At 34.8% G+C, this 72,089-nt stretch overlaps 2 protein-coding genes and 3 long non-coding RNA genes across 8 annotated transcripts in view; 2 read left to right on the plus strand and 3 right to left on the minus strand.

Annotated features, from left to right (window-relative positions):
• The window catches only part of LOC148782562 (protein SWEETIE-like), a 5,015-nt gene extending 2,298 nt beyond the window's left edge, over positions 1-2,717 (minus strand). The window contains exons 1-5 of the mRNA XM_088865540.1: positions 2,651-2,717; positions 1,898-2,134; positions 1,658-1,747; positions 1,487-1,574; positions 25-89 (exon numbers count right to left, since the gene is read on the minus strand). Of these exons, the coding sequence (XP_088721666.1) occupies positions 25-89; positions 1,487-1,574; positions 1,658-1,747; positions 1,898-2,107 (453 nt within the window). The 5' untranslated portion in view covers positions 2,108-2,134; positions 2,651-2,717. The remainder of the gene's footprint in view (positions 1-24; positions 90-1,486; positions 1,575-1,657; positions 1,748-1,897; positions 2,135-2,650) is intronic.
• A 23,047-nt stretch (positions 2,718-25,764) lies between these two features.
• On the minus strand, positions 25,765-30,100 carry LOC148782563 (uncharacterized). The gene is made up of 2 exons (XR_016054707.1): positions 29,049-30,100; positions 25,765-26,212 (listed from the first exon to the last, which is right to left on the minus strand). It is a non-coding gene; the product is annotated as an uncharacterized LOC148782563 (long non-coding RNA).
• Positions 30,101-33,891: 3,791 nt separating this feature from the next.
• LOC148782564 (uncharacterized) lies at positions 33,892-36,641 on the minus strand. 4 transcript variants are annotated; one of them, XR_016054711.1, is made up of 3 exons: positions 36,299-36,641; positions 36,055-36,198; positions 33,892-34,924 (listed from the first exon to the last, which is right to left on the minus strand). It is a non-coding gene; the product is annotated as an uncharacterized LOC148782564 (long non-coding RNA). The 4 variants fall into 4 exon arrangements; XR_016054709.1 differs by having other exon boundaries at positions 33,892-34,227; positions 36,299-36,543; XR_016054708.1 differs by lacking the exon at positions 36,299-36,641 and having other exon boundaries at positions 33,892-34,227; positions 36,055-36,292.
• A 4,942-nt stretch (positions 36,642-41,583) lies between these two features.
• Positions 41,584-53,124, plus strand: LOC110006624 (protein PLANT CADMIUM RESISTANCE 2-like). The gene is made up of 4 exons (XM_088865542.1): positions 41,584-42,933; positions 43,034-43,105; positions 48,086-48,298; positions 52,908-53,124. The coding sequence occupies exons 1-4, from the start codon at positions 42,774-42,776 to the stop codon at positions 52,985-52,987; spliced, it is 525 nt and encodes a 174-aa protein (XP_088721668.1). The 5' UTR covers positions 41,584-42,773; the 3' UTR covers positions 52,988-53,124.
• On the plus strand, positions 45,801-46,041 carry LOC148782565 (uncharacterized). The gene is made up of 2 exons (XR_016054712.1): positions 45,801-45,886; positions 45,998-46,041. It is a non-coding gene; the product is annotated as an uncharacterized LOC148782565 (long non-coding RNA).
• Positions 53,125-72,089: the final 18,965 nt, after the last annotated feature.

Raw genomic sequence — 72,089 nt, forward strand, 5'->3', positions numbered from 1 at the left:
ACAAGAAAAGCCATAAACATGTACCTGTAAAAAGAACACCCAGGATAATGTCAACCCAATGCGCAGGTCCTTCAGATGAGGTCCGCTAGCTGCATTGCTATTTCAGAATAAGAAGTAACCAAGAGAGAAACAAGATATGATTTTTTCACACAATCTTCTTTAAATTATCAAAACAAAAGTTCCCCCAAAAATCAAGGTCTTGTTATGAGCCTCAAATCTCAATTCAAATGCTTTGGTACGTACAGATCAAAGCAACCATTAGGCACATAAACCATGCGGAAACCAGATGCCAATGTGAACATTGGTAACTCCTTAATATAGGGCGGGAAGCGAGAAAACTAGAAAAACCAAGAAAAAAATAAGATGTTGAGAGAGTATTCCCTCTCAAGACTGGCAAGGACTTCTGCCCTAAAATCAAGTTCTTTGTGAAATTGGCAAGTCTTTGGAAGAGTGAGCATGCAGTGCGATAACACACCAATGCATGAGTTGGCAGTCCTCTCTAGCTAAAACCCTGAAATTACTCTCTACCGCACAAACTACCCCAACAGACCCAGGGTCTCATGATTGGCTTATCAAAGTAGGGCAAGGTGTTTTTGAAGTTTGAACTACAGATGTGCTTGTGGATTACAAGTGGTCCCGCAAGGATAATTCAATGAGTCTGTGTTCGTCCTTGCAAAATCCAGTGGGGTCCTTTCTTAGCACATGCACACATAGGAAAACATGTTCCTCCGCACCAAATCAATGGCATCACAGCTATCATGTGTGCATGCTATAATGATGGTACTTAAGGTTTTGGCCCTTGTCCTCGCAACCCTCCAACCCTCATAGCAAGAGTATCCTTTCCCTTTGGATAACGACCTCATGCAGGAATATCATTTCCCAATGTGCTACCAAACTACCACCGAGGTCTCCACCAACCTCAACAAGGGTTAACCTGAAACACTCCATGAGAGTGGTTCATTAGGACTAAGCCTCTGATGAGCCCAACTTCCAAGTTTACAATCCAATTGAGCCAGGGCCTAGACTACAAACCAAGGCGAGAATCTGTGGCACTCATGCCACATGCGCTAATGGTCGCTTTCATCCACAGAGACAACCGGTCCCACATAAACCAATCAGTGCTCCCACTCAAAAACAGGGTGTGCACCTCTATGACAGAAATAAAATGAGTGCCCCTCATGGAAAATTAAAAGAGCTAATGCCACAAATCCCAACACAAACCACTTTCCTCCTCTCTTCTTTGAAAGGCTATATGTCATAGATAGCAAATGTAAAAAAGGGGTCCCCATTAGCTCATCAAGCATGTGCAGATTAGCTGCTATTTCACACAATAAAAACGCCAAAATCCATTCAATGCTAGTATCCATATACATGAAGTAAGATAGAATGTTTTACTCAGTCTAATGACAAGGATAATACATAATACTAGAACATCAAGTCTAAAGAATGATCAGTGCAAGGATGATATTAAATATAATTAAATTACCTCTCATGAATGGCCCTATTAAATGCTTTTGTATACCACCTTCAACTTTCCTGGTTGTTGGGGGTTGACCTTTACCTCTTGGTTGCACCTAAAAAGTGAAAAGCAAGCTTAAAGCTAGCAAAAGGAAACAGTATCATGGAAACAGTAACTGCCCCTCAACATTTAATGAACCTGCGCCTGAGGATTCATGCCAAGAGCAAGCACAGCGCCCAAAGCTTCAGCAAAGGCATCTCTCACATGTGACACAGGATCCTCAAGAGCCTAAAGAACATAAAACAATCAATAAAACAAACAAAAGCATGCATAATATTGTGACTAAAACAAAGAGATATAGACAGGAGTATTTGAAGCTATGCCAACAAGAATCAGATTATTATAGAAATGAATTGCCCAAGAGAAAGAGTCCCATGCCTTAACACAATAAGAAGCAGAATTTTCAAGCTCTGTAACTCCCAATCCAGGTCCTCCTATGCTAGCAAAAGTCTTGAGACATCTAGCTGCAGCTATTCTAACATGAAAAGATTTATCCCCTATTCCTGCTCGCATAATTGTACGGAAAGCTTCAGAGTAAGCAGCAAAAGAACCTCCGCCACCTGAACCTTCTAAAGCATTCTGAAGCATATGCAAAGCTTCTTTTCTCACAAAATCCTGAAAATTAATCAAGTCACAAATTGGAAACCCATAAAGAAAATATAAATGTTTGCTGGTGAAGAGAGAGAGAAGGAAAGGAACCAGTATAGTATGTCCGCGAGGTAAATTCAAAATTATCAAGCTCATACCAGAATCTCATTAGATGAAGTACAATCAGAATAGTTCCAAATACCATATGCACGAAAGTTATTTTTGAATATTGAGCAAAAACTGAAATTGAAAGACTTAATTGAACTCACAAGATCAATATAGTAGCAATTTAAAAAAAAAAAGAAGGAAGCAAGTTATTCCAATCAGCCCCGCATGAGATAATGTTCACAAATCTAAAAGAATCACCATGAACATACAAGAATAGGAACCAATTCATTGCTTATGATGTTCTACTAGGGCTGAAGGAATATTAATTTCAAGATATCTTCATAAGAACATATTAGAGCTTTTCACAAGTAGCCTATTGTCAAACCTCCAGGTAGGTTTATGCAAGGTGTTCAAGGGCATGGTATCAGAACCGACCTTGATGCACCTAACAAATGAGAAAGGAACCCACAGGTCATGTATGGACTTGGACCACTTTGAAGGATTTAGCTATCTTTCTTGGCAAGCCAGTTACTTGTACCAACAAAGCTATATGACAGGGGACCTCTAGCCTTTTGGACTCACCTTTATGGGGAGGCGAGGCTGATGAAGTGGGCGGCATCGTGACACGCACATCTGGGCAAATGGCGCATGGTCACAGGAAGTGCCTTCCCAAGGGGATGCTCCCCTACCGGAAACACAGTTCCACGTGCTTCGAGTTGATCCTCCATGGAAGCATGCTTCCGAGTATAAGGGATCTTCATCCTATTTAGCATGGACTCTCGATCATAGCCATAATCGATGGATATACGATTAGATGATGTTCTTTAAGATAATTTATACAGGATTACACAAATTATCAATTATAAAGATGATTATTGTCACTCACTATACTAATGTGAGTGTGCATGTGTTTGTGTATCTATAAATGTTGATTATATGCCTTACATTGACAGAAGATTAGAATGGATCTCAAGGTTTCATCCATGAACACCATTGTGGTTCAAGGATAAATTCAGTTCCCTTTGGATAAATTGAGTTCCCTTTCTTATCATAGCCTTACAATCTTAAATAATTTTTGTGAGACGACTCACTATAGTAATGTTATGCATTAGTTTCTAAACTTTTTACAATTTCACCCAATTTTATAAATGTACACAGATAATATATAATATATAATATTATCAAGTGGAAGGCTCTAAAAAGACAAGGAAACAGCAAAAAAGGACATAGATGGAAGTAGGGAGAAAAGCTATAGTGACCTATAATCTGACTTAGGGTATGGCCCTTGATAGAGCGGAATAGCATAACAATATTTATGTAGCCAACCCCAAATAGTTGAGATAAGGCTCGAATGATGATGATGATGACATATCATCATTATATATAACAAAATAATATATGTATATATAAATATATATACATACATATATATAGGAAGCCACTACACAACACCTATGGGCGAAAATGAACAATGTTTTCGCCAATTGGCTTGGTGCCGTCCGAAAAATCAAACGGAGTGGATAAATCGACCGCACCGGTACTGCAACGAACATAGCATGTCCGGTGTGGTCGATTTTTCATGCAAAAAACACAAGAAACCGCAACGGCTCAACGAGAGCCATTGAGGGGCGAAACACTATCCATTTTCGCCCCATGGCGTTTTTAAGACTTTTCAATATATATATATGGTCTTTCAATTGTTCAGACCCCACCAGATCATATAGGTTACATTTAGAAAGGGGTGTGAATGATAAAAATTACTTAAAGTGTCTCTTCCTTTATTCCATGACTATACAATAAGGGCATTTTTTGGAAAAGGTATTGGTGATATTTTTACTAAAAGACAAAGGCCATGATGGTCATCTTAAAAAAGGGGTACTTTTGAAATATTTACTAAAAAACAATGGCATTTATAATAATAAAGTACCTAGAATTTCTCTCCATAACTACCCTTATATTTTTAGTGAAAATATCAACAATACCCTTCTTAATGACAAAAGTTCCCTTACTCATTTTACAGCCCTGGAATAAAGATATCGACAGCTAAGGTAATTCTAAAATTTTACACTCTTTTTCTAAATGTAACCTATAGAATTTCATGGGGTTTGAACCACAGAAAAGCCCGTATATATATATATATATATATATATATATATATATATATATATATATATTCTAGGGGCAACATAACAATCAGTCCTAGGTTCATATATTATATAAATAATAAATAAGACATATTCCAGGGACACTCCCAAACAAGCAAACTCATGTGCTCCTGAGGCAGTAAAATTTAGGCATGGGGCGATCCACCACTCCTACTTATGCACCCAACAACTATAAGTGGAATAGAATATGGGATTAAATGTGCTTGGGCTGGGCAGGTGGTTTGACGATAATAGTCAAGTTCAAATTCAAGCAAGGTGACCTCTAGACCACGAGTGGGCTAGAGAGAATGGATTATATAACGGCCATGAACATAAGTGTGTGTAATGATGCAGCAAGTAGGCCATGCAAGAGTAAAGGACAGCCACCAGGCATCCCACAAATTTGAATACAAAAATATGTATCTATATAAGCCCCACGCCTAGACCCTTGAGGGGCATCTAGTACAGTCTACCTACGAGGGTAAAGCGCAATACAAATGGGCCACATCCCTTTTCCCTTTTGGTTGTTTTCTTTTGGAGGTGTTTCTGCGTCGGATACGCTGAACTTGGCCTCTCCTAGGAAGCTAGATTGAGGAGCCATGGCCACATGGCTAGGCAAGAGTAAAAAAGCCTCATGACATTTGGTATTAGAGTTGTGTCACTCCAACATTCAAGTGATGGTCAGTCCTAACGTTGCTGAATATATAACTTAGGTGGAGCAGCAGGTAAAGTAACTTAACCATTTGGCTGCTTGCTTTGCCTCAAAGGAGGGGGTGCTGGAGCTCTTGCCAAACTGCTCAATGGATTGGTGGCGATCTGTGATGAGCAACTTAGTGCTTTCGAAACCCATGTGGGGGGCCTAAAGTCTTATGGGCTAGCGTCACCAATGTATTCGACAAGAATATCAAAACACTAGCCAAGGAGCTAAACATGTCAAAAAGTGCTTTAAGCAACTCAACTAATGTTCTTGAACCACCAAGAGTTCATGTATCAAACCCAAACCCTTTAAAAAGAACAAAGAGTGCCAAGGAGTTAGGAACTTCCTTTGGGACACAGAACCATACTTCAAAGTTGTCCATGCCCAAGAGGAAAATATAATTACCTCAACCAATATTTAATGTAGCTCTGGTGGAGGACATGTACAGATGATGAGGCAAAACCTTATTGAAGGTTGAGAGGCCCTCAAAAGGGAGCTAACTGAACAGTTCCTACTAGGGAATGCTGATTTGACTGCGAGGGGAGCCTTGTGAGAACTTAAGCACACAGCCATATTGTGTTGTATGTTAAGCAGGTCCCTAGCTTGATGTCGGACATAACTAACATGTTTGAGGAAAACATGCTCGTGAATTTCATGCCAAGCCTGCAGTCCTAGGCTCATGTTCAGCTAAGGCGGCAATATGTGAAGGATCAATTGATTTCTTGAAGAAGATAAAGTACCAAGGGAAATAGTGGGCCTGCATCACCAACTATTGGAAAGTCCTCTAAAGCATATGATGAATTCAACAAGCTCAGGTCCAACTTCTCCTAACCTTGGGAGACTGAGGGAATTAGGGTTGTTAATTGTCTATTATATTATTTTTAGGAAATTAAAACTTATGTTTAGAGTTATTTTCAGTTTCTAGTTTTCTTTAAGGGTATTTGTGTCTTTCTTGGTCTTAGATATTTGAGGGGCAAAGTAGGAATTTTTAAAGACGACGGGTCAAGATTTAGTTAGGGTTTCTTAATGAAAGTTAGGTTTTTGGGTTGTTTTCTTTAAAAAATATATAAATCTTTGATAAAAAAAAGATAGTGCAGAGAGTAACAATTTACTTCCCATAGCTTTGGCTGTTGCAGAGAGCTTTCTGCACTGCAAACTGAATACCTTGATGGGAAGGTTCTTGTTTAGGCAAAGGTAAGAATGGGGGGAAGAAAGATTGAGGGAACCGAAAGCAGAAGGCAGTGACTCAATCCAAGGGGGAGTCTTCTTGCAAGAAAATTCCAAGGACTTCTCAGGCGGCTGGACATGCAAAGGTCCCCGCCAAGCCCAGGATCTTCCTCAAAAGAAATCCCTTAATGCAATCCAAAAGGTGTGAGAAGTGGCAAAAGATTGTGATGGAAACCCCTTTTCAACCTTTCATTATGCAATACGTTGAAAGAAAGCTGCATACTTGCATGGTCTCATATATATATAAAGGTCCCCTAGATGGCAAAGAGGTAAGAGCCGTTGTGAACACGTGCCACAAACAGTTTTGTGTCGTATTAGAAGGCAGCCCATCTAGGCCTCCATTTGATGAAAATCCCAGCATAATGAAGGTAATGAACTCGTCCACCAGTGTGTTGGGATAGCGCAGTACGTTTTACTCATAGTGGATGAAGAGTAGGCGAGTCTTAATTATGGTTCCTCTGACAATTTAGAGGTCATCCTAGGACTTGAGTTCCTGATGATAGCTAAGGCCTAGTGGCTATTATAAATGAAATTTACCCATGCATGGTGCTTATTATTCAGAAGGAGAAGTATGTTATCTGCATTTTAACTAAAAATATTGTAGCATGAGGAGGTCATTTATGGCATTAGTTACTTAAGGAATCGGGGGACAAACTAGTCAGTTACACAAATTGTTCAAGAACTCTTTAAAGTACTATGAAGACATCAGGAATACAGAGCTTCCTAAGCCACTACCTCCCTAGCGTATGGTATACCAACACATCGAGCTGGAGCTTAATGTTCATTCACCAGTTAGAGCCCCTTACCTCATGCCACCTATAGAATCGACTAAGCTTTGTAAGCAATAGGATGAGCACCAAGACAATGGATGATCCAGCCATCCAAATTAAAATAAATGTGGCAGTCTTATCTCAGAAGAAGCAAGATAGGTCATTGTGAATATGAGTAGACTATCGAGCCTTAAACGAGCTGACAGTAAAGAAATATCATGCCCCAGATGGGTGATCTATTAGAACAGCAGGTTAAGGCTAGGATCTTCACTGAACTAGGCAGGAACTCAAGATATTAGCAAGTCAGCATGAAGGAAATAGCATGCGTAATTCGGTGTGGATCATTTGAATTTCTTTTATGTCGTTTGAGCTCACTAACACCCTGCCAACTTTTTGTAATCTTATGAATTATGTGTTGGTGAGTACATTGATATGTTCCTAGTGGTGTATCTAGATGATATTGCAGTACATACCAAAACCAAACCTTAGATGACCATGTTCAGCATCTAAGGCTTGTACCACAGATTAAGAGCAAACCACCTCTATTTGAAGTTGGAAACGTGTATCTTTGCCCAGAAGGAGATCAAGTTCCTCAGACACACGGTGGATAGAGGCACCATCAAGATGCACGACTAGGTGTTAGCCATCCTCAAATGGTTGCCGCCGAAAGGGTTCCATAAGATATGCTCCTTCCTTGGGCTAGCCAACTATTGCCAACGATTCATCAAATGGTACTAAGAAGGGTAAACCCTCTCAAGAAAGATGCAAAGAGGGCTTGGATGGAGGCCTGTCAATTGGTATTGAAGGATCCGAAGAGGGCAATTATTAGAAAGCAGATGTTGCGCCTCCCAAACTTTGATTGCCTTTTAGAGATACAATTATATGCCTCTGACCACGCTATTGGGGAAGTACATATTGCAATTGCAGACTGCAAAAAAATTGGGTCAGGGCCCTTGTTCCATTTGGTTGTTGTTTGCTTACGGGAGTTTGGTGCACAGGATAGGCTGAACTTGGCCACCCAAGAAGCTAGACTCAAAAGCCAAAGCCACACAACTAGGGTGGACACCTATCATCCTTAGTGCAAGGTTGCACGCCCATTCCAATGCTTGAAAATTGAAAGACCAAAAAAATAAAATAAGAACATATGACCCCATATTCGAGATTTTTAGAAAAGAGAATACATCCCATCCACCATCTCTGCTAACCAAACACATACTTAGTCAAAGTGATACAACATAAAGGCTTACAAGTAAAAATTAGCTTTTACCATTTCCCAAAAATAATGGTGATTATAATATATAAAGCCAATTCCATAGGGCACACAGCAAAACTAAAGTTCCCAAGACAATAACTCAAGTTCCAATGCAATTTTTCCCACAGTAAAGTAAACCTTTGTTTAATTCAGATATCAAATTTATTGCCCCAGCTATTGCTAGAATATATCCCTTGTTTCAAGTTTAAGACTAGCCCAACCTCAGTTTCCTCAAAACTTATTCTGACATTAAAAAACACAAACAATAGTAGGAAGAAAATCACTAACTTTGATTTTATATCCAAGTAAGCAAGTTAAGTAAATGAGGCCTTTCAGTTTCAAAACAAAGAAACAACTTAGGGAACTCAAGATCTAGAGAAAGAATATAAAGCATGTAAGGAGAGTTTTATACAGGAAATTTTGAACAACATCCAATCATCATCATCATCATTTGAGCCTTATCCCAATTATTTGAGTCGGCAACACAAATCTTGTTCCGCCATTCTACTCTATCAAGGACCATACCTCATTCATAATATAAGTCACTATATCTGTTATCACTACTTCCGTTTATATCTCTTTAGGCTTCCCCTTTCCCTTTTAGAACCTTTCACTTGAACCAAATCACCTCACCTAACTGGTGTCGTATTAGGTCTATGCTACAAATGGCCAGCCCACCTAAAGCCTACTTTCCCTCATCTTATTGCCTATTGAAGCCACCCCTAAGTTCCCTAATATATATTCATTTCAAATTTTCTCCTTTCTTGTCTTGCCACTCATCCATCTCAACATCATCATCTCAGCTACACTCATCCTATAGATATGTTATTTTTTGACTGCCCAACATTCCATCTCATAAAGCATAGTTGGTCTTATAGTTATCCTATAAAACTTCCCTTTAGTTCCATTGGTGTGCGGTGATCACATAAAACTCCAAATGCACGTCTCCACTTTGCTCAGCCAGCTCTAATTCTACGTGTGACATCTTCCTCAATCTCTCTATTCTCCTAGATTATCAACCCAAGGTATAAAAATAATCACTTTTAGATATTTTTTGGTCATCAATCTTAACTCCTTCCTCATTTCTACTCCTATTATTACTAAACTTGTATTCTATATATTTTGTCTTAGCCCGACTAATTTTAAAACCTTTAGATTCTAGAGCCTCCCTCCAAAGTTCTAAATTTGCGTTATTATTGCCTCTAGTCAGATGAATCAAAACTATGTCATCCGCAAACAACATGCACCACAGTACCTCATCCTGTAGAGGCCTAACTAGCTTGTCTATACCCAAAACAAAGAGATATAGGCTCAATGCTGACCACTGATGTAGGCCTATTGTCACTGAAAATTCACTTATCTCTCCACTAGTTGTCCTCACACTGGTTAGTTTGTATATATCTCTCACACATCAATATATTATCTAGAGACTCATTTATCTTTCAAATCAATACCCAAAGTAACTCTCTAGGTACCCTATTGAATGCTTTCTCTAAATCAATAAAGACCTTATGGAAGTCTCTTACCTTCTCTCTAAACTTCTCAAACAGTTGCTTAAGTAGAAAAATAACCTCAATTGTTAACCTCCTAGCATAAAGCCGAATTGATTTTTTGAAACATTTGTTTCATGTTTTAGTCATTGCTCAAGCACGCTCTCCTACAGCTGCATAGTATGACTCATAAGTTTCATCCCTTGATATTTTGTAATTCGTCTGGCATTTTCTTTGTTCTCAACATGTTGTTGAACAGCTTGGTCAGCCAGAACATGCCAATCCCATGCACTTTCAAACCTCTATCGAGTAACATCTAGTGGTAGCTTTTATATTGAGCCAATAAAGAGTACGAAACAAGCCTTTCCGTAATTTATTTTTTTCATCAAAAAAGAAAAACTAGAATCTGCAACACAGCCATTTGTGCCAAAGAAGAGTATGAACAAGCCTTTTCCCACATAAGTAATTTAATTTTCTTCTTCAAAAAGGAAAACTAAAATATGTAAAGCAGCCATCGCTGATGGTTTTTATATCGGAACTCTATGCTACTTCATCCAATACATTTTTATATCGGAACTCTATGCTACTTCATCCAATACCTAGTTTGCTAGTATTTTGCAAGGAGCATTAAAAAATGACTCTAGGTCAGCCCAAGCAAGGAACATATGATTTTGGAACTAGACTCAAAGTGAGCAAAGGTAGTTCGGAAAAATGAGTCACTGGATGGATTGGGACTTTTGCTATAAGAAGGAGAGAGTAACTTGGAATTTCAGGAGAGGGAAAGGTGATGTTGAGGATGTTGCGAAGGATAGGTATGTTTCATAGATATTCAAAATAAGTTAGTTCAAGAAGGACATAAGTGATAACGAAAAGGGACTAGAAAGGTAATTGTAAGAAGGTTTTGTTTTGAGATAAGTTCAATTGAATATAGTTCTAAGAACAAGCAACCAAATTTATTGAAAACATGATTACCCACCATACATAATTTGAGAACAAATAAAGAAGCTCAATATATAATACCTTAAATACACTAAATTAGCTAACTTCATAGTTCTTGTACTTAAGTTACCCATCACCACGTTATATGCAAAATTAATTCAACTACGTCAAGAAATTGTGTTCCCCAGTTTCTAAAATGAAAATTTTGGTCAGCCCTTCATGCAAGATATGGTCAAAGATCAGACTCCAAATGGGATGAATGAGTGAAATAATCAATTGACTCTTGATTACGGGGGCATCAAGGTTAATCTGCGCAAAGCACTGAAAGTCTAGAAGTTGGCGAAGGCCATCTAATGTTGATGGAGCCAGTAATCACCGTATAACTCAATGTGCTGGAGGCATTAGATACCATAAAGCAATGGATTTGTGATTTACCTTTCTAATATAGTCAATCGAAAAATATAATGCAAGGCGTATGAGCATCAGTGGATGCTTTCATGATGAGTAACATAAGTGGTCTAGATGATAAATGATAAGCATTATCCCACTTCATTAGCAAACATAGGAAACACAACTCATAATTAATCCTACTTTACTTATATTATCATAAAATTAATTTCCATATAGTCCTTCTTAAGTATGCCCTTTATTGAATATCTTTCCTTGTGATATATGTCTTTTTTTATTTGGATCTTTCACATATCTTGCACTCTTGCTTCTTTTGTTTTTTTAGGTAATTCAGTAGGGAATCCCTACTCGTTTTTTTCAATAGATTAGGGAGTTACCTATTTTTTTCAGTAGATTAGGGAGTCACATTTTGAAAGTGTTAATTGAAAGTGTTAATGGTAGGAATGGATACCACGATCTGGTAACTGAGTGTGGGGATGCTACCACCACGACCCCAGCCCTTTTCCTAGATTGCCACCTTACTTGAAGAAGTAAGACTGCGATATTTAAGACTGCGATATTTAACACCATCGATTTCAAATACTATTTCAAAAGGCACATTCTAACCCTATATAAATCACACCCTAACCTTATATAAACTCCATCCTTGCAATACATTAAGTGTTAAAGTCAGCTAGCCCTTCCTTGATCCTCAAGAAAAGGCGAAATGGAGATTTCCTTATACCTTTTAAAGTAAGGGTGCAGTTGGCATACGGATGCATCAGTAGCGGTAAGGTGCACCTTCAATTTTTTATCAAATTTTAAGGTAAAATGTTATTAAGATTATCTCAAAATCTATTTTTATATCTAATTATACAATTTTAAATTTAAAAAATGGTTAAAATCAAATAAATATATAAACATATGAAAATCTTAAAAATAGACGGTGTAGATAATATGTTGTAAGAGATACTATTTCTGAGACTTAAAATCTTTTTATTTTTCATTGTCATACATCTTGATGCCGAGATGATCAATCAAAGGGTTTATCAACATTAAAACTACCTTTTTCGATGGATTTTTGATGTGCAGCCGTAGTTCTACATTATAAGGTTGCATCCTTATATACACTTTTTCCTTAAAGTAATCCCATGTCAAATTTCAGTCATGGCACGCAATAAAAGAAAAATAGAAATTTATCAAACTATCACAAGAGAAAAATTATTTAACACTTTACCCTTTTGCAAGTTGTAACTGTTCTATGGTCACGTGTCTTTTGATGATTATTTTCAAATTAAATAAAATAATATGGGTAAAATGTTAAATAGTTCGTATGGTTATTTTATTTAATTTCCCAAAGGAAAAAGAGAGGACTGAAAGTATATCAATGGAAAAGGCAGTAGACATATTGTGGATCATCATGCATTTCCTTGATTGAACTTAGATGCGACCTAGCATGTTAAGAACAAATTTTCGAGCATATATACTATGCACCAATAGGAGAAAATTTTACTTACTCCCTTTGGTAATGATTACATAAGAAGATTATCTTGACATCCATTTTAGAATGACCATATTAGTACAGTTTAAGTGCCTATACGATCATATATACACTTAAACCTGACGGACGGCAAAATTTGGATGATCTGAGTATAATCCTATGGCTTAATTTTTCTTATGCAGTATTTTGGGGCTTATATTGAACCAGTGTTTCAAGACTTGGCGGAGTCCACTTGGACTCGGCCAAGTAACTATGGCTGGGGTGAGTTCTAGAGGCCAACTTGGTCTTTGTTTACAATGATTAAAAAAATGTTAATTTTTGTTAAAAATATTTAATATTTATTAAAGAATATTTAATAGAATGATTTAGAACTACATTTTTAGATCATTTACATGGTTTGGGAATTTTTCTCTCAACATGCTGCAATATTTAATTTTTATTTTTTAATATTTCAAGGTATAAATAAAATTTTTTAATAATCCATTTTTAATGTACTTTTCTGAACTTTTATGAGCTTCCAATGAATTCAATTACTTATTTTATTTTTCCTATTTTGAATAATTTTAAAAATTTTTATATATTCTAATTTTAACAATTTTTATATATTCTAATTTCTTGACCTTTTCTGTCTTGTACACTATTTGGCTGAGTCTAGGGCTAAGTCCTAAGCCAGAGCTGAGCCTAATAGCATTATATATATTGAAGCCTTTTAAGGTTGGTTGTTAGGTTGAGTAGGTCAGAGCTCCGTAAGTCAGGATTATAAATGTACATTTTGCTCTTACAAGAACATATAATCTTTTCAATTCCCACGACTAACACCACCCCACTAATACCTTCAAAAAAAGAGAACTCTTAATCTACTTGAAAAAATGGGTAGGGGTCTGTCTTCTCCACCTGAATTATCCAAAAAAAAAAGAAAAAGAAAAAGAAAAAAAGACCTGAATTATCCAAAAAAAAAAAAAGAAAAAAAAAAAAGAAAAAAAGAAAGAACCTATTCTGGCCCTAAAAAAGACTAATGGAATCCTAAAATACTATAATTCAAATATTTTAGAAACTAAAGGGAATTTCTTGCCACAAACAATTCATGCATCGAGCGTAAAATAGAAAAAAAAAAAGAAAAAAATGTAGGAATTTTGATTGCTTACCTATTTTCATGGCGAAGCCACAAGATTTAAGGTCTCTGTACTCTTGACACAAGGCACACGGTTCACAGCACCAGTGAACAAGGAAATCTCCACAAGGCGATCCTTCCAAGTTATATTGGCTCCTCAGCTTTGAACAATGGGAGCATGAATAACAACTTGCCTGACCAAACAACAACAAGAGAAGCCCATACAAAGCACAACTCTTTCCACAAGCTAAGCAAGTGAGGCAACATGTGTGTCAATTACTTCATCCAAGAGGCAACAAGGCAATTGTCCAAAAAAGAAAAAATAAAATAAAGGCAAAAAAGGCAGGGCTGATTTTAAATATTAAAATAGAAAAGAAATATAAATAAAAATTACAAGGAAGTTTGCTTCTTTCATTCTCTCAATGAAATCCTTACTTAAAAGTTTTAAAAAAAAACTAAAAGGCAGTGTGTTTTTTTGGGGTAGATCAGTGGGGAAAACAAGCCCTACCCGTTTGGAAAGAGTTAATTTTTTTAAAATGTTAGTGATAATGGGAAGAGTTAATTTTTTAAAAATGTTAGTGATAATGGAGGTTGTGAGCTTTAATTAAGACTCAAGTGGTGCTACCTTACGACCCCATGTTAGTTAAAATTGATTGCATAGCTTTAACATATAATATTTTCGATATTTTATCTTAATTTTAAGGAAAAATAAAAGATCTTAATTTTGTCTTTTGAGGGGGAAAAAGATCAACAACTAATTATATGGGTTGATATTTCAATTGGTTCAGGCATCAGTCACATATAAAAGATAAAGATACGTGATTTCTGTTTTTCAGTTATTTGATCCTGATAGGACAAGATTGAACAATTGAGAATGTGCACTACTGTTTTAATTTGTTATTTTTAGAAATCAGGTAAATATAAAACTTTTAGAGTGCATGAGATTCAATGGAAAGCATCATAAACAATATAAAAAATAATTCTATAGAAATAAAATGACCAAAATTATCCCTAAAACTTTTAGGGATATTTTGATCATTTTATTTATATCATTTTTTTAAAATATTCTTTTTTGGGTGGGTGAGGTGTGTGGGGGGAGAGGAAGTTAAATTTTTTTAGTTTCTATTTGAAAAAGGGATGTGCATGTTAGAGGTTTGGACTTGCCATTTTCTTTGTGAAGAATCTTTTTATGAAAGAAAAAGACACTTTTTTCTTCCCTTGACTTGATTTACAACCAAATTATTTGAATGTATTCTAAGATTCAAAGTAACTTTTTCAAATATCGATGTTTTATAACTAATATTACACAAGATGACTTACTTGGTGAGATATTGAGATTTTAATATTCTCCCCATTATTCTTGATTTTCCTGCTTTTGCATAATGAAATCAACATACTTTCAGGGCCAAATAGCTCCCTTAGAAAAAAAGGCTCCAGGGCCGATACTTCAGTCTTAATCAACTGAAGGGACAATATCTTAGATGGCATCTTAATATTTTTGGTACAATATCTATTAATTTTAGGTACTCAAATTGGTGAACGTGTAACTTACCTAGTTTATTTGGATAATAGATGATCCAAAAGAACAATGAAGAAGAGCGAAATTTATTAAGATACTCATATGAGATGAAGTATTTTAAATTAAATTAAAATATATGGGGAAGGGGTTAAATTGTTGAGCTCTTATGGGTAATAAAATTTCCCAAAAGAAAAAAAACGCAAGGCGGACCACTTTTACGGCTTCCGATCTTTTTTATTTTAGTTTATTGTTTTTATTTATTTATTTATTTTTATTTTTATTTTCAGTTTCATAATTGTAGAGACGTGGAAAGAAGATTTGCAAAATTACAAGACCTGAGTCCATTTCCAAGACAGGTTTAACCGTGCCAAATCCTGCCCAATAATCAATGTTATTGGGTTTATATGGCATTTAAGTGCCTTAGGAGAGATTGCATAAAACGTTTTGAATAAATGAAACCTAACCTTAATGGGAGTGTAGTCCTCTTATGGATCATACTAGGTAAATGATATTTGCCGATACTTGAACTAGGCTCGATGTGCTATGCCAGACGAGTTGGAAAAACCCAAGGTACATGAGTATAAAGTTAAAATCGAGGAGGGTTTAGTGAGTTAGCTCTTGAAGAGGTCGGAGTATACTCGGGTGAGAGCCGATGGAATGTGTCACCCATGTGTGTGATGATTGGCTTTTAAAGACATGGCTAAAACCTCATCGTAATATCATCACACGACATGTACAAAAGATAACCGTATCAAGATAGTGATCCACCATTGAATGTGAAGCATGTACATGTATGAGAGATTACCCTATGCATCATAGAGCTGTGGCTGCATCATGGTCTGAGGAAGTATGGTTTTGTCTTTAGGGGAGAACCTAAAATCAATTGTCAGGGATCATGTCCCCTAGCCTTTTGGGTAACTTTGGTGGTCCAATCATGAGCCTCTGCAATTGACAATGGGTCATAGGAACCGTTGGGTCAGTTTGAGACAGCTAGTGTGGATCGTGGTCTATAGTTGAATGTGGAGTGCTTCAGTGTATTGATAATTCCTACACCTATACGAATCTGATTCCCATCAAAATTAATTAATTTTATGTTATATAATTTTTAGAATGTTTATTTGAATTTTTGTCATTCTTTTAATATTTTTTTTTTATCATTTGGATTTATAAACCAAGATAAAATCATCTTTTAATGTTTTAAATAAACTAAGAGATTTAAATTCTAAAAATCACATTTATATTTTCTTAAAATATATAGGACCTACCATTAAGTATGGAGCCTATTTAAAATATATTGTATGATTGGGTGGCTACAAAGGGTGGCACACTCCACCCATGAGGAGGTTGTTTTCTTACTAAATATTGTTAGAGATCTCCTATGCAAGCTGATTATCCTAATTTGGTGTGAAGCCTTCTTGCATATGGAATCAAATATTGGATTTTAGAATGTCTTATGAGTCAAGAAGGCTTGATTGAATGAATATTCAATAAATGATAAACTATGAGTAATATTTTCTTTATTTAAATATTTGATAAGAATAGATTTAGAAAATGAAGGATAATGTTTTAGCATATTCTTTTGAATCTTGATGGTGGATCTAAAGAATGTATGATTCACATCTCTTACCCCACAAGTCTCCTTAGATCAATGGTCAAATTTTGATCTCAGTAAGACATAGAATATCTATAAATAAACGTTCTCCCCTTTCATAATCTCCACCTCTTCTCTCTTCTCTCTCTAACTTCTCTCTAGGGGCCACGCCCCACATAGGCTTTTTCTCTATCTCTATCTAGTTGGGTAGCAACGGGTGGCACACCTATGTCAAGGTTCTTTCTCTCTCATGTGGGTTCTAAAGGGGCACCCCCCAAGCTAGGTTGATCATCTCTTTCTTGGTGGATAGCAAAGGGGGGCCACGCTCCAAGCTAGTAGATCTCTCTCTCTCTCTCTCTCTCTCTCTCTCTCTCTCTCTCTCTCTCTCTCTCTCTCTCTCTTTCTTTTGGTTTGTATCTCTTATCTCTCTTAATATTAAACCAAAGGAATTTAAGTAAGACTAAGATATTTAGGCTTTAGTAAATTGGTTTTAGATCGAGATCCATATGTCTTTGAAATAGTTTTGTCATAAGTATGAGAATCAAAAGATCAATCGTTGATTTCGAGTACAATTAGAAAGAGGAGATTCGGTATGGGGTACTAAGCCTGGTTGAGGTAATCTCCAATAGTTTTAGTTCTTTCTTTTATTTGTGTTATACTCTTGTATTTCTATAAAGCAGTGTGTCTAGTTTTGATTGATGAATAAAGAGTTGTAATTAAGTGGTAGCAAGTGAGAACTAGTTTTTGTTTATTTATTTTTTCAAAAGTGATTTATTTGTAATTGGACATTGTAAGTGATCTTGTTGGTGTAAGAATAATTTTTTTTTTAAAATATATACACCGTGCTTTATCACATAGTCCTACTTTCAAATATATCCTTAAACCTTTAAAAAGCGATAGCTCATTTGGACAAAGATGATCATCGTGACATTTAGTGTTTCAAAACCCACAAATCTAGATTAGAAAGCAGTAACCAGATGGGATCAAAGCAATTCGGGGAAGGTAATGGTGCTGCCTCGGTCCCTCTCTCTCCACATTTTTTTTTGTTTTTAGAAATCTTATCTAATGCTTTCTATGTCCCCCCATAAACCCTTGCTTGAATTTTTTCAAATATTTTTCCAGAACGTCGATTTAGACAGATCCAGATCAGCTCCAACATGGATATGTGGGGTAGATGATCCATAGGGGTGAGAATTGACCTGATCCGGATTTGAAACCATATTTTAGACTCTATTCAGATCCAGGTATGGACCAAAAAATTGGATCCGAAATCCGAATCCCAAAATTAGATCCGAGTTGAAATTCAAATTGGACTTGGGTGCAGGTGGATTTGATCCAAATCCAGCTTTTTTTAGTAGTAAATTTTTATTTTATATATATAGAATATAATCTGGATATAGATCTGTTGTATACTATTCGGATCCACATCAGGATCCGAATAACCAGAATCCAGTTTGAACCTAGATCTAACCTGAATATGATGTATATTATTCGGATTCGGATTCGGATCCAGATCTAGTTAGATCCAGCTTCGATCCGACTCGTTCTCACCCCTAATGATCCATACCGCCGATCTGAGTTTTGAAACATTTGTGGCATCAACGTGCAAGGGCATAGAGCAGAGCATAATGTGTACATATGAAATGGAAAAATAGGGAAGTATATTGCGAATCATCATGATCGTAGATGGTGTTATGCAAGGAGTTAAGATAGTGCCGTATAGGAATGAGAGGGTGAGTCCTATTGCTCCATCACTATCCAATTTATTGATTAGTGCCCATTACACCATACTTTTCGTACAATAATGGAAATATACTCAATGAGCATAATGAACGTGGCCTCTCATAGAAAAAAAAAAAAACCTAAGCTTGATTGACTAATATTTGATAATTTGCAACGCTACGTCTTAGGCTTAGTTCCTATCAAGGGCAGAGTCCACTCCCCCACTTACCCATCCAAGAAAAGAACATGGCATCTCATGAATGTTTCATAAGAAACTTCACATCAACAAGAGAGGGGTAGAGTGGGTCTTTGCACCAGCATTCTTTAGTGGACATTCAATCTGATGTGATGCTTCCTACAAAATTGAAAGCATTCATTCCATAGGAATCTTTTAGAAATTTCTAAAGAATTGACAATCCAAGTAAGGTTCCCTAAAAAAGAATGAAGTGTCCAATTTTCTAGATAAAAAAAAAGGCAAAAAATCATGAACGAAAAGAATAAAGAGAATTTGAAGAAAAAGAAAGCACTATAAAAAGCTTACGGCCTTTGGATTTTTTCTATATCACTTTCAATAAAGTTATTCTTGAAAACGATTTATCGGTTGTTTGCAGTGTCCATGAGATAAATATATAGGCCATTGTATATGGAGAAATATGTATGGAGTATAAAGGTCAGGCCCTAACCAATCAAATTAAGGTGCATGTAAAAAATTCACTAGAAAATGTTATTTTAATGCCCAAAAATTGTCAATTGGATCATCTTGACCTCGAGATATAAGGACATGAGGAAAAAATAGACTTTGAGTATTGGAATTAGTGCACCTTATATTGCATTATTTTGGACGGTCAATTTTAAAGATCTTCCAAGTGTTCATAGATTTGCTTGATCTACACTATTTTTAAAGCTTTAAATATTATAATTAGATATTAAAAAAAAATTTTCAAGCCATTTCAAATATTTCCAATACTGAAACTATATCTTTCAACACTATTTAAAGGTGCACCTTACTTTAATTGCTTAGGGCCTCAGCCTTATACAAACCACACGTTTTATACATGTGTTTATTCTTTTGCGAAGTTGTGCTTACTCAGATTCAAAATAATGTGCCGAAAATCTCATATGTTTTGGCCAGAAATAGCTAAACATAGGACATACAAAATACAAGGTATACATCAAATGACTAAAAAATAATATTACCTAGAGGACTATTAAATTTAATTCGTTCCAGATAAAATTAAATGTCACCAATAGGCCCTTAGACTAGAAACACAGTAATGGCATGTATGTTTCATGAAAGCCACAGCTTCCACAACTATCGCACACTTCTCAGGTTAATTTGCAGAAAGTGTGTCGTTGTTTTGAAACTCACTGCTTCCAGCAATTTCCAAAACCACTGTCACCCATGGAAGGAACAACTTCCAAAATATATGAAAGAGGAGTTATTGGCAGGCCCCTATTCTACCAAACAAACAGGCCTTTAGGATATATGCAAGTAAACTTAAATCGAAAATGAAAGGAACTTCCTCCTCTATCAGCTATCTCTGCAATCCGACCAAATGTAACGCACGGGCACCAACATGTTATACAACCTAGATAAGGGAAAATAACACGTTATATATTGCTTTTCATAATTACCCCCCGCACCATCTCCCTCACAAAACAAAACAAAAAAAAATGTTTATATTAAGGTACTCCCACATATGGAGTGTTTTCTTAAGGAAAATTGTTTCATGCGGGCTGGACCGTATTGCTACCCTATGCGGTCCAAAAGTATAAATCATCCATTTTAAAGATGGATGCAAATAGGCGGTCCATCTAAAAACAAGTGTAACTAACGGTCCAAATGTTTTCTTAATATAATTATTATCCCTAGTTTTCATTTTTTATTTTTATTTTTTCATATCATGATCTCCATGTTAAGGATTATATATCCTCTAAAAATTAGGATCAAATTATATTTAAAAAATATATTATTTGCCAAACCCGTATTTTTACAATATGCGGGCTGACCGCATAGATACCGTGTCATTTTCTTAATGTACTCAACATTTTTGGATATTTATTACCATTGTTTTATACTGATTTTTTTTTCAAGCAAAGATATTTTTATTACTAGGAGGGGTAGAATAGATATTTTCATAAACAACCAATGCTAATTAATATTGCGTGTGGGTGATATCACGCCTCATGCGGATGATATCATTCTCTACTATAGTTAAAAAATATTTTTTATTAAAAATTTCTATCTTGTCCTTTATTAATTACACGAAATACCCCTAGATAAAAGGGTTACTACATTGGAGAGTAAGGATATAAGTATTTGTAAATGCTTAGTACATTGAAGAAATACTCTATATGTATAAGTACCTTAACCTAAACCCCAGAAAAATGGAAATATATAAAATATGAACATTTACTTTTGATACAAGAAGGTCACAATTATCGTTGGCCGTTATATTGGAAATCGGTTTATTGAGGATGTATTATTGGTTAGGTGCAAAATCTAAAGTAAAATTTTTCGAATATTGTGACACTTTCATCTATTGGATTTTATATCCAATAGCTTAAAACGATAGTGACCTCCTTGTACAAAAATAAATGGTCTCATAGTATATAATCCAAAAACAAATTGTTTAGCATGCTTAAATAAAATAAGAAAACTAGAATGAAAAGTTGATTTAAGTAAAATTCATAAAGTCATGGAGATTTAACTTAAAATTTGCAGGATCTTTGAAACAAGCAAAGAGACCGGTCAACCAAGGCCCAGGGGAACCAGTCGGAACTTGATGAGGTCGGTCCGGGACTGGTGGGAGCTCGACGCGAGAGGCTTGAGGGTGGCTCTTCTGTTTGTATGCAAATGTCACTCGAGAGAGATGAAATAAGCTGGGAGATGAGCAGGTGAGCCACAAAAGGCGAAAAATAGGAAAAAACATATGTACCTTACTGCCATGCCCTCATATTTCATATCTACTCCCTCGGTAAAATATTTACTTAGAAAGATTTTCTGGATTTGAAATTTTCGTTAATTTTTTTTTGAATCACTAGAGGAGTGTTTGCATAAAATAAAAATTGAATTTTTTAGTACTTAAGTAATTAGATCTGAGTATCCATAAATCAACTGTCGTCCATTTAATATTAGGATTATTTTTTAGTGACATATTTTACTTATATGATTTTCTTTTTTATGTTTTGGAATTTACTTTTTTTGAGGTTAGTTGCAAAAGAATGGAGGTCACATCTCCAAAAACTTTGGGGTCTCATAAATTCTCGTCAGCAGACCTCACCCAAAGGACTAATAGGGCCCACTTGTGTCATCTATATGTGGGGGCACGCCACTCGTTCATATTCCTCGTATGGTGCGGTAAAATAAGGATTATTTTTCAAAATAGGAAAGTGTAGGTTGGTTGAAAACATAGAGAAATATATATATATTTTTTATATTAAATATTTGATGGGATTAAGCTAAAAAAATTGAGAGATAATATTCTAGTGCTGTCCATTAAATCATGATAGCTAACCTATATATTGTATAACTAAGATCTCTCATCCCACATGTTACCTTTTAATTAACGGTCTAGATGGAATCATAAAGATTACCGAACCTTAAGAAAACATAACCACAACCTGTTTCTATAAAATATCACATATGGGGGGTCAACTCAATAACCCTAAGACTTGAGCTCTCTCTCACTCTTCTTAAAGGTGGCACGCCTCTCGCTCTCTCTCTCTTTTTACTCTTCTCTCTCTCGCTCTCTCTCTCGTAGAATCATAGAAAGAAAAAAAAGGCGCCACTCCCCTAGGGTTTGTGATACATAGAAGAGGTTTGTGACACATAGAAGAGGCACGCTTCATATAGTGTGAAAAGAAGAGGCACAATCTTATATTAATGCTTTCTAGTATTAAGTAGGGTTTGACTTTATTTCCCATTTGCCGAGATTTAAGAAAGACCTAGATCTCGTGTACTTTCGGTGAAGGAGATCCGGTGTGGGGCATGCAAAGTCTTTGGGGCTAACCTGAGGCAATGTATTTGGTGATTCTAATGTCCATGAGTCTTGATTCTTCATACATTGTATTTTTTAAATTTGATTGTATAGATTTGCAATGACATGCAAGAGAAGATCCTAGGATGTATTAAGTTTTATTTTCATAAATTAAAGTTGTATTTTTGGACATATGCAAGTGATATAACCGGTATTGCATTTGCATACGGATGCATCCGTAGGTGTAGAGGTAAGGTGCACTTTCAAATTTTATCATAGTATATAATTTTGATGTAAAATGTTTTTAGGATTATCTCAAAATCTATTTTTATATCTAATTATAAAATTTTAAATTTAAAGAATGGTTAAAATCAAGTAGATCTATAAACATATGAAAATCTTGAAAATAGACAGTGTAGATAATATGTTGTAAAATGCATTATTTATAAGACTTAAAATCTTTTTATTTTTCATAGTTATACGTCTTGATATCGAGATGATCAATCAAAAGGTTTTTCAACATTAAAACTACTTTTTTTCAATGAATTTTTGAAGGGCATAAGTAGTTCTACATTATAAGGTAGAATCCTTATATAAACTTTTTTCAAAAAAAAATGATTGAATTTCATCACAAACATATGGGCCCAAGACCCTAGTGTGGAGACACACATTGGGTTTAGAGACATATGGCTCATCTATAAGAAATAATGATTGCTGACTTGGCGGTTGCTGATTAGTCGACGAATAATGTATGGGCCTCACTCCAAATATGTGTTATTTTGGATCACTCTTCATGAGACATACACACAAAATAATCTATGATAAGGGATCAAATTCCCATATACCTAACAAAATACCAAAAGGAAGAGACAAAATGGAAAAGCAAAAAAAAAAAAAGGTAGTGAAAGTCTTCTAATTTACACTGCTTTTTTCAAGGATGGGTGGTCCATAAGGGACCACGCATTATGGTTCTCTCATGGCTTATGAGGGCCCAAGTCATTTCGTTTGCTTTGTCAAACAACAATAACATATATAGAGAAATGGGGGTCTTTGTGATGATTAGGTCCAAATTGTAGTGATAGAGATGGCTTATAGGATAAGGATACCGGACAAGCAATCTCAACTTATATGTGGTCCCTCAGCTCTTGTGCTTTTTATTTATTTCATTATTGGATAATTCAATAAAGAAGACAAGCCTCACCCGTTCTTTCCGATAGATTAGGGAGTTAGCTTTTTAAAACTAATCTATAATGTGAGCACCTTAATATAACCCATTTAAAAAATAAAAAATATAAGTCAAAATATTAAGACTTAATAAATTAAAAATGAAAATATGCACACTAATGCATGTGACATCGTCTATATGGGTGTGACATTATTCACATCGCACTAGTAGCATTTAAATGCTACTAGTGCGATGAGTGTAATGTCATACTCTGTGTAGGTGATGTTACACTAGTAGCATTTAAATGCTAGTAGTATGATGCATGTGATGTCACACTTTATGTGGATAATGTCACACCCTTCTTAAAACCAAAAATACCCTTACTAAAAAAAAAAAAGCTCAACTATGCACTCTAATACAACCCAATTAACAAATAAAAAATATAAGTCAAAAGATTATTACTTAACAAATTAAAACTGAAAAACTGTTTGAACCAATTGAGGGTATATAAGTGTCCAAATTTTGTTGAGTACAATGATAAATTACTCTACAATGTAAGCACCCTAATATAACTCAATTAACAAATAAAAAAAATATAAGTCAAAAGATTAATACCTAACAAATTAAAAACAAAAAAATGTTTGAATCAATTGAGGCATCCGTTTATCCCTAGTTGAACGAACAAGTAGGGGTCGACCCGACTCGGCTGGTTCTGGGGAGGAACGACTGGTTCTTAATATATTGAGGGAATTGGATCTGGATCGGTAATTTTTTACAATACTATTTATAATCATTTGATGTGAAACGTGATAGCTTAGATGTGTCACAAAGTTTGAGAAAATTTCTTTTGAACTTTGAGCATGGCCAATGGAATAAATGCATCCACTTTTTATATCCACTGGTCAAGATTAATTGTGAAATATCCACGACATTACCTATGATTTGGATCAACAAAAAATAGGGTAAGTTATAGAATCGTGAATATTTCAGATTTCTCAAAAAAAAAAAAAAAACGAACAGAGTGAACAAATCGGATATGTAAATATGACTAGTAGATGATTATGATATGCAATTATTGTACAGATACATCAATTATTGTACAGATACATTAAAGCCATTGAATAGTAATTTTATGATCTTGCCTAGTGTCGTTAGAGTAATACTTGAAAATTTATTGTCTAAACTTTCAATAAATCCAACAACAATGCTACTCAATTGTTACAACATAAAACATATCACATATTTATTGGGAAGATAAAATGAAACAACAACAATAATACTTAACACAAAAACGATATTAGTAAATAACAAGAACTGTAAACCAGGGTGTATGATTCTTGTTCAAAGAAAAAAAGACAATAAAAAACCCTAAGTAAAGGACTGTAATTAATTAAAAAAATACAAAGGTGTAAATATGTAAAATAGTGGTCCATTCAAAATGCAATGTTGTATACAATAATAAAATAAAAAATAAAAAGTAAAAAATAAAATATGCAAGAAATCAAACTTCTCTATCCATAAAAAAACAACAAAATGCTTAAGCAAATTCAAATCTCACATTGAATTCCTAACTACCTAAATTTTTAGTATCATTGAATCTCTCTCTCCTGCTTTTTATGAGGACGAGTCTAAAGAAAAAATAATTTTTTCCCTTAGTTTACTCTTCCGACTTTGCTTGTTATTTTGATATATATGATTGTACTGATATCTTATTTTTTTAAGGATATATTGCTTGTATTTTTTTATATACTCTTTTTAAGGGAATTTATGGGTGAGAGTTTTGATGAAATTTTACTTTAAATCGTTTTAATTAATCCCACTATTAATGTGCTATTCTTTAAATTAAAGTTCAGTAATATTAAGTCAAGAAGAAATGAATTAATAGGGAAGAAGTTTTTTTTTTTGAAAAAAGATAAACACATTAAACAAAGACAGTTTTCTTTTAGATCTTTTAAAAAACTCGGAGAAAAAACCGTATTTTAAATGGAGACTTGCTGATTATGGTCCAAGTACAATGAAGCACATCAAACAATTTGACTTCTACAAATGAATAGGAGAGGGAGATATTGAATATTTCCTCGATATGTAGTCCCTCCAAATTGGGCCTAAATGACAATGTTCACTTCAAAACACAATAAAAGCACTATACATCATTCTTCAATACAACAACCCATTACATCAATGTAATAACAAGCCAAATTAAAGGAAAAATATCTTACGAATGGAAAACATAGATTACAGTGCATATTTATTTAAAGTAGATAGATATAGATACAGTGCATATTTATTTAAAGTAGATAGATATAGATACAGTGCATATTTATTTAAAAGTAGATTGATGGAGATTTGAGACATAATAATGACCAACATATGGGAGACAAAAGAGCGGCCCTGGTCTGTTTCATGGAAGGAATGTATCCGTCTATCTAGTCATGCCTCCTCCAATGGATGGTGGAATGGTTGTCGCACCACGAGTTTTCTTTTCCACATTCCCATGCCAGCCTACACATTCATTTGAATTTAGATTATGGTTGATGTAATTATGGAGCTTTTTCTCCTCTATCTAATGAAATTATTATTTAACGATAAAATAATATCATCTGTGTAGTTTATCAATAAAAGTAGATAATATTTGTACAAATAAAAAAAAGTTTTTTAAAAAAAGAATAAAGATTATAGTTTTTTCTCATTTCGGATAAGAGGCAAAAAGTTGTGGAATATCACTTTTTTAGTCTATTCATATTCACAAACCACACGTGATGCTCTCGCACTCGACCCAAGGTGCATGCACCTGATCACATGTGCAAGTGTGCGCATGTGAGTGGATGCCCGCACTCATTGTGAGAGCTATAAAGAAAAATTGATGCCATAAGCATTATCCCACTTCATTAGCAAACATAGGAAACACAACTCAGAATTAATCCTTCTTTACTTATATTATCATAAAATTAATTTCCATATAGTCCTTCCTAAGTATGCCCTTTATTGAATATCTTTCCTTGTGATATATATCCTTTTTTATTTGGATCTTTCACATATCTTGCACCTTTGCTTCTTTTGTTTTTTTAGGTATTTCAGTAGGGAATCCCTACTCGTTTTTTTCAATAGATTAGGGAGTTACCTATTTTTTTCAATAGATTAGGGAGTCACATTTTGAAAGTGTTAATTGAAAGTGTTAATGGTAGGAATGGATACCACGATCTGGTAACTGACTGTGGGGATGCTACCACCACGACCCCAGCCCTTTTCCTAGATTGCCACCTTACTTGAAGAAGTAAGACTGCGATATTTAACACCATCGATTTCAAATACTATTTCAAAAGGCACATTCTAACCCTATATAAATCACACCCTAACCTTATATAAACTCCATCCTTGCAATACATTAAGTGTTAAAGTCAGCTAGCCCCTCCCTTGATCCTCAAGAAAAGGCGAAATGGAGATTTCTTTATACCTTTTAAAGTAAGGGTGCAGTTAGCATACGGATGCATCAGTAGCGGTAAGGTGCACCTTCAATTTTTTATCAAATTTTAATGTAAAATGTTATTAAGATTATCTCAAAATCTATTTTTATATCTAATTATACAATTTTAAATTTAAAAAATGGTTAAAATCCAATAACTATATAAACATATGAAAATCTTAAAAATAGACGGTGTAGATAATATGTTGTAAGAGATACTATTTCTGAGACTTAAAATCTTTTTATTTTTCATTGTCATACATCTTGATGTCGAGATGATCAATCAAAGGGTTTATCAACATTAAAACTACCTTTTTCGATGGATTTTTGATGTGCTGCCGTAGTTCTACATTATAAGGTTGCATCCTTATATACACTTTTTCCTTAAAGTAATCCCATGTCAAATTTCAGTCATGGCACGCAATAAAAGAAAAATAGAAATTTATCAAACTATCACAAGAGAAAAAGTATTTAACATTTTACCCTTTTGCAAGTTGTAACTGTTCTATGGTCATGTGTCTTTTGATGATTATTTTCAAATTAAATAAAATAATATAGGTAAAATGTTAAATAGTTCATATCTTATGGTTATTTTATTTAATTTCCCAAAGGAAAAAGAGAGGACTGAAAGTATATCAATGGAAAAGGCAGTAGACATATTGTGGATCATAATGCATTTCCTTGATTGAACTTAGATGCGACCTAGCATGTTAAGAACAAATTTTCGAGCATATATACTATGCACCAATAGGAGAAAATTTTACTTACTCCCTTTGGTAATGATTACATAAGAAGATTATCTTGACATCCATTTTAGAATATGACCATATTAGTACAGTTTAAGTGCCTATACGATCATATATACACTTAAACCTGACGGACGGCAAAATTTGGATGATTTGTGTATAATCCTATGGCTTAATTTTTCTTATGCAGTATTTTGGGGCTTATATTGAACCAGTGTTTCAAGACTTGGCGGAGTCCACTTGGACTCGGCCAAGTAACTATGGCTGGGGTGAATTCTAGAGGCCAACTTGGTCTTTGTTTAAAATGATTAAAAAATGTTAATTTTTGTTAAAAATATTTAATATTTATTATAGAATATTTAATAGAATGATTTAGAACTACATTTTTAGATCATTTACATGGTTTGGGAATTTTTCTCTCAACATGCTGCAATATTTAATTTTTATTTTTTAATATTTCAAGGTATAAATAAATTTTTTTAATAATCCATTTTTAATGTACTCTTCTGGACTTTTATGAGCTACCAATGAAGTCAATTACTTATTTTATTTTTCCTATTTTGAATAATTTTAACAATTTTTATATATTCTAATCTCTTGACCTTTTCTGTCTTGTACACTATTTGGCTGAGTCTAGGGCTAAGTCCTAGGCCAGAGCTGAGCCTAATAGCATTATATATATTGAAGCCTCTTAAGGTTGGTTGTTAGGTTGAGTAGGTCAGAGCTCCGTAAGTCAGGGTTATAAATGTACATTTTGCTCTTACAAGAACATATAATCTTTTCAATTCCCACGACTAACACCACCCCATTAATACCTTCAAAAAAAGATAACTCTTAATCTACTTGAAAAAATGGGTAGGGGTCTGTTTTCCCCACCTGAATTATCCAAAAAAAAAGAGAAAAAAGACAAAGAAAAAAAGACCTGGATTATCCAAAAAAAAAAGAAAAAAAAAAAAGAAAAAAAGAAAGAACCTATTCTGGCCCTAAAAAAGACTAATGGAATCCTAAAATACTATAATTCAAATATTTTAGAAACTAAAGGGAATTTTTTGCCACAAACAATTCATGCATCGAGTGTAAAATAGAAAAAAAAAAAAAGAAAAAAATGTAGGAATTTTGAATTGCTTACCTATTTTCATGGCGAAGCCACAAGATTTAAGGTCTCTGTACTCTTGACACAAGGCACACGGTTCACAGCACCAGTGAACAAGGAAATCTCCACAAGGCGATCCTTCCAAGTTATATTGGCTCCTCAGCTTTGAACAATGGGAGCATGAATAACAACTTGCCTGACCAAACAACAACAAGAGAAGCCCATACAAAGCACAACTCTTTCCACAAGCTAAGCAAGTGAGGCAACATGTGTGTCAATTACTTCATCCAAGAGGCAACAAGGCAATTGTCCAAAAAAGAAAAAATAAAATAAAGGCAAAAAAGGCAGGGCTGATTTTAAATATTAAAATAGAAAAGAAAAATAAATAAAAATTACAAGGAAGTTTGCTTCTTTCATTCTCTCAATGAAATCCTTACTTAAAAGTTTTAAAAAAAAACTAAAAGGAAGTGTGTTTTTTTGGCGTAGATCAGTGGGGAAAACAAGCCCTACCCGTTTGGAAAGAGTTAATTTTTTTAAAATGTTAGTGATAATGGGAAGAGTTAATTTTTTAAAAATGTTAGTGATAATGGAGGTTGTGAGCTTTAATTAAGACTCAAGTGGTGCTACCTTACGACCCCATGTTAGTTAAAATTGATTGCATAGCTTTAACATATAATATTTTCGATATTTTATCTTAATTTTAAGGAAAAATAAAAGATCTTAATTTTGTCTTTTGAGGGGGAAAAAGATCAACAACTAATTATATGGGTTGATATTTCAATTGGTTCAGGCATCAGTCACATATAAAAGATAAAGATACGTGACTGCTATTTTTCAGTTATTTGATCCTGATAGGACAAGATTGAACAATTGAGAACGTGCACTACTGTTTTAATTTGTTATTTTTAGAAATCAGGTAAAGATAAAACTTTTAGAGTGCATGAGATTCAATGGAAAGCATCATAAACAATATAAAAAATAATTCTATAGAAATAAAATGACCAAAATTATCCCTAAAACTTTTAGGGATATTTTGATCATTTTATTTATATCAATGTTTTAAAATATTCTTTTTTGGGTGGGTGAGGTGTGTGGGGGGAGAGGAAGTTAAATTTTTTTAGTTTCTATTTGAAAAAGGGATGTGCATGTTAGAGGTTTGGACTTGGCATTTTCTTTGTGAAGAATCTTTTTATGAAAGAAAAAAACAGATTTTTCTTCCCTTGACTTGATTTACAACCAAATTATTTGAATGTATTCTAAGATTCAAAGTAACTTTTTCAAATATCGATGTTTTATAACTAATATTACACAAGATGACTTATTTGGTGAGATATTGAGATTTTAATATTCTCCCCATTATTCTTGATTTTCCTGTTTTTGCATAATGAAATAACCATACTTTCAGGGCCATATAGCTCCCTTAGAAAAAAAGGCTCCAGGGCCGATACTTCAGTCTTAATCAACTGAAGGGACAATATCTTAGATGGCATCTTAATATTTTTGGTACAATATCTATTATTTTTAGGTACTCAAATCCCCCAAATCTTAAATTTGGGGATCTTAAATTGGTGAACATGTAACTTACCTAGTTTATTTGGATAATAGATGATCCAAAAGAACAATGAAGAAGAGCGAAATTTATTAAGATACTCATATGAGATGAAGTATTTTAAATTAAATTAAAATATATGGGGAAGGGGTTAAATTGTTGAGCTCTTATGGGTAATAAAATTTCCCAAAAAAAAAAAAAACGTAAGGCGGATTACGGCTTTCGATCTTTTTTATTTTAGTTTATTGTTTTTATTTATTTATTTATTTTATTTTTATTTTCAGTTTCATAATTGTAGAGACGTGGAAAGAAGATTTGCAAAATTACAAGACCTGAGTGCATTTCCAAGATAGGTTTAACCGTGCCAAATCCTGCCCAATAATCAATGTTGTTGGGTTTATATGGCCTTTAAGTGCCTTATGAGAGATTGCATAAAACGTTTTGAATAAATGAAACTTAACCTTAATGGGAGTGTAGTCCTCTTATGGACCATACTAGGTAAATGCTATTTGCCGATACTTGAACTAGGCTCGATGTGCTATGCCAGACGAGTTGGAAAAACCCAAGGTACAAGAGTATAAAGTTAAAATCGAGGAGGGTTTAGTGAGTTAGCTCTTGAAGAGGTCGGAGTATACTCGGGTGAGAGCCGATGGAATGTGTCACCCATGTGTGTGATGATTGGCTTTTAAAGACATGGCTAAAACCTCATCGTAAAATCATCACACGACATGTACAAAAGATAACTGTATCAAGATAGTGATCCACCATTGAATGTGAAGCATGTACATGTATGAGAGATTACCTTGTGCATCATAGAGCTGTGGCTGCATCATGGTCTGAGGGAGTATGGTTTTGTCTTTAGGGAAGAACCTAAAATCAATCGTCAAGGATCATGTCCCCTAGCCTTTTGGGTAACTTTGGTGGTCCAATCATGAGCCTATGCAATTGACTATGAGTCATGGGAACCGTTGGGTCAGTTTGAGACAGCTAGTGTGGATCGTGGTCTATAGTTGAATGTGGAGTGATTCAGTGTATTGATAATTCCTACACCTATACGGATCTGATTCCCATCAAAATTAATTAATTTTATGTTATATAATTTTTAGAATGTTTATTTGAATTTTTGTCATTCTTTTAATATTTTATTTTTGTCATTTGGATTTATAAACCAAGATAAAATCATCTTTTAATGTTTTAAATAAACTAAGAGATTTAAATTCTAAAAATCACATTTATATTTTCTTAAAATATATAGGACCTACCATTAAGTATGGAGCCTATTTAAAATATATTGTATGATTGGGTGGCGCCCATGGGTGGCCACCAAGGGTGGCACACTCCACCCATGAGGAGGTTGTTTTCTTACTAAATATTGTAAGAGATCTCCTATGCAAGCTGATTATCCTAATTTGGTGTGAAGCCTTCTTGCAAATGGAATCAAATATTGGATTTTAGAATGTCTTATGAGTCAAGAAGGCTTGATTGAATAAATATTCAATAAATGAGAAACTATGAGTAATATTTTCTTTATTTAAATATTTGATAAGAATAGATTTAGAAAATGAAGGATAATGTTTTAGCACATTCTTTTGAATCTTGATGGTGGATCTAAAGAATGTCTGATTCACATCTCTTACCCCACAAGTCTCCTTAGATCAATGGTCAAATTTTGATCTCAGTAAGACATAAAATATCTATAAATAAACGTTCTCCCCTTTCATAATCTCCACCTCTTCTCTCTTCTCTCTCTAACTTCTCTCTAAGGGCCACGCACCACATAGGCTTTTTCTCTATCTCTATCTAGTTGGGTAGCAACGGGTGGCACACTTATGTCAAGGTTTTTTCTCTCTCATGTGGGTTCTAAAGGGGCACGCCCCAAGCTAGGTTGATCATCTCTTTCTTGGTGGATAGCAAAGGGGGCCACGCTCCAAGCTATTAGATCTCTCTCTCTCTCTCTCTCTCTCTCTCTCTCTCTCTCTCTTTCTTTTGGTTTGTATCTCTCATCTCTCTTAATATTAAACCAAACCAAGGGGATTTAAGTAAGACTAAGATATTTAGGCTTTAGTAAATTGGTTCTAGATCGAGATCCATATGTCTTTGAAATAGTTTTGTCATAAGTATGAGAATCAAAAGATCAATCGTTGATTTCGAGTACAATTGGAAAGAGCAGATTCGGTATGGGGTACTAAGCCTGGTTGAGGTAATCTCGAACAGTTTTAGTTCTTTCTTTTATTTGTGTTATACTCTTGTATTTCTATAAAGCAGTGTGTCTAGTTTTGATTATTGAATAAAGAGTTGTAATTAAGTGGTAGCAAGTGAGAACTAGTTTTTGTTTATTTATTTTTTCAAAAGTGATTTATTTGTAATTGGACATTGTAAGTGATCTTGTTGGTGTAAGAATAATTTTTTTTTAAAATATACACATCGTGGTTTATCACATAGTCCTACTTTCAAATATATCCTTAAACCTTTAAAAAGCGATAGCTCATTTGGACAAAGATGATCATCGTGCCATTTAGTGTTTCAAAACCCACAAATCTAGATTAGAAAGCAGTAACCAGATGGGATCAAAGCAATTCGGGGAAGGCAATGGTGCTGCCTTGATCCCTCTCTCTCCACATTTTTTTTTTTTTTTAGAAATCTTATCTAATGTTTTCTATGTCCCCCCATATAAACCCTTGCTTGAATTTTTTCAAATATTTTTCCAGATCGTCGATTTAGACAGATCCAGATCAGCTCCAACATGGATATGTGGGGTAGATGATCCATAGGGGTGAGAATTGACCTGATCCGGATTCGAAACCATATTTCAGACTCTATTCAGATCCAGGTATGGACCAAAAAATTGGATCCGAAATCCGAATCCCAAAATTAGATCCGAGTTGAAATTCAGATTGGACTTGGGTGCAGGTGGATTTGATCTAAATCCAGCTTTTTTTAATAGTAAATTTTTATTTTATATATATAGAATATAATCTGGATCCGGATCTGTTGTATACTATTCGGATCTACATCCGGATCCGAATAATCAGAATCCAGTTTGAACCTAGATCTAACCTGAATATGATGTATTTTATTCGGATTCGGATTCGGATCCAGATCTAGTTAGATCCAGCTTCGATCCGACTCGTTCTCACCCCTAATGATCCATACCGCCGATCTGAGTTTTGAAACATTTGTGGCATCAACGTGCAAGGGCATAGAGCAGAGCATAATGTGTACATATGAAATGGAAAAATAGGGAAGTATATTGCGAATCATCATGATCGTAGGATGGTGTTAGGCAAGGAGTTAAGATAGTGCCGTATAGGAATGAGAGGGTGAGTCCTATTGCTCCATCACTATCCAATTTATTGATTAGTGCCCATTACACCATACTTTTCGTACAATAATGGAAATATACTCAATGAGCATAATGAACGTGGCCTCTCATAGAAAAAAAAAAAAAAACCTAAGCTTGATTGACTAACGTTTGATAATTTACAACGCTACGTCTTAAGCTTAGTTCCTATCAAGGGCAGAGTCCACTCCCCCACTTACCCATCCAAGAAAAGAACATGGCATCTCATGAATGTTTCATAAGAAACTTCACATCAACAAGAGAGGGGTAGAGTGGGTCTTTGCACCAGCATTCTTTAGTGGACATTCAATCTGATGTGATGCTTCCTACAAAATTGAAAGCATTCATTCCATAGGAATCTTTTAGAAATTTCTAAAGAATTGACAATCCAAGTAAGGTTCCCTAAAAAAGAATGAAGTGTCCAATTTTCTAGATAAAAAAAAAGACCAAAAATCATGAACGAAAAGAATAAAGAGAATTTGAAGAAAAAGAAAGCACTAGAAAAAGCTTACGGCCTTTGGATTTTTTCTATATCACTTTCAATAAAGTTATTCTTGAAAACGATTTATCGGTTGTTTGCAGTGTCCATGAGATTAATTTGGTGATTGTCACCAAATTAATTTGATTGTACATGGACTAGACTAGAAACACAGTAATAACACAGTAATGGCACTGTCACCAATAGGCCCTTAGACTAGAAACACAGTAATGGCATGTATGTTTCATGAAAGCCACAGCTTCCACAACTATCGCACACTTCTCAGGTTAATTTGCAGAAAGTGTGTCGTTGTTTTGAAACTCACTGCTTCCAGCAATTTCCAAAACCACTGTCACCCATGGAAGGAACAACTTCCAAAATATATGAAAGAGGAGTTATTGGCAGGCCCCTATTCTACCAAACAAACAGGCCTTGAGGATATATGCAAGTAAACTTAAATCGAAAATGAAAGGAAGTTCCTCCTCTATCAGCTATCTCTGCAATCCGACCAAATGTAACGCACGGGCACCAACATGTTATACAACCTAGATAAGGGAAAATAACACGTTATATATTGCTTTTCATAATTACCCCCCGCACCATCTCCCTCACAAAAAAAAAAAAAAAAAAATGTTTATATTAAGGTACTCCCACATATGGAGTGTTTTTTTAAGGAAAATTGTTTCATGCGGGCTGGACCGTATTGCTACCCTATGCGGTCCAAAAGTATAAATCATCCATTTTAAAGAATGATGCAAATAGGCGGTCCATCTAAAAACAAGTGTAACTAACGGTCCAAATGTTTCTTAATATAATTATTATCCCTAGTTTTCATTTTTTATTTTTATTTTTTCATATCATGATCTCCATGTTAAGGATTATATATCCTCTAAAAATTAGGATCAAATTATATTTAAAAAATATATTATTTGCCAAACCCGTATTTTTACAATATGCGGGCTGACCGCATAGATACCGTGTCATTTTCTTAATGTACTCAACATTTTTGGATATTTATTACCATTGTTTTATACTGATTTTTTTTTCCAGCAAAGATATTTTTATTACTAGGAGGGGTAGAATAGATATTTTCATAAGCAACCAATGCTAATTAATATTGCGTGTGGGTGATATCACGCCTCATGCGGATGATATCATTCTCTACTATAGTTAAAAAATATTTTTTATTAAAAATTTCTATCTTGTCCTTTATTAATTATATGAATTACCCCTAGATAAAAGAGTTATTACATTAGAGAGTAAGAATATATGTATTTGTAAATGCTTAGTACATTGAAGAAATACTCTATATGTATAAGTACCTTAACCTAAACCCCAGAAAAATGGAAATATATAAAATATGAACATTTACTTTTGATACAAGAAGGTCACAATTATCGTTGGCCGTTATATTGGAAATCGGTTTATTGATGATGTATTATTGGTTGGGTGCAAAATCTAAAGTAAAATTTTTCGAATATTGTGACACACTTTCATTTATTGGATTTTATATCCAATATCTTAAAACGATAGTGACCTCCTTGTACAAAAAAATAAATGGTCTCATAGTATATAATCCAAAAACAAATTGCTTAGCATGCTTAAATAAAATAAAAAAACTAGAATGAAAAGTTGATTTAAGTAAAATTCATAAAGTCATGGAGATTTAACTTACAATTTGCAGGATCTTCGAAACAAGCAAAGAGACAGGTCAACCAAGGCCCAGGGAACCAGTCGGAACTTGATGAGGTCGGTCCGGGACTGGTGGGAGCTCGACGCGAGAGGCTTGAGGGTGGCTCTTCTGTTCCATTGCAAGGTTCTAGCAGTTTGTACGCAAATGTCACTTCAGAGAGATAAAATAAGCTGGGAGAAGAGCAGGTGAGCCACAAAAGGGGGAAAATAGGAAAAAACATATGTACCTTACTGCCATGCCCTCATATTTCATATCTACTCCCTCGGTAAAATATTTACTTAGAAAGATTTTCTGGATTTGAAATTTTCGCTAATTTTTTTTTGAATCACTAGAGGAGTGTTTGCATAAAATAAAAATTGAATTTTTGAGTACTTAAGTAATTAGATCTGAGTATCCATAAATCAACTGTCGTCCATTTAATATTAGGATTATTTTTTAGTGACATATTTTGCGTATATGATTTTTTTTTTTATGTTTTGGAATTTACTTTTTTTGAGGTTAGTTGCAAAAGAATGGAGGTCACATCTCCAAAAACTTTGGGGTCTCAAAAATTCTCGTCAGCAGACCTCACCCAAGGGACTAATAGGGCCCACTTGTGTCATCTATATGTGGGGGCACGCCACTCGTTCTTATTCCTCGTATGGTGCGGTAAAACAAGGATTATTTTTCAAAATAGGAAAGTGTAGATTGGTTGAAAATATAGAGAAATACATATCTTTTTCCTATATTAAATATTTGATGGGATTAAGTTAAAAAAATTGAGAGATAATATTCTAACGCTGTCCATTAAATCATGATAGCTAACCTATATATTGTATAACTAAGATCTCTCATCCCACATGTTACCTTTAATTAACGGTCTAGATGGACTCATAAAGATTACCGAACCCTAAGAAAACATAACCACAACCTGTTTCCATAAAATATCACATATGGAGGGTCAACTCAATAACCCTAGGACTTGAGCTCTCTCTCACTCTTCTTAAAGGTGGCACGCCTCTCGCTCTCTCTCTCTCTCTCTCTCTTTTAGAATCATAGAAAGAAGAAAAAAAGGCGCCACTCCCCTAGGGTTTGTGACACGCAGAAGAGGTTTGTGACACATAGAAGAGGCACGCCTCATATAGTGTGAAAAGAAGAGGCACAATCTTATATTAATGCTTTCTAGTATTAAGTAGGGTTTGACATTATTTCCCATTTGCCGAGATTTAAGAAAGACCTAGATCTCGTGTACCTTCGGTGAAGGAGATCCAGTGTGGGGTATGCAAAGTCTTTGGGGCTAACCTGAGGTAATGTATTTGGTGATTCTAATGTCCATGTGTCTTGATTCTTCATACATTTTATTTTTTAAATTTGATTGTATAGACTTGCAAGGACATGCAAGAGAAGATCCTAGGACGTATTAAGTTTTATTTTCATAAATTAGTGTTGTATTTTTGGACATATGCAAGTGATATAACCGGTATTGCATTTGCATACGGATGCATCGTTAGGTGTAGAGGTAAGGTGCACTTTCAAATTTTATCATAGTATATAATTTTGATGTAAAATGTTTTTAGGATTATCTCAAAATCTATTTTTATATCTAATTATAAAATTTTAAATTTAAAGAATGGTTAAAATCAAGTAGATCTATAAACATATGAAAATCTTGAAAATAGACAGTGTAGATAATATGTTGTAAAATGCACTATTTATAAGACTTAAAATCTTTTTATTTTTCATAGTTATACGTCTTGATATCGAGATGATCAATCAAAAGGTTTTTCAACATTAAAACACTTTTTTTCAATGAATTTTTGAAGGGCATATGTAGTTCTACATTATAAGGTAGAATCCTTATATAAACTTTTTTCAAAAAAGAATGACTGAATTTCATCACAAACATATGGGCCCAAGACCCTAGTGTGGAGACACACATTGGGTTTAGAGACATATGGCTCATCTATAAGAAATAATGGTTGCTGACTTGGCGGTTGCTGATTAGTCGACGAATAATGTATGGGCCTCACTCCAAATATGTGTTATTTTAGATCACTCTTCATGAGACATACACACAAAATAATCTATGATAAGGGATCAAATTCCCATATACCTAACAAAATACCAAAAGGAAGAGACAAAATGGAAAAGCAAAAAAAAAAAAAGGTAGTGAAAGTCTTCTAATTCACACTGCTTTTTTCAAGGATGGGTGGTCCATAAGGGACCACGCATTATGGTTCTCTCATGGCTTATGAGGGCCCAAGTCATTTCGTTTGCTTTGTCAAACAACAATAACATATATAGAGAAATGGGGGTCTTTGTGATGATTAGGTCCAAATTGTAGTGATAGGATAAGGATACCGGACAAGCAATCTCAACTTATATGTGGTCCCTCAGCTCTTGTGCTTTTTATTTATTTATTTATTGGATAATTCAATAAAGAAGACAAGCCTCACCCGTTCTTTCCGATAGATTAGGGAGTTAGCTTTTTAAAACTAATGTGGCAATAATCAATCACATTTGTGGCAATAAATTATACAAATATAATCGAACTATTAAAGGATAATATAGCACGTAATTATATAAACAGCAATTATACAGTATATAATACATAATATAGTCAAATAGAGTCACACATATTAAGCTAATTGCCCATGCAGTTTATTTGGTAGCCCATTAATGAGGGCATGTAGCGTATTAATATGTATACTTACGTTATTGTTGTGATAACGTACGGTATATTATTCCATGTTATTTTTGGAATACCAAAATTTTTTGTTGTAATTTCATGAATTCAGAATAAGGCAAAGCTTTCTATGTTTTTTCTACAATATAAAAATTATATACTTCCCCTTATCCAACCGTCTATTTTGAATGGAGGGTTAAGATTGGTCCAATCACAATATCACGTCTCTATGCTATTTTATTTCTTAATTTTTTTCTATGAACTATTTTGACACCAAATTTTGTATGTCCAATCCTCTACAAAACTCGCACTAGCCAAAATTATAAAAAAATATTTCCAATAAAATAAAATGACCTAAATTCTCCTGAAATTTTCAAGAGGTATTTTGGTAATTATATTTTATTGAAAAGATATTTTTAATATTTTTTATAGGTGCACCCCAATGAGAAGATGGCACGTACAAAATTTCATATTCATACAATTTGTATAAAAAAATTAAAAATAAAACACTTTGATACGTCGGATCTAAGATCAAATGGTGAGTGGGTCTCTTGATCAAAATTGGACGGCTAGATGGTAGGAGAAGCATCGATCTTTTATTTGTAGCGGAAGTTTAGGGTTATGTCGAGTTGCCTCATACAATCTCAAAGAAAGCTCAAACAAAAAAAGTTTCTACCACAAAACCACTTTCAATCGACTCATTTATTCGATTCACCGATGCCACGAAGAAATGCCGACAAAATGGCCCAAGATGGGCCCCAAATGGTGGTACTAGGGTTTTGTTGCAAAAACCCTCAATTTCTACCCCTAAGCTTCTCGCTCTACAAGTTCCCTTTTTTATCTTTAGAATAGCTCTCTCACTCACCCGCACGTTTTTCTCTTTAAGAACCTCCACTAACAAAGTATATTTGTAGCGACAAAAATACCTTTTAACAAGAAGAATAAGGTAGGGCCGGTGTGATCTTTGCATGACATCGCAATAGTTTGGGCATGAAAAAGAAGTAGCAAAGCGTAACATGCATCCCAAATTTAAAAATTTAAAAATTCTCACTTATCTTGGATCATTGTGTGAGACAAACTTCCTCTCTCTTTTCACACCCATTCTATGAAAGTGATAAACACACACACCTCTCTCCATGTAGTTTCCTTCATTTGCTTCTTACTAACTCAAGTTTTCATATCAAACCAATTTCATGGAAGTTATTAAAAACACTTTTATTTTCTCACGTATTCGTTGCCTTGTTCTTTGTTATTGCAACTCTAGAAGTTGAAGCCCAAAGACCATAGGTGAACCAGGTATAAAAAAAATCATTTTGAGTTCTTTTTGTTTGCCTCACTGGATATTACCACCTACCAACTCAGTAAAACGAAACACATTCCCATGATCATTGCAATCCATTTATTCATTCCTTTGTTTCACTATCATTAAAAAAAAAAGAGGATGCAGTTAGCCTACGGATGCACCTTTAAATTTTATAAGGTGTACCTTCAAATTTTATCATGGTATATAATTTCGATGTAAAATGTTTTTAAGATTATCTCAAAATCTATTTTTATATCTAATTATAAAATTTTAAATTTCAAAAATGGTTAAAATCAAGTAGATCGATAAACATATGAAAATTTTGAAAATGGACGGTGTAGATAATATGTTGTAAAATACACTATTTTTTTAGACCTAAAATACCAAAAGGAAGGGACAGAATGGAAAAGCAAAAAAAAAAAAGGTCGTGAAAGTCTTCTAATTCACAATGCTTTTTTCAAGGATGGGTGGTCCATAAGGGACCACACATTATGGTTCTCTCATGGCTTATGAGGGCCCAAGTCATTTCGTTTGCTTTGTCAAACAACAATAACAATATCAAAATGATTCCTCCCAAGTCTTCTCGTTGAAGGAGTAAACATACAGTAAGCATCCACAGGAGCATAGTGTATAGGAGGCACATGGCTCACCAACCTGCGTGTACAATGTACATAGAAAAGTTTCCAATGTAATGATTTTACGGGACCCTCTTTGTGTATATTATATGAAAGGATCATAATTAAATTTGATATAAATCTTTAAAAAAAGTCATCAATTTGAATTTTTTAGAAATATGTATCAAATTTAATGGTGATCTTTTAAAGTCCTACACATATAAGTGTAGAAGGGTTTCACATATAATCATTACTCTGCCTCTAATTATGTTTACTATTTCGAATCGAAAAATATTTTTATAGAGCTGCAGTCCAATTAAAATAAGTAGGGTGGTAGCTTCCTCACCATACGATAATTTTTATGGTAAGGATTTATTGACTATAGTCAATTAAAAATGGGCCACCGTAAGGATTTATTGACTATAGTCAATGAAAAATGGGCCACCGAGAGCCCCGGTGACTCATCTTTTTAGAAAGCTTTCATATTCTTTTCCAATATCTCTCTAATCATTTTACCTCATTTTCGCTCGGGTAAGCCTTCTATTCTTCTTTTATAGCATGGAAGTTTTATCCTCTCCCGTATCCAACTGTCCGTTTTGAGTGGAGGGTTAAGATTGTCCCAATCACAAAATCACGTCTTTACACTATTTTATTTATTTATTTATATAAACTAATTTGATAATAAAATTTTGGATGTCCATTTTTCTATTAAACTCGCACTACCAAAAAATATAAAAAAATATTTTCAATAAAACAAAATATCAAAATACTCTTGAAAGTTTTAAGGTATTTTGGTCATTATATTTTATAGAAAAATTATTTTTAATAATTTTTATAGGTGCGCCCCAATAAAAAGATGGCACGTGCATACAATTTGTATAAAAAAAAAAAAGCTAAAAATAAAATACTTCAAGATGTCGGAGAGAAACGTTTCCCTTTTCTTTCTCCGTGCATACCTCCATTCCGCTGATGTCTAAGCATTCTACCTAATTTTCTGTCTGGGTGCTATCTCCCTCATGCTGATCTTTGTATGCAACTATGGTTTTCTCTCTCCGTGCACTATCTCCTTCACGCTCATCTCTCTCTGCAACTAAAAAGAGATTAATTGATCTCTCTTCTTTGGATTCTTTCCTCTTTCTATGCTCATTGCAATTTTTCTCTAGCTAAATTTCTCTGCTAAATTTTTAGTTACTTGAACCTTTGATGTGAATGACTCACGTGTTGTGTTTTGTTTGTGGGTCTTTTTATTTCGTTGGATTCATAATTTTTTTTCCTTATAATATCCATATAATTTTATAAGAAAAACCAAAAATTTGAAGAGATTTCGATAAGTAAAATTAAAAACTTCGATTTTGGGAAAAAGAGTAAACTGGAGAATGGGAAGCCCCAGTTTCCTTCATTGGCTGCTGTATAAAATATGTACCGTCAAAATATATGGACCGTGTTGATGGCTTCAGCCCAACTTCAGCAAATAAGGCGGCGGCCCCACAGAAACTTCATCCTTTAGAATCGCCCATAAGTCCTTTTAAAAAAAGTTAAAGTTCTAAACAATCAAATTAGAAGGCATCTCAAAAAAATTCACTTCTCAGCATAGAGATGCATGGACATGAGAAAAAATGGATTTCAAGTTTTGGAAATAGGGCTTGTAATGTATTTTTGGACCGTTAATTTCAAGATTTTAAAGTTTTCATAGATATTCTCGATCTGTGCCATTTCTTAGGCTTCGAATTTTATAATTAGAGATAAAGAATATATTATAAAGCTATAAAAAAGATTTCAATATTGAAACCACTTCCTCAACATTACATTATTTGAAGATGCACTTTAGTTTGATTGATTAAAGCCTCCGCTCCACACAAACGCATCCTTTAGAAAATAAAAATAAAAAAGGTTTTCTCATCTCTCTCTCCCTTTTTTTTTTTTTTTTGTTCTGTATATTTTTTTTTTTTTCAATTAATCCTTACAAAAAAAACTCTATACCAAGTCCCTAGAAAACAGGCGCTATTAGAGCCCCAAGAGAAATCCTCCTCCTCTGCCTCTCCGCTTCTCTACTCTCTGTCTCTCTCTGGTTTCTCTCTCTACTATCTCTCTACTATCTCTCTCTCAGGTTTCACAGAAAATGTATCAAAAGGCAACTCCGGCACCTTCGGAGGAGTCAAACATTGAGCTTCAATCAGCGCAGGGAATTCCTGTCTCTCCTCGTCACCGTCACATTCCAAACGCTTCTTCGCAGAACTGGTCGACTGGTCTCTGCGCTTGTTGTGATGATCCTGCAAATTGTATGTTAAAATTTGAATATATGACCATTGTTGCTTAATCAGATGTTATCTTAAGCATTCTCTCTGAGGAATTCATCATTCTGTTTTGGTTCTTGTCCAGGTTGCATCACATGTTGGTGCCCATGCATTACCTTTGGTCAGATAGCGGAAATTGCTGATAGAGGAACAACCTGTGATACCCCTTTCTCTCTCTCTGCATCGGATTATTATTACTTTTTTTGTCATAGATAATTAATGTTCGCAGACTCGGCTGGGCACTCGCAGATCCTGTTTGGGGGGGTTTTGGTGGTTTGGCATGATATTTAAAAAAATTCAAAAAATAAAAATATCAAAAAAACAAGAGATTAGGATGTAATGTGTTTTTAAATTTTTTTTTCTATCGTTTTGGCAAAAATTAAAAAGTGTCAGAATACTTAATTTTACATTTTTCCATCTTTTTTTAAGAATTAAAAATATCTCCAAGCACAAATCGATTTTTTAAATTCTATTTTTCACTAATTTTTAATTTCATTTGGATGTGCTTCTCAAAATCAACCATTAGATGTACTTTTTCATATTTTTTTTAGATTTTTTTATATTTGTTATTTATTTTTACACTTTTTAGACTGGTCGGGACATCCCTCGTTAGGCCGGTTTACCGGTTACTCAGACCCGGCCCTTCGTTTCGGAGGTGGGTTTGATATTTCAAAGACCGTAGATAATAGAATGGCTCACTCTCTCATCTTTCTTAGGTAGGCTGATTTTACATAATAAGATATGAAACACCCAACTTGGGCTATGTTGAATGACCCAGTGGCCATTTTTCTTAACAATTTGGATGTTCCAAAATTTTTATTTATTTAGATGTTTGTTTTTGGTGGTCCTACAGCAAAAATTGGGGATCTGTTTCTCAGATCATCTATATTCATCCCTTAGATCAGCTAAAACAATACTGATTTGGAGAGCTCACTATGTGAATAATACTGATTTGGAGAGCTCACTATGTGCTCCAGATCAATCCCTTCTCCCTCTTGACCAGTATAGGAAAAATTGGACCGTTTAAATCGGAACTGCAGGTTAGATCGGAACCGACCATATTTCAGTTTTGGCCAGTATTGGTGAGCTGGTCGGGTATTTAAAAAATTAAAAATTTTATATAAAATTTTAAAAAATAAGGGATTTTGGCAAAGATTGAAAATTGTTTTAGTCATTACCACTTATTTTTACATTTTTCCATATATTTGTTTAGAGATTTTCAAAAACAGCCCGAGGCTCAAAATCAATTCTTTAAAATCCATCTTTCTCATTAATTTTTAACTTCATATGGATGTGCTTTGTTTAACCGCTCGGGGCCGGTTGAACCGGCCGGTTTACCGGTTCCTACTGAGTAACTGTTTCCATCCCCATATTTAGTTAACTGTTCCGGTTCGATTTTTCCTACACTGCTCTTGACTATCCTTTTTTTGGGAATCAAATCTAAGCTTTTTAAGCCGATAATCACTTCATCCTTTTAAAAAAAGGGAAAGCTTTTTATGTTCCCACTACAACATAGAAGTTCTATGTTCCCTTTACCATTCAGCTCTCAATTTTTTATCAAGAGAGCTACTTACAGTTTGATCTTAGATCTTAGATCTGACGTCTTAAAGCATTTTATTTTTAGCTTTTTTAATATAATTTTTTGAATATGAAATTTGGTACGTGTCACCTTCTTATTGGGGCGCACCTATAGAAAATATTAACAATAATTTTTCGATAAAAAATAATAACCAAAATACCCCTTGAAACTTTAAAGGGTATTTTGGTCATTTTATTTTATTAAAAATATTTTTTTTTATTTTTTTCATTAGTGCGAGTTTAATATAAGAATGGATGCTCAAAATTTGATGTCAAAACAGTTTATAGAAAAAAAAATTAAAAATAAAACAGTGTCTAGACGTGACATTGCGATTGGGGCAATCTTAACCCTCCATTACAAAATGGACGGTTGGATAAAGGGGAACATAGAACTTCTATGTTATAGGGGGAACATAGAAATCTTTTCCTTCAGAAAAATAAGGTCAATAAACGATCTTTATTCATTTTCAAATTACAAAAGCCCCCTCTAATTAAGTGTTGTTGCTCGTGAGATTAAAAGTACAGTTTGCTCTTGGTGGACCACGATATATGCACCCTTTTTTAATGATCCAAATTACATGACGTTTGTGTAAGGTGCCCACCTTATACTATACAAGTGTCACCTCAAAATTTTGTCGGAGGACACGATTCCAATGTTAAAAATCTTAAGATGGCTTGAACATCTATGTTTCAATTGTAATTATGAAATTTAAAATTTCGAAAATGTAGATCGAGCCTCGACCCGTAAACACTTTGGAAATTTTAAAAATATGTTGTTTTTAGGGCTAGGAATTGTTTTTTTCTTTGTATCTTTATATCTTTTGGTTGGGATGATCAATTGGAAGGTTTTCTAGATTCAAAACACTATTTTCTACTGGATCTTTAAAGTGTACCGTACTTCTATAGTATATGGTTACAACCTTATATGAAGTTTTTCCATATATAATGCTTTTCTCTTATGGACGCTATTAACTTGTGGAAATGCAGGCACGTTAATAAATCTATTTTTGGGATGGCTCTTTGGACTTAATTTTTAGGGATATGTAATCTCTAGGAGATCATGAATATGAAAAAATAAATAAAATTTCAAATTAAAATGATAATTCTATTAAGAAAACATTTGAACCATTAATTTCAATTGTTTTTAGATTGACCATACGTCTGCATCCACTGTTAAGATGAATTCTTTATACTTCTAGACGACATGTGTAGAAATGCAATCTAACGCGCATGAAACAATTTTCCTCCTCTTACTGCCATATGTTGTTTGAAACAATTTTCCTCCTCTGACTGCCATATGTTGTTTAAAGAGGGAATATTTTGTGAGTAGACTTAGGAGAGTATATGCTAATTTTATTAGGTGTTGGGACTTCAGTTGTGAGAAAGATAGTCATGACTATTGTTCACAAAATCGCCCAATCTAACTACTAACTACCCGGTTAGATCGGAACCGGCCAGTGGCCGGTTTTAGTTTTGGGCGGTTGGGGTGATCAACTGTTATTTAAAAAACAAAAATTAAAAAAAATGTATATAAATTCTCAAAAATAAAGAATTTGATTTGTAATGCATTTTTAAATATTCTTTACATTATGGTAAAGATTAAAAAAAAAATTGATCATTAATACGCACTTTTATATTTTTCTCATTTTTGATTTTTTTTAAAAAATAGCCATTGGAAAATATAAAATGGGTTAAAATCTATTTTTTTCATTAATTTTCAACTTCTATTGAATGTGTTTTGTTTTAATCATTCTTTATACGATTTTCATATTTTAGTAATTTTTTTTTTAACATTTTTTTAACCATTCGGGATTTACCCGGTTAGAGCGGTTGAATCGGCCTGTTTTCCGATTAGACAGGATAAACCACTTTGAAGCCCATATCCAGGGCTCGATTTTGCGAGTTCTGGTCATGACAGTTATGTCTATGTCTGCTAGCATGCTTCTACGTCAGGAGAAAGTCATGTTCAGTTTTACCTTTGTCCATATGCTTCTAGGTCAGGAGAAAGTCATGTTCAGTTTCACCTTTGTCCATTCTGTTCCCAAAGAGCATTATCCTCCAAGGAAGAACACATGTTTGAGCTTTGAAAAATAAAAAAGAAATTACGGAAAATGGTTAAGTGGCCCTGGGTCCAAATGAACAATTTGGACTCCCATTTCAACCTCTTTATTAGGCATGTTTGATTGATACCAAACCCTCAAAACCATATTTATCATAAGGATTGTATAGGCTATTTATTTTTTGTATAAGGAAGTCACATTCCCTTTTAGCCATTGGGTGAGAAATCCAATAGATAAAAGTGTGTCACAACATTTGAAAATATTTATTTTGAACTTTGTACCTAAACAACGATACATCTTCAACCATCTGATTGTAAATCTAATGGTCAATAATGACTGTGACATCCTTGTATAAAAAATAAGTGGTCTTATCATATACAATTCCTTTATCATAATCTAAGATCAAATTCATTTTTATGCTTAGAAAACGCCAAATTAAATCACCCCTCAAGATTGAATATGCAGTCTCCATTTTTGTTCTAAGGAATTTTCAGCCTAGAAATTTTTCTTTTCGTAATTGATCCTAGATTGCATCACAGATAGCTCAGAAGAGTTTAGTAAACAACTACACAAGTCCCCATTTCTAGATGCTCTGGCCTGGCCCCCAAACTACAATTTTTGCCTGATGGACCACCATGCACACCCCTGAAGTTTATTCGGCTCGTTGACTAGGAAATCTGGCGAGAAAATTATTTTTAGGGCGAAGGCTAGTAGGATTCACATTTCTTTTCTTTTTTAGGCTTGAAATTTAGAAAATAATTTATGAGGAAAATATTTTTCTCCATTGAAAATTAGATCCAAAGTCAAAATATATGTTCTCCATGGAAAACATTACCAAGAAAAACATTTCTAGGGATCCAAACCAACCCTTAATGCACATAAATATTCTACATAAAAATAGTTATTCTACTTGCAATACTTCCAAAAAATGGAGATAACGAAGTTATATTGCAAGTAGAGGTGTTTACACGGGCATGGGAATTGGGCTTGGTCTTGGGCTTGAGTGGTCATTGACGTACAACAATACTACATTTTAAGTTCAATTCCTAGCACTGAACAGCCCAAACAAACAAAAAAAAAATGGGAGGGTGAGGGAGCGCCTTCTTTCTACTACGTTTTTTATTTTCCTAAAACAAATACTTTCCTTTTGTGTTTTTATTGAACCGCTTCGCAATTTTTGCGTGTAATCGCTGACGATGTTAATCTTTTATGTCATTTCAATTTTATTAGATATCTCCAAAATCTTTTCCGTTCGGGGTAGTTCAATAGTAGGAATCAAACTTGAGATATTGCGCTACTAATGTCAACTACTAACCACGCGAGCTCTATCTCGACTCAATTTTCCTTTGGTCATCGAATGCTGAAACCATACCATAATGCCTAAGTGAAGAACCACCTTTTACCTCTAACTTTTGAATGAAGAAGAACCACCTTTTACCTCTAACTTTTGAATGAAGTTATTGATACATATTTTTTTCATTTTTGAATGAATTGTGCAGCATGTGGAGTGAGTGGCTCCTTGTATGGGCTCATGTTGTTGATCGTGGGGTGCGCATGTTGCTACTCATGCTTCTACCGTTCAAAGTTAAGGAGCCAATATAACCTCTCAAAGTCACCTTGTGCCGATTGCCTTGTTCACTTTTTCTGTGAAGGATGCGCCTTGTGCCAGGAGTACAGAGAACTCAAAGCTCGTGGTTTCGACATGTCTATTGGTAAGAACTCATCCAAATCCTAGACATTTCTTGTATATTTCTCATCGATTTTCAATGCAACATTATTTTGTTTTAAACCCATCCCATTCACTTACGGGTGGCAATGGGCTCGGTGGCCCGGTTTGGCCCAAACAAACAAGGGCTGCAGCCACAAGATGTGGTCCAAGGGCTAGGGGTCTCAATGGACCCAGACCCCACGAGTAGACTCGATCCGCATCCGGGTATGGGTCAAAAAATTCGACCCTGTGGGTCAGGTCTAAGTCCAATAATATTCTTTGGGTCCCAATATATGTAATATATTTAGATAAATATTTTAATTTTTGGGTCGGGTCCTATTGGGTCTGGATCTAGGTCCCATATCATTCTTTCGGGTTCGGTAGGACATGGATCTGAGTCGACCCGTTGCCACCCCTAGCTAAGGCCATGCCAACATGGCTCGAAGGCAGGGCTGAGCCAGGTTTGGCCCACAACATCGCTGGCCTATTTCGGGCCAGCCCAGCCAGGCCCTTTTTCTTTTTTCTTTATTTTTCTTGAATTATATTTGGCCCTACCGTACCCGTTGCAAGACCTACATTTAGTAATTGTCAACTTATATTACGGATTTTTTAGAGTCTTAGCTTTATACAAACTTTTTCCTTTTATAAATAAATGAATGTTAAATAGTTTACCTTTTAGATAGAGCTCAGCAAATTTTTCCCCTGGATTATTATTATTATGAGTTTCCAATTTATTTTGACAATCTCGATCCTCACCCTTTAATCAACCAGTTGGACCAATTTAGGAATCATATGTCCATGGGACGTTAGGTTTCAGTAAAAGTTCTTTATAGGATGCATTGGATCTAAGCACTTCATTGTCGATTCTACACTATTACCTTGTTTTTTTTTTTTTCTTGGGGCTGCTAAACGCCTCTAGTGTCTAGAACCGGCAACATACACACATGAAAAGTATTTTTGTGAGGACTTCAACCTACAAAACAATAGCCAATTCAATTTCCAAGTATAAGAGCCCATAGGTTCGCTTCTGTTGACCCCCTCTCTTACCGCAATGAAACGTGGTGGAAAAGAAATTTTGCAAAAGTGGTAGTTTACATGTTTGGCAAAGAGGTAATAGCTCAATTTGATTTATTTGATGAAAGTGATTGATGAAAGTGAGCCAAATAAGTTCACTGTTTCTATTGTAGCGCACAAAAGAGGAAATAACTATTCTTTCAGAGATCTACAATTAAATAGCTCTCTTAAGGAAGAATATTTTGATAATACTACTTTGGGAAATCTCGAATGGGAAGGTGCGCCTTTTTCCATAGATGTAATTGTTCAGTAGGGAAAAATATTTCTTGACTTCAAAAGAAAATATGTATACTATAGATTAATATATAACATATATGAATAACTCTTTGCAAATCGGTACTGTCCAATTTTTAAAACTATTTCAAAAAAATTACCCCTTGAAGATATAAAGAGTTAAAAGTCCTACTGAAAGTTCATCTTCTGCAAAAAGAAAGTTCAATGAAAAAGCCTCTTCTTCCTCTTCTTCTAAAGAAGCTTCACGCTCAAAGTCATATCCCGAATACCCTCCAGGATTTGAGAAATATGCACAAATAATGGAAGAAAAATGTGAGTTGCTTGAAAGAGAATTTGATCCTCATATGCCTTTATCGTAAAATGGTGAGGAAATCCTTGATCCTCAATGGCTAAATGGCATTCTAGAAGAAGTTCCTCAACTAAATAAACTTCCTAAATACTCAGACCATCCAGTTTCCCAGATAAAAATGCGAAGATCTAGATATTCCTTAGCCTCTTCATCAGAAACCCAAAAAATGACACAAAAAAATCCAAAATCCCTATCCAATTCAACCTCATTTATTTCTTTGCATTCTTATGTTCTAGAGAAAGAAAATGTCTTAGACAATTAAGGTAATGTCAGTTTCCTTGTGGTTAACAAGCAAGATTTAAATCTTTCTCTGTTTGAGTCTAGATTTTCCAAGACAGTTCGTCAGTATGAAATCATTCTCCATGTCAAAGGTAAAAGAATTTGTCCTGTATTTTTACCTTTATTTAAAAAATTAGATATCGAAAGGTAGAAAAATAAGAAATATCAATATGTCAATATTGGACAAATAGATATTTTTGTTCATCCACACTTAAATTATGATTTAGGAGCAGAATATTTAATCACCCTTTTAGATATCAGACATTTAGAATGAGAGAAAGCCTTGGTTTGTCAAATTTAAGGGATGTCAAAAGTAAACAACATCCTAGCTTTTTTTCTTTTCTTCTTCAAAATTCTGAATATATGAAAGAATCATCTTTAGTTTCCCAATTGAAAATAATGAGAAATGCTAATGTTGAGCAATATGGTCTAAAAAATACAGAATATGACACTTCAATTTTAAATATTGATGAATTAACTCATTCTCCTTCTAAAGCAAAACAAGATATCATTATTTGGGTACACAGATGAATGTATGTCAATAGCATAAGAAGATGGTTAAACATAGATTCCGTCAAATATGCTACAAGATTTTTACAGGGAAGAGCTGGTTACTCGTAGACTCCTTGGAAAATATAAGATCATTCTTCCATATATTCAGAATTTTGAAGAATAAAAGAAGAAAACTACGATTTCTTGACCTTTGACATCCCTTAATTTGACAAACTAATGCTTTCTCTCATTCTAAATATTTGATATCTAAAAGGGAGACTAAATATTCTGCTCCTAAATCGTAATTGAAGTGTGGATGAATAAGAATATTTATTTGTCCAATATAGACATATTGATATTTTTTATTTTTTTGCCTTTTAATATCTGATTTATCAAAGAAAGGTAAAAATACAAGACAAATTCCTTTACCTTTGACATGGAGATTGACTTCATACTGACGAATTGACCTGAAAAATCTAGACTCAAACAGAGAAATATTATACAAATCTTGCTTGCTCATTTGAGGAAAACTTACATTTCCTTGATTATCTAATACACTTTTTGTCTCTAAACTATAGGAATATAAGAAAACATAGGAGGTTGAATTGGATAGAGATTTTCGATTTTTCGATGTCATTTTTTGAGATTCTGATGAAGAGGCTAGGAAGATCTTGATCTTAGCATTTTTTTCCATGAAACTAGAAGTGTCTAATTATTTAGGAAATTTGTTTTGCTCAGGATCTTCTTCTAGAGAGCTATTTAGCCATTAAGGATCAGGGGTTTCCTCACTATTTTGAGATAAAGGCACATGAGGATTAAATTCTTTTTCAAGCAACTCGCCTTTTTTTTCCGTCATTGATGTATATTCCTCAAATCCTGGAGGGTATTCGCGATATGACTTTGAGCATGAAGTTTTTTTAAAAGAAGAGGCTTCTTCATTGAACTTTCTTTCTATTGAAGATGAACTTTCAGCTAGACTTTTAACACTCTTTATATCTTCAGGGGGTAAATTTTTTCAAATGGTTTTAAAAATTGGACAGTATCAATAAGCAAATAGTCCTTCATCTCTGATATATACTTATTTATAATATACATCTTTTCTTTTGAAGTCATGGAATATCCTTCATTGAACAATTTCATATATGAGAGAAAGAGCACCTTTCCATTCGAGATTTCTCAAAGTAGTATCATCAAAATCTTTTACCTTAAGAGAGCTATCTAATTGGAGATATCTGAAGGAATAGTGATTTCCTCTTTTATGCACTATTACGGAAATAATGAACTTGTTTGGCTTACTGTCATCATGTAAACCAAATTGAGTGATTACCTCATTGCCAAATGTAAAACCTCTTTTCCGCAACGCTTTACTGCAGTAAGAGAGGGGGCCAACAGGAGTGAACCTATGGGCTCTGATACCAGAAACATGCAGATTACCAATTGTTTTTTTATATATACAAATCCTTTATACCTAAAATTTTGGTAAAATGTTTGACCTATACTTTTACAAAAGGAAAAATATAAACAAATAGTATGTTCAACCAATTATATCCAAAATGCGCCCACCCCTGTCAATGAATGTTGAGTGTTTGATGGTTCTATCTCGGCAAGGACACTTGGACTCACAATCATTCCATAGGCCCCAAGGCTCATATGATATCAATAGTATGTGTGTAAGTGTGTGTTTATGGACATTGTATAATATGACTATTTACTTTTAGTATAAAGAGGTCATAATTATTGTTGACAGTTAGATTGGAAATAGGGTGGTTGGGGATGTGTCATTGACTAGGCATAGAATTTACAATACAATATCTCTAATTTATTTTATAACATACTTCAATCCATCAAATTTCTTATCCAATAACTAATGGTGATTGTGACTTCCTTGTACAAAAAGTAAATAGTCTTATAGTATACAATCCGTTCTATGTATACTTTCCCCTCCCCCCTCTCCATGGATGTGATCCTATACACATGCATACTCATATTTGGACTTTGGACTATGTATCTAATTGTGGAGCAAAAAATCTAATCTTCTCAATTTCTTTTTTTCTTAGTTTTTCTTAAAATGAAATGTACATACTTCAATAATTACTATGTAATTTTCTCTTCTCTCACTTTTTACTTGATAAGGATGGGATATGAGTATTAACCGAGCTTTCATGGTTTTGATATAAATGTGAAGGTTGGATTGGAAACATGGAGCAGCAGACTCGAGGGGTGACCACCATGCCACCGTCCATGGCAGGAGGCATGACTAGATAAGCTCTATTCATTGCTTTTATGTGTGCAGGGTTTGTTTAAGGGTGTGGTTTGTATGAGGTCGTAGCCCTAAACAATTAAAGTAGGGCGCACCTTCAAATAATATTTCAGTATCAGAAATCTTTATGATGACCTAAAAATTTATTTTCATCTCTAATTAGAAAATTTAAAGTTAAAAAATAATGTAGATCGAGCAAATATATGAGCACTTAGAAATCTCAAAAATTGATGGTATGATAATGCATTACAAAATGCATTATTTCCAAGACTTGAGATCTATTTTTTTTCATGTCCATATATATTGAGGTCGAGATAGAGAGTTGAGGATTTTTCAGTGTTGAAATAACTTTTTCTAACGAATTTTTGAGGTGAGCCTTAGGTGAGCTTGAAAAATCACCAGCATAAAGATATTTCCATATTTTGTGGGATTGATTGAGATATTCTCGGTGGGATTGAGATATTCCCCTATTTTGTGGGATTGAGAAGTTTCATGAAGGAAATAGAAATCCAAAAAGATTAGGACTCTTGGATTTATCTTTTGGTCTTTTGAGATATATGTGGAGTTCCAGTCCGTCGGTAAGCCGGTCAGCTAATATCTTTACCTTTGAAGCAGCCCGAGCAATGGCTATGGCTCTATTATATTATAGGAAAATTTACCCTACTACTACTACTTTATTTCTGAAGGAAGGGTGACTTCGTCCTGCACCCAAGGAAATCGACACCATTCATAGTTGCTTAGGCATCTTTTTGGAATACCTATATCTACAGCTGTTGCAATAAGTGTGTGGTTTGATAATACACCAATTTGGCCACTATTAGTGGATAAAAGAATTTCTTTCACTTCTGAATCCCAAATGATTCTATTAGGAGTCAGTATACAAAGATTTAGGGTAATTTCTTTAATTTTCTCTCTACTTCTAAGTTAATAGCCTTCGCGTAGCTTCATCGATGTTACCTACCAGATAAAAAGCTTGTTCGGGAAGACCATCTAATTCTCCGGAAAGGATAAATTTCAACTCCCTAACATATTTTCGTGGAGAACCAGTAAATACCTCTGCTATGAAGAAGGTACGAAACGCTCAATTTTTCGTGCTCTTGCTACAATTAAATGATCCTCTTCGGATAATTCATCTGGTCCAAGAATAGTTATAATGTCTTGAAGTTCTCTGCAACGTTGTAAAGTTTGCTTAACTCTTTGTGCAATTTCGTAATGTTCCTCACCAACGATCCGAGGTTGGAGCATAGTTGACGTTGAATCTAAATGGTCTACTGCTGAATATATACCTTTGGCAGCTAATCCTCTTGATAGTACAGTAGTACCATCTAAATGTGCAAATGTCGTGGCAGGAGCAGGGTCAGTCAAATCGTCTGCAGGTACATAAACTGCTTGACTAGAAGTTATGGATCGTTCTTTAGTAGAAGTAATTATTTCTTGCAAAGAACCCATTTCTGTATTAAGGGTAGGTTGATAACCCACGGCAGAAGGCATTCTGCCTAACAAGGCAGAGACTTTGATCCTGCTTGAACGAAGCGAGAGATATTGTCAATAAATAGAAATACATTAACATCATGAAAATATTCCGCCATTGTTAGGGCAGTTAAACCAACTCTCATACGAGCTCTTGGCGGTTCATTCATCTGACCATAGACTAGAGCGACTTTTGATTCTGCAATATTTTGTTCATTAATTACTGCGGATTCTTTCATTTCCATGTAAAGATCATTTCCCTACGTTCTCGTACTCCGCCAGATACAAATACACCTCCGTGGGTTTTGACAATGTTATTGATCAATTCCATGATGACTACCTTTTTACCCACTCCGGCTCCCCCGAATAGCCCAATTTTTCTCCACAACGATAAGGGTCTAACCGCTAACTGGCTAGCATCCTACAACACCCAAACTGACCATGCTACGTTGAAGGGTGAATTCTAATGTAGGCAAGGTACCGGGAAGGTTAGTTTTGCAGGTACTGAGGTCAGACTTAATATAGTCATTTTCAAATTCAAATCATCAGAGAAGAGGACCAGGAGATCCATAAAGGTCTCTAGATCCAGTGGTACCTCTTTTGGGTCTTGGGCAAAAATTAATTTGTCTAGCTTTACCATATAGATTGTCGGGGCCAAAGGATACTAAAGTACAGGCTGACCATCTTCGGAGTCGACCAGCAGAGAGGCAATCTTGAACATAGAGCTGTCAGGTTGAATCTGATTGGGGATTGCGTCTACAGTTAGGTTCTTCAGTGTAGGAAGAAAACCATCATATACATCGAATGAATGTAGCCCAAAATCTGAAGGAAAAGGGGTGCAGGTAGTCAGAGTGAGTTCCATACCTAATCCTTCAGATCTACCCTTCGTATTCTCGAGAACAAACTTTTTTAAAAGCTTTCCCTCTTTCAAGGCATATGTCGGTTCAAGAGATTAACTCATGAGTCTTCAGTTCTTATAGCCTTTTGGCCGAACTGTAAATCAATGTACCAAGTAGTAAGCACTCGGCCTTTAGTAGAGCTTGAAGACTTGCTTATCATGTCAGAATCAAGACCTCCGAGTTGGCGGGATATCCCCGTAGAGCACCCTCCTGATGGATTAGACTGAAAATGTTCCCATGTAGGGAAAACAGTACTGTTCGCACAAAGCCCGCTGAACTTATAGTGTCGCTCAATCCTTCACTAAAATTGGAAGATGGTTTTGATTGAAGATTGGGAGATCATACTCCTACTTAAGAGCTATCGATACAACCTCTGTGGTCTCCGCAGCTTTTGACGGCCTCGACAACGTTGGGACGTTCACTCTTTTGAGCATCATACCAACCAATGTCATCCTGGAGTGGGATTACACATGATGCTTCAGTCACAATGACCACCTCCACTTCGAATAAAGCTCCACCGGCCGTTACCGCAAAGTTGATGAAGCTTAATCAGAAGAAAAAGCTCCATTCGACTAAAAAAACCAAAGGCGACTCGAGTCTTGGCTTTGAACACATGTTGGATTCCGAGCTGTCGGATGCAAGTTCTTTAGGAATTGGCTTTTCCATCTTTCTTAGGCCAGTTGCAGAGCTGAGATGATCGCCCAAACCATCTTCGCTTCTTTTGCCACTTGATCGATCATCAGTTCCTTGTATGGCGAGGAACTTTAAGTAGTGAGATCCAGTGGAGACAGAGGATCATTAAGGGGCAAATGAGCCTCATTCTTCATGAGAATTTCATCGCAGACCTGTATAACCTCTTTACAGGCTGTCATCTTCTTATGGATGGTGGTAGCCTTGCCCATATCAGCTTTTGGCTGCTGGCTTAGATCACCTCCCGGAATCAGAGTATCTGAACTCAAACAGTCATCATCCGGGGCCAACGCTGAGAAGAAGACCATCCTCAAGTTCATAGATTATGTCATCATGGATGGTTGCTAGAGCTTAATGTAAAAACTTCCTAGCATTCGTTTAGTAACCATGCTCTGCCATAGGTGGATCTCCTTGAAAGATGATAGCAGCAGATAGATCATTGTCTTCTTTTATTTGCCGGTGTGTAGGAAGGCTGAAAGACTGTTCTTCATCATTTTGAATGGAGAATACCACTGGATATCCGCCATCAACTCTAGGAGGTTCTTCCATATCATTAGCACTCACCGTCGTGCTAAGCCTTTTTGGGCAATTCTTCTGTATAGAGCAAGCATCGGCTTTAAGAACTTTCGTCTGCTCTTAAGGAGAAGAGTGACCACGGATTTGGCTCTGAGCAGCTTCATAGGGGACAAATTGAACCAATCGCGTTTCCTTGTGCTCATCGTCGCCATAGATCCAATGACCATGATCAGCCAATTTTCAGTCTGCCAAGAGAATAACGGAAGCAGAATCAGTCTTACCTTCTTTCTTCCTTGAATGTTCGTTGGGTCATAGGCAAGCTGGAAAGCATTCCTTCATCACTTAAGATTGAGTACTTCTCCTTTCTATCAGGTCATTCACCAGTCGCCGCGCTAGGTTTTGTCAGACAATCCTCTTCAGCTTTGAGGACTCCTGTAAGATCCTTTAGGACAAGAAAGGCTGCTCCTTTGATGTTACAGAGGCACTAATGATAGAAACTCTTTTTGGGACGGTTACCTCTCATCTTCTTCTTCTAATTTCTGCAGTTTTTCCATATAAGAGTCTGAATGAGAGAACGGAGTGGCAAAAACGTCTTCCACTTTAACTGTCGGGGACATCTTGGGGCCCTTGAACACATGGTCAAGGAACCACGAGTCATTTCTTTCTTGACTTCGCAGGCTTTGCAGTTCGTTCTGCGTCTCGGTTCTTCCTTGATCCGAAAACCTAGTCAGCCATTTGATCCTTCTGGGGTCGACATGAGACTCTATAGGCTTCACTTAGGGGCTATCTTGCCCTATATCCTCTGCATTTCGCGTCTCGCTTATGGAAGGTTCCTTGCTGCCTCTCGGGTGCATTCCATGTTGGAGAAAGAAAAGCCCTTATAAAGTCAGCAAAAACCTCCGTAGCTGAGCTATTTTGAGTCATAACCTCCATGCCTTGTTGTTCTAGTGTCAAAGGTTCTTCACAGGGAGGATTGTTTTTCGAAGAAGGGAAGAAGCCCTTATTCAGTCTTGCAACGGTGTTCGTAGAGAGGTCGTCCTTCACCTTGCATTTCCGTCGAGGCGTAGTTGACTCGCGAGAACTAGGATTGAGAGAGAGAAATCCTCTTTTGAGCCCAACAAAATATTTCACAGCCGGATTGTCTTCTTTGCAGGCAAGGTCATCATCATAGGTCGGCAGTGGTTGAATGAGTAGGTTGGCCAACATAATGAGAATCATTTGATAGATATCCGTTGTAGAAGTGCGCAAAGGTACAAATATTCGTGCGACAATCAATATGGAAGCCTTAGAATCTTCCTTCGCTTGTTCTTTCGGTGAGGGGAAGAGGGGAACTCAAGCAATTGAGGTAGATTCTGAAGGATCTTTCTTGAGGCAGGAGTGGGGCCAGCCAGCTAGCTCCAGCTCAAGCCCAAGTGTCGTCTTTAGGTCCTGTGGTTTAGGTCTTGCAGGTTGTAGATTCCCTTTCCCTAGAACCCATATCCCTGCCCTGATCAAGTCTCAGGCATGGGTACTCCTCGACTTGGCTCAGTCACAATGAGATTGTTCAGTTTATCCCCTACTGGCAAATCTCATTTTGATATAGAAGTGGCTTTTCCTTCATTTTGATGTAGAAGAGACAAAGAACATCAACTATTCATACTCGACTCGTTGAGACTCGTCTAAGCATGGCATCTTAAAAGCTCGAAGAGACCACTTCTATATCAAATGCTTTCAAGTTGTTACAGCTCCAACTCGGGCTATCTCTTTCCCCATCCCCGGACCCCAACCCCTGAGAAAGTGATATAGTATAGCTCTACTTTCGGTCAGTGGTGTGGATTCTTGTTCCCATTCTTTATCTGCTCGTTGTGACTAGCATTTAAGCGTTCCAAGATTTGAAAGCGTAAAGTCAGAAACGTCTGAATCCCTATCTATACCCTATTCTTTACCAAACCCATTTAGCCATTGATTGAACAATCTTTTGGATTTCACTTCCCCATGTTCCGCCACTTCCCCTTTAACTTTGGATTCCCCAAACCCCTTCATCCGCTTTCATTCTCCTTTCCCCGTAACCCCTACCCCTGATCAAGGCTCACGCTCAGTCTCAGTCACAAGCTCCAGCTCATCGTGCCAGCTGTTCAGTTTTTGTTTTTGTCTCAAGCTCAAGCAGTAGATCAGAAAATCTCTCTTTCTGCCCTTACTCTTTCAAGCATGCCAGCTAGCTCAATCTCAGTCTCAAGCTCAAGCTCAAGTGTTGTATAGCTCACTCTCTTGTAAAGCTCACTCTCAGTTCAAAATATATGTCTTTGAATGCCTCGACACCTCGACTTTTATGATGACCTTAACCTCGACCTTGATCCTTTACCAAGATGTCCAAATATCACCTGTGGATTCACCAAAATGATTTGTCTTTCCTCGACACCTCTCCTTATTTACATCTAGTAACTCAAGTGATTTGGACTAATAGATGAGTATCTCAATTCTCAAAAAGACGAGGAGTCCTTTAGCTTGATCAGGAAGCCATTGCTGAACGCTGAAAGTTGGAGGGCATAAAAACAAACCAAATCTCGAAGTTGTAGAACAATTGCACGGAACAATGGCACACATAATAGGTCGAATTACCCATCTTAAAGAATAGGATCACCGACTTAACGAGTCAGATCGCTAACTTCAGGGAATCGGATCACCTTCTTCATGAGTCAGATCATCAACTGAATGAGTCGAATCCCCTCACTACGTCAGTCAAATCGCCATCTTCGTGACACTCCCGTCCATGAGATAGATCCGATGAAACATCACTTGACCAAAGAGACTGTCATAATACGAAACCATAGCTCATTAGCTACTTCCAGCTAGTTAGGTCAAGGGTGAAAGCATCAAGGGAGAGAGGTTTATATACGTTGACTGTCACCGATATCAGAAATCAGAAGGAGGGATCATCGGGGAAGTACTTTCAGACAGATCCTTTAGAGGCGAAGGCAAAGAACCAAAACCTAGCAACAAGATAGTTCTCCCACAACTAGACCAGATGTCAAAGGCAAGAATGGTATGCCATCCACCAGCGGATTCATGGGCAGGAACCTGCAGGGCCCTATCCAACACTTGACCAATACCAACAAAGCGGCAACAAACTTGAAAATAAAGGCGCATGACGGTTTTTTTGTCTCGCAAGTAATAAGACTAAAGCACTTCCCAATACAAAGCAAGGAGCTAAACCAACGATAACAACATGCATCTCCTTAAATAATACATAACTGCATCCAAAGAGGAGGGAGGGTCGCTCAGCATGAGGCTGCGAGGAAGGAAAGAACTGAAAAAGAGAAGTGAAAGAGAAAAGTAAGAAGTCAATCCGAGTAGAGTCAAGTAGGAAGTTTTCCATTTTGTATGGATTTCTATGTATATATATATAAGATAAAAGTGCATAGAATTTGTGTACCCAATTTGGGTCACCATATGGGAATGGTGGTTTCTCGAGAGAGAGGGAGGTAGAACCTCCTGTGCATAAGATGCGATTTCCTCCAAGAGAAGAGAGCTTGTGCATAAAAATAATTGATTCCAATCTCAGAGAATGATATTCATAAAGCACTTAATGTGCTTGTATCTAGACTGGATCAGTTTAACACACTGGTGAGGGTTATGGTCTAATGAAAACTAGTATGGCCAGTAGTTGAATCAGTTAGATAGGATTTTAGTAATAAAAAAAGGAATAATACTTTAAATATATGATTTAAAAAATTTAACTTGTTTTGTTGAGCGGGTCTAACCTATCAAATATGGTGCTCCGATCCGTCAAAACTGATCAAACATTAGCTTTTATCATTTTTCAACCAAATCTTGTTTTTATTTTAGATACGATCAACCAAGGCTGGTTTGACCAGCCAGATCGGTAAGTCAGGTCGGATCTTGATACCAATGCTTTGTAGCAACAATGGTTCATTTAGAATCCCTCAAAGTACATGTGTGATTTCTCCAAAAGTAGCAAAGCAAAGCAAAACACTGAAGGTTTATAAACTGCAATACTTGAATTTCTCCATTCGATCAATTATGTGCTTTAACAAGCAAGATCTCATTCTATTGCCCTAAAACCTCTTAGTCTGGAACTTCTAAAACCGCGTTACTGATCCAACTGTCGTTGATTTTTCTCATACATTTTCTTGCCTTAAAGTAATAAGGTGCAGAAGGTGAATCATGAGTTTAACAAGGGAAGTTTATAAAGATACTCATATGAGATGAGGTATTTAACATTTTGCCCATTTGCAATTATGCAAGCTCAAGACAGTATTTTTCTAAAGATTTTTTTAATATAGATAAAGTGTTAAATTGTTCCTCTCTCATGAGTAATTATACAAAACTCCCTTTTAACAATTCCCCAACTATACATTATTCTACCAGGATTGTCTATAAAGAGACATTTGATTTTATTACAAGGAAGTCGCAACTATTCTCACTCATTAGATGTTAAATTGAATGGCTTTGGTTGAGTTAAGAAGTCTAATATATATATATATTTTTTGGAACTTTATGTCTATTCAATGACACTCTTACAGTCACTCATTTTAAAATTTAATAAACAAGAGCGATTGTGACCTTGAATAAAAAGTAAGAGGTGCGGTTTCTATAAGGTTGCAACCTTAAACAATCCAATTAAGCCACAACTCCAAATTTTATCACAACATGTAATTTTGTTGTTAAAAATTCTTAGGATTATCTTAAAATCTATTTTCATATCTAAAAAATTTTAAACTCCAAAAATAGTTAAAATCAAGGAGATCTATAAACATATGAAAATCTTGAAAATGAACAGCCTAGATAACGTGTTGAAAGATGCATTATTTTTTAGACTCAAATTTTTTTTTTGTTTTAAATATTCATACATCTCGGTGTCAAGATGATCAAATAGAGTGTTTTTCAACATTAAAACAACCTTTCCGATATATTTTTGATGTGCATCTGTAATTCTACATTTTAAGGTTGCAACCTTATATAAACTTTTCCCAAAAGTAAATGGTCTCTTTGTATACTTTTTTTATTCTACCACCCAAAACATTTGGGTGTATAAGAGAGTCGAAGTTCATATGAGCACCCCTGTTATTGGGTGCCTCACTATAAAAACTTGATTAGTGGATTCTTTCTTGATTCTTTAGATATATGCTTAGCAACACTTATCATTACGGGGGTATTATCAGTAGGGTCTTCTATGAAGACACTATGTTATTTGTTTTGTTTATAGGATCTTATCAAATAATTGCAAAAACATTAAAGTGTCAAATTAATGTATTATGTACTATGAAATGATTTTCTGTTAATATTAGTATGCATGAATTCCAATTATTCATAATTTAAAAATAAATATGTTAAACATTTTGGAAAATATAAATTTAATTGTAATTTTTAATCATATCAAAATTCTTAATAATCATCGTTATCCCAACTATTTGGATCGGCTCAAAAAAAAAAAACGTTGGGATATATATCAAAAGAGCACGTATGACATACTACCCTCGGGAACATAGTTTACTTCTACCCCCTCAATCAAAAAACCTACTTGGGTGGATTTTTTTAATATGAAAATTTGGGAACTACCTGAGAATCACTAAAATAATTATTTTAAAAAGAAAAAATTGAAGTTTGATTTTTTCTTACACTTAGATCTCACCTTCTAAAAATTGGACTGACTCCATTTAATCTTGAGATATTATTTTCTTCAAGTGCATAGAGGGTCCAATTAGGTTTTTTATTTTTTTGAGGTTAATCTATATGTTAAAGAAGATTTATCTCCAAAATTTTGGGTCCTAAAATTAATCCTAGATGAGATTTTACCCAAGGGAGTAAATGGATAGTATTCTCCCGAGGGAGTAGAATATCCTTTGGCATGCCAAATATTAAAAGACAAAAATTCACTAATCCAACTTAATAACTTTAGGTGACATATTCAGTTTTAATTATTTTTCCATGTTGACATTTTAGAGCTATTTTTATGTAATGACGTGTTTCCTCTCAAACTCGGATTAATAACGTTCGTTTCGGATTACGACACAAATTTTGAAAAAAAAAATTGTTGAAATATGAGTGTTGCTTATATTTGGAAGCCAAATCAATTGGCAAATTGGTGGTTGTAGGTTTTCTACTAGGTTTTGCAAATTGTTAGCCCAAAAAAATGAGTTCAAAAGAGAAGTATCTAGTATATAATAGTGCAGTCAATTTTTTTTCTGATAGAAAGTGCAGTCAATTTTTGAAGCTGCTAAATATTTATATTAGGAAAGGAACGGCGTAACGAGACGAGTTAGTGGAGAGTTGGGTGCCCCACTCACTAGCATAAATAACCCCCAAAAAATACAAATCTGGGTGCCGATTTAGCTCCCTAATCCATCATGAAATCTGCCACTCAAAAGTTTTTAAAAGATGATACTTTTCCTCTTTGAAGATGATACTTATGTTTAACTGAAAAAGGGAAGAATTAGCTTCCTAATCCATCATGAATCTGGGTGCTTGAGATTCTTTCAAAAGCTTATCTAATATTTTTTGAAGACCCCTCTAAATCCCCAACCTCCTATTTTAATTTTTATTTTATTTAAATTATTTTTAATATTTATTTGATCACCTATTTGGACTGATCTATACCCGATTCGGATTATCGATCCAATGATCTGATACGGATCTATGGGTGAACAAGTCTCCCCACCAATCTAGGTTTTGAAGCGCTATTTCAAAGCATATTCGAAATTTGTTTAATAAGGTTTTTAACTTTAGTTTGAAAAGATCGTTCAAGTCAGCTCAGACTAGGCCGAGTTACTTGGGCTCAGGCAGTGGGCGAGCCCAAGTTGTCCTGAGTAGGAGTCCATCTCAAGGATCTTAAAAATTAAAAAAATACATATATAAAGATTCATAAAATTAGAAATCTATTTGTAACATGTTTATTTATATATTCTTTCATCTTAGCAAAGACTGGAAAATATTTTGGCCATGAATACTTATTTTTACATTTTTATATTTGGATTATTTCAAAAATATCCCCTGTCACATATTGATTTTTCAAAATCTATTATTATTATTATTATTATTAACCTCATTTAGATGTTTTTTGACTATTTCTTATTTTTTTAGATTTTTCATATTTTTTTAAAAAAATAACACTTTTTTGCTGCTAAAGTACTTGGTCTAACTCAGCCCAAGTTAGAGCGTTCATTCGAACTCAACTCCACTCCCCACAGGACCGCATCGAATCAATATTTGAAAAAACTAATTGGTGTCTTGGATCACCCATCCTGAAAACTAGGGCAGATAGGCGATCTAGATCGGAAAATCAGCTGGATCAGCAAGATTCAACATTAAAAGTTTGAAAAGAACTACCAAAATTTCTTCAAAATCTATTTTTTTAGGTTTTCAAAAAAATAGTGGTATTGCATTATCGTTTTTTATTATATTGTTCAAAAAACGTAAGTACTAAGAACTTGTCTCGTGTCTGAGTCTTTGTTATCCACTATATTCATTTTGTAGTCGAATTAAGATTTAAAATGCAACTCATTACAGTAGAATGGATATCTTGACTCAAATTTATTGTAAAAAAAGAAAAAAGGAAGGCTATAATAGGCTTTTGAACCTTTTTATTTAATTAAGAGAAAACAAGGGAATGATTCTCACAACTAAATAAGGGTGCCAACAGACTCGGACCCAACTTTGGACCCATAAGGTAGATCCGACCTGGGTCTAGGTATGGATCTAACACTTGGATTTGATGAATTGGGTCTAGGTCCATCTCTATAGACTTGAAATAGGCACAGGTCAAGTACAGGTTCTAGTGGACCTGACCTAGATTTATTATATATAAATTAATATATTAATTCTATATTTATAATTTTAATTAAATAAGTATTAATTAATATATTAGAGTCTTATTAAAAGTTTAAAAATGTAATTAACCAAAATAACTATAACCCAATTATATTAATCCCATTGTTTAGTTGATGTATATTGATGAAAGACGGTAATTGATTTTGTGTTTGTGTTAAGAGAGAGGGAGAGAGAATCCTTACTATGTCGTTTTTCTTTACAATCCTTAATGTGATTGTTAATTAGGGGGTGATTGACGCATGAAATCGGGTGCTATGTATTATTATTGGAGTTGATTTGGATCTTGTTGCATTAAAGCATTAAAGCAATTTGTGTAGGTGGCATAAGACCTAGGGACTATTTTGTGTAGGTGGTATAAGACCTAGGGACTATATATATATATATATATATATATATATATATATATATATATATATATATATATATATATATATATCGGTTATATTATATCAAAAGGTTTTAAATAGACAAATCTATCATAAGAAACTATAAAGAATTGGTACTAACCCACAACTTAGACTTATAACACATTTTGAATAATTAAAAATTCAACTCTAATAGATCCCTTTCCCCTAAATATAAATAAATCAATATAAAGTTCAAATACACAAATGCTTATCCTTAATACACAGTACATGACATATAGACAAAATTCTTATTCTTTCAAAATTACGTAGTGACGTCTTCTTCAATCTTCCTTCTCATCGAATGCCATGATATTACCCATGCACCATATACACATAATAGGGAATACTGATATTACTCACAAAGGCACATCTAGGGAAAAAGATGCATAAATAATGAAATCGAGGCAAACATTTCGAGGGGAACACTAAGGGAAGATTCATACAAGTTTTTCATTCAAACTCCATTGATGGGTAGTCCTACAATGTTTTAGAACCCGTTTCTATGTACACTTGCTCAATTTTCTGAATTTCACAAAAACGGTCTCCGGTATCCAAGTTTGATGGAGATGGAGATGGAGATGGAGATGGAGATGGAGATGGAGGAGGTCAGTTTTCTAAAGTTCACAAAAACGGTTTCCGGTGTCCAAGTTCGATGGTGATGGATGAATGTGAGAAAAACAAATCTTTTGGTATTTTTACAAAAGAATGATACCAAATTCAATTACTGATTGATTGAATAAGGTTAGATCTTTTTAAAAATCATGCATTGTTTTCTTTTCTTTTACTGTAATTTTTTGTAATTAATATTTATTTGTGTAACTATTTTTATTTGTGTTGTAAAATCGAAATAACCCAATCACCCATTTTGAGCAAATCGGGATATCTTAAAGGGGAAATTGCAACCCCCCTCCCAAAATAGACTTTTTACATATTGTACCCCCTCCCAACTTTTCTTAGCAACTTCCCATAAAAAAATCATGTTTCCTAGCAAATACCCCCTATACAAAAAGTTAATTTTTTTGACGAAAATACCTTTCTTTCATGTAACAAATCATTTTTGGATCCCAATAAAAGGAAACGTCGAACCACACTTGTACAAAAACGCCTGACCGCTACTTCAAAAACGTCGGACTGCCCCTTCAAAATGTCAGATCACAACATCAAAACGCCGGACCGCCCATTTCTACAAAAAAATAATCGTCGAACCACCACCATGAAATGCCGAACCACCACCATGAAACGCCGGACCGCCAGCAAGAAACACCGAACTGGCTATTCCAGCAAAAATAATCATCGGACCGCCCTCTCCAATGAAAATAATTTGTTATGTGAGGGAAGGGTATTTTCATCCAAAAAAATCAACTTTTGTATAGGGGTATTTGCAAGGAAAAGTTGGTTGGGGTAAAGTGCATAAAAAGTCCATTTTTTGAGGGGTTTATGCAATTTTCCCTATCTCAAATCCCACTAGATGTAGTGAGCACTACACCACAATGATTTCAACACTCAAATAACATGCCCAACATGTAATAACAAGTGCAATATAATTGAGAAAAATATAAAAACAATGTAAAAAAGCAATATGAGAAATTATCCAAACACAACACAAATGAAAATAGAGAGGGACACACACATATATGTGGTTCACCCAAGATGGGCTACGTCCAGGGGCAAGATGGCAAAGATGTATTCACTATCAAGAGGAAAACTTACCATAATGGGGTTATGTAGAGTTACCTCATATAATCTCAAAGAAAGCTCAAACAAAAGAACTTCCTACCTCAAAACCACCTACAATTTGCTCCTTTCTTCGATTCACCGATGCTACGAAGAAATGCCGATAAAATCACATCTTTGCATCACATCCCCACAATATCCACCTTGATGCAAAATCGCATCCTTGCCTTGCCAAACCATTACTTCTTTCCTTTCTTGAGACCTAGAGAAGTTAGACTTCATTCTAACTTCTCTACTTGAACAGGCTTCATAAGTATATCTGTAAGGTTGTCTTTGGTAGTGATCTTGACCAATTGAATGCTTCCATCTTTAACAACTTGTCAGATATAGTGATATTGAACCAATATGTGCCTTTACTTTTTGTGGTGAACCAGGTTTTTGGCCAAATCGATAGCACTCATATTGTCACAAAATAGTATTATTGGCTTGAACACAATGCCCATCTCACCCAGCAATCCTTGAAGCCACACGACTTCTTTTGATGCCTCCGTTGCCACCATATACTCGGCTTTGGTAGTTGACAATGCTACCGTGTCTTGGAGCTTTAACATCCAACTAACTAGTTCATTTGTAAACAAAAAAATAAATGCGAAGTCGACCCACCTCTATTAAGATCACTGGCAAAATTTGCATCCACAAAACCTTGTATTGGAATTGAGCCCTTGCCAAATGTGATTGCATAACTAGTTGTACCTCTTACGTACCGAAGCACCCATTTTATTGCTTCCCAATGAACCTTTTCGGAATTTGCCATAAACCAACTTAGAATACCAACCGTATGCGCGATACCCGGTCTTGTACATACAATGACAAACATTAAACTTCCCATCGCATTTGCATAAGAAACCTTAGTCATGCTTCTTCTTTCTTCTTCCATCTTCGGACTTTGCATTGAAGACAATTTGAAGTGAGGCACTAAGGTTGTGTTCACCGGCTTTGCATTTTCCTTGCCAAATTTTCAAGCACCCTTTCTATGTAACACTTTTGAGATAATGAAATAATTTTATTTTATCTATCCCTTTCAATTTCAAACACAAGGATTTGCCTTCCCGGCCCGAGATCCTTCATCTCAAATCTTTTGCTCGACGAAGTCTTGAGCTCATCAATTTTTTCCGTATCTTTGCGCACCAAAAGCATGTCATCTACATATAAGACTAAAATCAAGTATGTACTATTATCAAAAAACTTTATATAGATGCAATGGTCATACTTACTTCTTGTGAACTCAATGCTCATTAAGAACATATCAAATGTTCTATACCATTGTTTTGATGCTTGCTTAAGCCCATACAAGGACTTCTCCAATTTGCACACAAGTCCTTGTTTGCCCTTCTCTATGAAGCCTTTCGGTTCTTGCATATACACTTCATCTTCAAGTTCTCAATGCAAACAAGCCGTCTTCACATCCATTTGCTCAAACTCTAAATCATGCATAGCAACTAACCCAAGCACCAAACGAATTGAGACCAACTTGACTACCGGTGCAAAAATTTCATCAAAGTCAATTGCTTGGTTTTGAAAAACCTTTTGCCACCAATCTTACCCTATATCTTTCAAGCTTGCCATGAAGTCTCTTTTTTATCTTGAACACCCATTTACAACCAACGACCTTTTTACATTTTTGTAGCTCTACAAAATCCCAAGTCTTGTTTCTTTTAAATACCTAGCCCAAGTCTTCCCAAAGATGCCTTCTTTCGAAGTTCATCGACAAGTAGGACACTACATACCTAGCCCAAATCAAGAGCATTCTCTTTACTATAACTCAATGTAATAACAAGGTTATCATAAGATTCTGGCAATGAACAAACAAGGTAACCGCTTTATCTTCATCATCCATTCTCATACCAATACTCTCAAGTTGATAAATAATGTTATTAAATTCATTCAAGTGTTCCGACACATTTGCACATTTTTTCATTCTCAAGGGATACAATTTTCTTTTAAAAAAAATTTGGTTTGTAAGAGATTTTGTTTGATATAAATTTTCCAATTTTTTTTACAAATCTTTTGTCATCTTTTTGTCAACAATACTAAACAAAACTTCATTTGCTAAACACAAGCGAATAGTGACCCATGCCTTCATATCGAGTTTGTCCCAATCATCATTGATCATATTTACCGGGTTCTTATCTTTTCCAAGTAATTCTTTGTGTTGCCTTGATGTACCAATAAATCTTACATTTTAAATTTCTAAATTTTTAAATTATATTTCCCATTAAACTTCTCCATCTCAAACTTGTGAAATGACATTTTCCCAAAAAAATATTACACTAATTCCTTAAGCTCTGATACCACTTGTAAAATCGGGATAACGCAATCACCCCTTTTGAGCAAATCGGAATATCTCAAATCCCACTAGATGTAGTGAGCGATACACCACAATGATTTCAACACTTAAATAACATGCCCAAGATGTAATAACAAGTGCAATATAATTGAGAAAAATATAAAAACAATAAAACAAGCAATATGAAAAATCTTCCAAGCACAATACAAATGAAAGTAAAGAGGGACACGCACATATCCGTGATTCACCCAAGATAGGTTACGTCCATGAGCAAGACAGTGAATATGTATTCACTATCAGGAGGAAAACTTACAAGAGGGCAAACTTTCTATGCTTCCCCTACAACATAAAACTTATATACTTCTCCTTATCCAACCGTTCATCCTGAATGGAGGGCTAATATTGCCCCAATCACAATGTCATGTCTCTACACTATTTTGTTTTTAATTTTTTTTTATAAACTATTTTGACACCAAATTTTGTACATCCAATCCTCTATTAAACTGGCACTAGCAAAAAAATATAAAAAAAAATGTTTTCAATAAAATAAAATGACCAAAATACCCTTGAAAGTTTCAAGGGGTATTTTGGTTATTATATTTTATCAAAAAGTTTTTTTAATATTTTTATAGGTGTTCCCCGATGAGAGGATGTCATGTACAAAGATTTCATATTCATACAATTTGTATAAAAAAATTAAAAATAAAATACTTTGAGACGTAGGATTTAAGGTCAAACGGTGAGTGGTTCTCTTGATCAAAATTGGACAGCTGGATGGTAGGGGAAGCATAGATCTTCTATGTTGTAGAGGAAGTATAGAAATATTTCTATAAACTTAATATCAAGATATATTAATAAGTGAAAACTAATGGGACCCAAGAAAGTAGAATGAGTTAAATCATCGTCAATCATCGTCTAAAGTGACCCATGATCTTTACAAAAAACAAAGAAGGGTCTCTAGGAGCTCAACTTGGCCAAGGGTCGAAAGCCCTAGAAAAAAATAAGATCATTAAATAACAAAAAGTAAAATAATTGTGGTAAAATTAAATTACAGCAACCTTTAATGCTTGAATAAGCTTAAGAAAATATTAAAGAAAGAGAGTTTTAAAAAATTATTTATAGTTGGAGATATTTTAAAAATCCAAAAAATAAAAATATCAAAATAGTTTAGGATTATATACAATGAGACCATTTACCTTTGATATAAAGCGGTCATAATTACTTATAATCATCCGATGTGACGTTTTTATAATTTTGGCTAATGCGAGTTTTGTAGAGGATTGGACATACAAAATTTGGTGTCAAAATAGTTTATAGAAAAAATTTAAGAAATAAAATAGCATAGAGACGTGATATTGTGATTGGAGCAATCTTAACCCTCCATTCAAAATAGACGATTGGATAAGGGGAAGTATATAATTTTTATATTGTAGAAAAAACATAGAAAGCTTTGCCTTATTCTGAATTCATGAAATTACAACAAAAAATATTGGTATTCAGAAAATAACATGGAATAATATACCGTACGTTATCACAACAATAACGTAAGTATACATATTAATACGCTACATGCCCTCATTAATGGGCTACCAAATAAACTGCATGGGCAATTAGTTTAATATGTGTGACTCTATTTGACTATATTATGTATTATATACTGTATAATTGCTGTTTATACAGTTCGATTATATTTGTATAATTGCTATATTATCCTTTAATAGTTCGATTATATTTGTATAATTTATTGCCACAAATGTGATTGATTATTGCCACATTAGTTTTAATTTATTGCCACAAATGTGATTGATTATTGCCATCTCTATCACTACAATTTGGACCTAATCATCACAAAGACCCCCATTTCTCTATATATGTTATTGTTGTTTGACAAAGCAAACGAAATGACTTGGTCCCTCATAAGCCATGAGAGAACCATAATGCGTGGTCCCTTATCGACCACCCATCCTTGAAAAACGCAGTGTGAATTAGAAGACTTTCACTACCTTTTTTTTTTTTGCTTTTCCATTTTGTCTCTTCCTTTTGGTATTTTGTTAGGTATATGGGAATTTGATCCCTTATCATAGATTATTTTGTGTGTATGTCTCATGAAGAGTGATCTAAAATAACACATATTTGGAGTGAGGCCCATACATTATTCGTCGACTAATCAGCAACCGCCAAGTCAGCAACCATTATTTCTTATAGATGAGCCATATGTCTCTAAACCCAATGTGTGTCTCCACACTAGGGTCTTGGGCCCATATGTTTGTGATGAAATTCAGTCATTCTTTTTTGAAAAAAGTTTATATAAGGATTCTACCTTATAATGTAGAACTACATATGCCATTCAAAAATTCATTGAAAAAAAGTGGTTTTAATGTTGAAAAACCTTTTGATTGATCATCTCGATATCAAGACGTATAACTATGAAAAATAAAAAGATTTTAAGTCTTATAAATAGTGCATTTTACAACATATTATCTACACTGTCTATTTTCAAGATTTTCATATGTTTATAGATCTACTTGAGTTTAACCATTCTTTAAATTTAAAATTTTATAATTAGATATAAAAATAGATTTTGAGATAATCCTAAAAACATTTTACATCAAAATTATATACTATGATAAAATTTGAAAGTGCACCTTACCTCGACACCTAACGATGCATCCGTATGCAAATGCAATACCGGTTATATCACTTGCATATGTCCAAAAATACAACACTAATTTATGAAAATAAAACTTAATACGTCCTAGGATCTTCTCTTGCATGTCCTTGCAAGTCTATACAATCAAATTTAAAAAATAAAATGTATGAAGAATCAAGACACATGGACATTAGAATCACCAAATACATTGCCTCAGGTTAGCCCCAAAGACTTTGCATACCCCACACTGGATCTCCTTCACCGAAGGTACACGAGATCTAGGTCTTTCTTAAATCTCGGCAAATGGGAAATAATGTCAAACCCTACTTAATACTAGAAAGCATTAATATAAGATTGTGCCTCTTCTTTTCACACTATATGAGGCGTGCCTCTTCTATGTGTCACAAACCTCTTCTACGTGTCACAAACCCTAGGGGAGTGGCGCGTTTTTTCTTTCTATGATTCTAAGAGAGAGAGAGAGAGAGAGAGAGAGAGAGAGAGGCGTGCCACCTTTAAGAAGAGTGTGAGAGAGCTCAAGTCCTAGGGTTATTGAGTTGACCCTCCATATGTGATATTTTATGGAAACAGGTTGTGGTTATGTTTTCTTAGGGTTCGGTAATCTTTATG

This window comes from Amborella trichopoda, chromosome 4, assembly GCF_054954075.1.
Source record: "Amborella trichopoda isolate Santa Cruz 75 chromosome 4, AtrichopodaSantaCruz75HAP2 v2.0, whole genome shotgun sequence".
Lineage (NCBI taxonomy): Eukaryota > Viridiplantae > Streptophyta > Magnoliopsida > Amborellales > Amborellaceae > Amborella > Amborella trichopoda.

Bases quoted from the DNA above. Each gene is read 5' to 3' on its own strand.
- LOC110006624 (XM_088865542.1), top strand. From the start codon at position 42,774: ATGTATCAAAAGGCAACTCCGGCACCTTCGGAGGAGTCAAACATTGAG. The intron at 43,106-48,085 runs GTGATACCCCTT...TGAATTGTGCAG, and splicing joins TGCTGATAGAGGAACAACCT to CATGTGGAGTGAGTGGCTCC. The intron at 48,299-52,907 runs GTAAGAACTCAT...ATAAATGTGAAG, and splicing joins TGGTTTCGACATGTCTATTG to GTTGGATTGGAAACATGGAG.